The sequence below is a fragment of the Cryptomeria japonica genome, chromosome 5 (genome assembly GCF_030272615.1).
Source record: "Cryptomeria japonica chromosome 5, Sugi_1.0, whole genome shotgun sequence".
Classification (NCBI taxonomy): Eukaryota; Viridiplantae; Streptophyta; class Pinopsida; order Cupressales; family Cupressaceae; genus Cryptomeria; species Cryptomeria japonica.
The window spans coordinates 513545578-513617666 of NC_081409.1; the positions used below are offsets into that span (position 1 = coordinate 513545578).

Below are 72089 nucleotides of genomic sequence, written 5' to 3' on the forward strand. Positions count from 1 at the left end.
TACCAATGATTAATTCTTCAAAACAAAGTGTCCACATGATGTCTTCGACATTACCAAGTGTCTTCCATATCATTCTAAATACCGTTGAACATTATATCCTGCCGGTGAACCATATACTAGTAACTGTGCAATAGTTACTTGCTTGTTGGTGAATGTTGCTGGATCTCAAAGTGCTAGTTTTCAGTAGGTGTTGACATCAATGACAAAACCATACCAAAATACCAACAATCTCACCTTAATTGGTTGTTAACTTTTATAAATTTAACTAGCAGTTTGTTTGATGATATCTCACCATGAATGACTCACCTTTGGTCATCACATCCAACTTACCAGTCACTGCTCTGAGATTCTCGGTGGATAGAATTCTTTAACCTATATCACCAGTTCACCGGTGTAATTATTCATCTTTTGCCACTGGTCACTGATCATCAATTAGATTGATCACCTGTGTGTCCATAGTGTTTCGGTTGTACATAAGACTACTAAACTGTAATCTGAATCACCTCCTATGACCGCATCATTATTTCAACTGCCAGTTTAAGAAATTAATCTCAACACCTATTGAATACTTGACTGACTGGTCAACTACTCTATTTATCCTTCAATCAATTAGTCTTCAACCAACACACTGCTTAAGTGTGTCAATAATGCATATTACAGAAGCACTAGATCCTCCATATTGATTGCAACCATGAGTAAACCATTGAGGTTTACCACACTTCCTTTCCTAATATTCTATACTCACTGGTAAGTGTTAGTCATCAATGACAATACTAACTGGTGAACCAGTTGTGCCAACGCCATCAGTTATGCCAACAGTATGGGCCTAACCAATTTGGTTTGAACTTTCTTGGTTTTTATCTTTCTATCAAATTCTTATGGTTTTCCTTGAGGACCATATCTCCTATCTTAAATAATAAATCTCAGACTCTTCTATTTTAGCTTTGATGAAGTTAATTCTGATATGCTTGTAAGTGGTTCATTGCATTCTAGCACTTTTCATCTAGCAACTCTAACTCATGCAATCTGGCTACTAATATTTTTCATTTGCTATCAATTTCTACAAGGATACTCTTAGTGATTGCAACTCAACATCAGTCAAGAGTATAGCTTTAAATTTATAGAATAGGGAGAATAGAGTGGTGCATGTTGAGGTGTGAATATTGGTTTTGTATGCCCATAGGGAAAGATTGAGTTAAAGGTGCTAGTCATGGTCAAGATCATTGATAGTTTTTCTAAGGATTTTGAGGATGGTTTTATTTGACTCCATATCTTGACCATTGCGTTAGGGATAGTAGGGGGTAGAAAAATGGTGTTGGATATGGAATTTGTTATAAAGCTCATGAATGTATTAATCTTTGAAGGGACGATCATTGTCTATGACAATGGATAACAAAAAATATATAGGCATATGATATAGCTGAGCAAGAACTTACTGATTTATTTGCCAATGACAAAAGCGGAATCACTTCTACCCACTTTGTAAATACTTAGTGGAAATGAGTATAAATTAGTGTCCATTGGAGGAGGTTGGATTGATTTTCCCGATGAAGTTGACTCCCAAATGAGAAAATGGCCATGGAGATGTTATGATTTTAGTTCTTGAGCTAGTGAATGTATTAGGTCCCGATGTATATGGCATTGGCAACATTTTTGAAAAAATTTATAGGCATATTTTCTTTTTATGGAACAAAAATATCCAGTTTGCATGAGATTCTTTACTAGGTTTGAGCCACTATAATAGGTTCCACAAATACCATTGTGTACTTCCTTCAAAGTTGTTTGTGCTTCTATTGAGTTGATACATCTAAGGAGAGTTTGGTACAGGAGAACCTACCTATGAAGGCATGAACCAAGAACAAGATGATTTTCTATTTTCCTAGAAGGAATGTAATAAGACCCTATGGGTCCTTTTTTGTAATTCAATGTCCTAGGAGTGTGACAAGTTTGTCCATGTTTGGGTCAAATTGTCATCTAGGGGCTAGTAGATCAAATTGAGTCAATAAGGGTCACCATGGTCTAAATTAAGGGATCAAGTGACCACAAGTCTATTTGAGTCATTTTTGATGTTTTACAATCAAATTTAATCATTTTGGGGGACTATGATAGTCTAGAGTCTAAGTTGGTTGAATTATGCAAAAGTTGTCATATTGTCAATTTGGTGTCATGACAATTTTGCACTTTTTGTAAGTCACAATTCTCCAATGGTCAGTCAATTTGAAAAATAGTTGGAGGAATTTGTGATCATTTGGGAGATATCTTTAAAGGCCTAAAACACTGAAGGATGTAAGTTGGTTGATTTGGAAAGAATTTGAAGCATCAAGAACTGTTGGAAACTCAGAAAACCGTCTAATTTTTATTGATTGCATACTGAAGGTGGATTGGAAAGAATGATCATGGCATAGTTACTGTAAATAGATCATTTTACCTTTGTTTTTCTTTCAATGTGAATTCTTGAAGTGATCGTTGCCCCATTCTACAAGCAAATCTCTACCGGGTAGCCTAAAACCCTTAAACCCATAGGGTTTGATTGCGATAATGGATTTTGGCCTATCAATCCTTAAATGAATAATCTGCCATTATAGGAGATGATAGGGCACTATATCATATGTAAGTTCTAAAATCCATTAAGAGGATACAACAAGGTGAAGAGGATGGAGAACTAACCCTAGGTATGGCATCTCTATGTGACAGACCGGTTTGATGAGTGCAGTGCGTGCGAATTGAGTGATATAGAATTGGAAAAGGGTTTGAATGTGGTAGAAGAGTGATTTGGAGGTTTACATAACATTTCATGGGTAGTGATGGTTACCCATTAGGAGAACCAAACCATTTTGTGAAAGGCGTTCAGTCAAATAGGTCTAATAGCTCTATTAGGTCTGTTAGTGCAGCATTGGTTGGAATATCTGCAAGTTGGTCCAGTACCAGAAACTAAGATATCGTTGAGAACTCCCAAAAGGGTATCTGAAAATATAATTTGTTTGCCTAGATCCTCAAGGTGTCAAAAAATTTCACCCGATTCCTTCAAATGGAGGCCTAATTGCAACCGGTTCAGTTTGTGAGCGAGTGAGTCAAAATGGATGTTCTTGTGGATCTAAAACATGAAATCCTATTTCATTTATGTTAAGGTGTTGTGAGAATTGATGATATGATGAATCAATAAGGATCTGGACAACTACTGAAAGGGGGGGGGGGTGAATCAGTAGATAGAAAACAAACTAAACTTTCACGAGACTCAAAACCCAACTCATAAATCAATCACTGAACTAACTGGTTCAAACGCTAAACTATAAACTGCAACTACATTGTCAAGTTTATTGGTTAACTAGCACACCAAAATAACAATGTAACAGATCTGAAACTCTCAAACCATTTTACCAAAACATCAAACCACTTTAGTAACACTAGTAAAAGTACATTTCAGATCACTGGTAGTCATCATAACACATCTAAGTGGATTTACCAGTTAAACAAATTAACCATATCAAAAAATAACCACAAAAACCATTCACCACTTGACATTGATTTTTGACATGGAAACCCAAATGGGAAAAACCACGGTGGGGATGAATACCCACAAGTATTCTGAACTCTTCTGAAGTTCGCCCTGTTAGGAGCCAAGACTTGTTAGAAGCTTTACAAAAATGTCCTGTTAGGAATAGATCAAGTTAGGGACCACCCGGTTAAGGGATTGACTACAATACCCTATTAAAGGCAATACCCTACTAGGAGTAACCTTGATAGAGGATTTGAAATCCAAGCTAATGGATCACCTGGTTAGAGGATTTAGAAAACACCAAGCCTGTTAAAGCTTACTCGGTTAAGGGATTTAACTATTGTAATTGTTAGAGAACAACAAGGTTTTTCTGATCTAGTAAATAACACTACTATGATTGATCAGATCCTTTTCATGCTCCTATATGCCTTCAAAAATATTATAGATACTCCTTCTGGTTTGACAGCGAATCACACTAACACTTAACCAAAATTTCCAACACTACAACACAACATCTCATCGACCTTATAAGGAAAACAATAGGTTGGTAACACATCACAAAACCTAAGATCTCATAGAGATTACAAACAAATCGGTTCAAACATGACCATTGGATTACATAGAAATCATTGCACATTGTCCAAGACAACCTTGACCGCTCCTTGATCACCGCTCATCGAAGCCTGTAACTCATCACACGGTTTCCACTTCATGCAATACACTCTCTCATTCCCAAGATAAAACAATTATCTCTACGAACCAAAACCATTTTGAAACTCATCACATGTACAACTGATTCACCAAGCTCCATCGGTTAGGGTTTGGCATATCAACAGGTAGGGTTACCGGTTGATCTCACTACTTCTATAGTAATATCGGTTTCCTTCACTTACTCAACTACCAGTTGCAATACAACTCCATTACCGGTTACAGTTGACATCAATGATAACACTCAAAATTCATTAATTTAATCTTTATGAAAATGCCAACAATTCCTTCAAATGGAGGCCTAATTGCAACCAGTTTAGTTTGTGGGCGAGTGAGTCAAAATGGATGTTTCAATGGATCTAAACCATGAATTCTTGTTTCATTTGTGTTAAGGTGTTGTGAGAACACCCCTCCGAGGATTGTTGTGTTGAATTGGTCAAGTGGGTCATTCAAAACCTAAAGCCTAGTAGTAGCTTACTCATGTATGCAAGGGTGTGGGTAGTTACACAAGAACTTGAGAAGTGTTAGTTGTTTGTAAGTGGACATAGTGGAGCCTTTGGGTTTTCCAAGGTGTTGTTTGGTGTCATTGAACCATTGCTTGACTTGGTGTTGTGTAAGGATCTTTGGAATTAGGGATTACCAGTTGCATTTGTGAGCCTTAGAGGTTGGATGGTCAAAAGGTTACCCTCCTTCCGGTCTGTTATCTCCTCATCAGAGTTCCATCGAGACTTTTTAGTTATAGTGTATCAATGATGATATCATATTTTGCAGCTTTTTGGTAAGGTTCTTTCATTAGTTTTTGGATAAATCTGTAGAAAGCAACTATTCATGGAGATAGGTGTAAACTTCTTTGTACTAGGGGGAATCGAGACCAACAATCTCACACACAAATTCAAACTGGGGAATATCAAATGTTGGGATCATTAGTTGTTCCACCAAGAACTCAAAGTGTGTTACATTATTGAGAATATTGAGAAAAGATCCTATGGTAGCCATTGTGTTAGCAACTTTATTTTGAATCCTTAGAATCTATTCAAACACAATGTTGTCAAAGTATTTATTGAATTCATCCACCATGTTCTTATAAGGTAGGAGTTTGTCATCTTTGTGAGATAATCATTGTTGACCTATTTGATCACAAGTTGGGAGTCACCATAAACATGAATATATTTTATTTTCAATTATATTTTTGTGCAAAGACCAATGATAAGAGCTTCATATTATTCTATATTATTTGTACATCCAAAGTTTAGTGTGTAGGATTTTGGAATAGTGTCCCCTTGTGGCATGAAAAATAAGATTCTTGCTTTGGCTCCATATCGAGCATATGATCCATCAACATAAATATTTTATTGGGTCCACATGGTCAATTTGAAAACTAACTCATCTAGGAACTCTAATAAAATAGGGTGATATACTTAGACTAGAGCATATGTGAGCTAGTCCATTATCACCTATTATTTTATAGATTTTCTATCTACACATTCTATGTCGAACTCACTAAGAAGATCATCACACACTTAGCTAATCTCCTTGTAAAAGTTATTTTGTGTAGGGGATACTTTAGGGGATCAATTCTTTCGACAAGCTTTATCTTATGATATTCATGTAGTTCCTAAGCTTTTGAGAACTGAAGATGATTGCTATGTACGTATTCTCTATGGAGGTATAATTCAACTTATACCCTACCAATGTCCTATTGATGTAATAAATAACCCTTTCCTTTTCTTCTTCATCATGTTGAGCTAGGAGGGCTCTCAAGGATGAGGTAGTAGATGAGACAAACAATAGTAAAGGTTTCCCCTGAATAGGAGGTATACACACTGATGGGGAAAGTATATAGTCCTTGAGCAACTAAAATGCTTGTTGACATTGATATGTCCACTTAAAAGTGAGTCCTTCATGGAACAAATGTTGAAATAGATGACACTTGCTAGTTGGGCAATAAATCTTTGAATAGACTATAATTTTCCTTATAAACTCTATAATTGACTTATGTTGGAAGGTGGGGGCATGTCCATGATAGATTTGACCTTGGTTAGATCTACCTCAATCCCTCACTAAGAAATAATGAATCCTAGAAGCTTTCTTGAAGTAACATCGAAGACACATTTCTTGGGATTCAATCTAACCTTATATTGCTCAAGTCTATCCAAGATTATAGCAAAGACATCTAGATGACTACCTGGTGTAGGAGCAACCAAAGATACAAATGAATTCTAAAAGAGCCTAATACCACCCATGAGGTGAAAATGATCATCTTTAATAGGTTGATAGTTTTGTGAGTCAATAAGACCCAATTGATGTAAGACATTGCCATGGTTGCATTTTATAAGCCACCATGGATAAATGACCATGTGGTTCAGTAGGAGTCTAGGAATGACTCAGGAAAATAAATATCGGTCTTAGAAACATCATACCAATCCTTGGAATAGGTCAAATACACCTTGGAGTCGCCAAAGTTGAAAAGTGCAAGTTGACAACTTTTGCTGTCATTGCAAAATGTTGTGAAAAGGGATAACTAATCCTCCAACGGTTCCAAAATTTGAAAAGTGGTTGGAAACCATTAGGGAGGATATATTATGCCCACTTAGATTTATTCTAGGTTGTTGTTGGCATAGTTGTTGAAGTTGATGAAATTAATGATGTTTTGGAGTTTGGAGCAATATAATATACTTGGAGTTTTCTGAAATTCTATGTTTTTGTTGTTCATTTCTGATCAATACGGGCTGGTAGATGTATGAAACAAATTGGATGAGTTAAGGAAGTCTCTTACCTTTCATTTAAATCAAGTTTGAGGTTTTGTAACAATCGGGTTGTAGGGATCCATCCAAATCTAACCTGTCTCATCACAAACCCTACCGACACCTAGGGTTTCACTGTAAAGATGCCCTTAATCTGACATTTTTACCAGAGGACCAAAAAAAAATATGGGGAAAATGTTAGAAGGGCCATTGTATCATAATATTTTGGTGTTGGTTTTCAGGGAGGCTCCAAGCCCGAAGAGATTGAATTGATCCTAGGTGGGCATTTCTATGTGACCGCCTGATCTATAGAAGTGGAAATCACTTGCAGAAGATGAAGAACATGGGATAAAGTCTTGAAACCTTGGATTTTGTGGTTTGAAACCCTACCCCACCTTGAAGAAGTTTTGGTTGATTCAGGGGAATAATACAGGGGGGACTTGCTTTGTAAATTAGGCCTAATTGGCTTAATTAGGTCTGGAAGGACAGTAAGGGTACAAACCTTTCAACTTGTGGTTAGAGTCTAAGCCTTTGGGGAATTGTGTAACTAGATAAAGGGTATCTGTATCTACCTTTATTTTTTCTTTTCCTTTGGAATTTTGTTAAGTTGTGTTTGGAAAACTCAATCAGTAGGGCTACTAGGCTACTAGTAGGGCTACTAGACAATATGATAGTTGTGAGGCAAGTATTCCCTAACACATCTGATAGCTAAATCTTATGGGTGTTTTGTTTTGTTTGGACCACCAATAAAAAAAATCCAATAGGTTTCCATCCCACTAGTACTGGAAGATACTAAACCGGTTCACACAAGGGTAGAGTGTTTTCATCATACTAGTACAGGAAGAGACTAAACCGGTATGGATCCAGTCACACAAATTGTTGTGTGAGTTGAGAATTTTGTAGGTGTGTTGTTAACACATTTAACAAACAAAATAACTTGTTTTGGACATAGTAGTTGTGGGTGAGAGAAAGTTTTCACCTAGTTTGTTGCTTGGCTTTGCATCATATTGGTATCAGAGCATTAGTTGGATTGCTTGGGAAAAGTGATTTTTGGTGTATGTCCGTGGAAGGAAGTGAGGGAGAGGCTAGAAACATGCCTCCTAAGAGTATGTATCAAGATGCCATCAAGAAGTTGTTTGAAGAGATGTTTGAAAGTGGAGTGAGGGAGGTAGAGAAGGCCAAAGGCAAAAGAAAGGAGGGTGAATGTAACTCCGATGAAGAAGAAAAACAAGGGGGAGAAGAACAGACCCCAAGGTAGGAAGCTAAGTTAATTGTAGATCAAAGAGAATTTGTTGAGGTCCTAAATTCCATTGGCACAAAATCCTCATCAGGTAAAGATGACATCCCTATGTTTAGTGGGAAAACTAATGCAAAAGAAGTGATGCATTGGATTAAGGCATTGAACAACCATTTTGAATGTAGAGAAACCCTTGCGAATAAGAAGGTTATATTTGCTAGGTCTAAGATGAAAGGAGCAACACTCACTTGTTGGAATTACCTCCAAGATGAGAGGGTGAAGGAAGGTAGAGGTATGATAAACTCATGGGATAGAATGTTGGTGAAAGTGAAGGCGCAATTCATCCCGATAGACTATGAAGTCCAAGTCTATAGAAAGTTGCAAGGTTTGAGGCAAAAAGACCTTGATGTGAGTACATATATTGAGGAGCTCCATAGGTTGAGTCTAAGGACCAAACACCATGAGGAGGAGCTAGAGAAAGTGGCAAGATATCTTAGTGGATTGAAATATAGTATTGAAGATGAGATCAACATACTAGCACTGAAGACAGTGAACAAGTGCTTTCAACTAGCACTAAGAGCAGAGGAGAAGCTAAAGAGAAAGAATGATCAAAATAACAGAGGTAGAGGGGGCAGAAAATTCAGAGGCAGAGGCCCTATGAATGGTAGAGGATAGAGTCCTAGGCCACAAGGAGAGGCTAATCAAGAAAGTCAGCATAGAGATGGTAACACAAGATGGGGTTTCAGAGGAAAAAAACCCAACCATAGAGGTAGATTTGGTGGAAGAAGCTCAGAGCCTTTTAGATGCTACAACTACAATGAAGTAGGTCATACTGCAACTAAGTGCCCTAAGAAGACCGGATAAAGCTCCCAAGGAGAGAGGATAATACATTTGGTTCAAGACACTAATTGTCAGAGTGTCAATTCAACGGATTCCTATAGACTTCTAGAGAGAGGAGAAGCCTTGATGATGAGGAGAACATTGTTGAAGGTACCAAGAAATACCAAACCTCCACAAAGGAAGACACTCTTCTAGACCACATGCAAAGAAGGAGGCAAGCTATGTAAGGTTATAATAGATTCAGGTTCAACTAAAAATTTAGTATCCTTAGAAATGGTAGAGAAACTAAAATTGAGGAGAATTCCTCATCCATTTCCATATAACGTTTCTTGGCTTACTAAAGGAAAATAGACCTTGGTAGAAGAGCAATCATGGGTTGAATTTTAGATAGGAGCATACAAAGACAAAATTCTATTTGATATTGTTGAGATGGATGCATGTCATCTTCTTTTGGGGAGACCATGGAAATATGACCTTAAGGCCCTTAATGATGGACATAAGAACACCTACTCAATCACCAAAGATGAAAAGGTGATTGAATTGATACCCTTGCCTGATAATACTCAGGATCAGAAGGAGAAGGAGGCAAATATCCTGATCATGGAAGGAAAAGAGTTCCTCAAGGCAATCAAGGAAGAGGGATCACCTTGCTTTACAGTGATGTCAGTACAAGGGCAAGAAGAAGAGCCCATTTTAGATGGAAAAGCAGAAAAGAAAAGGGTGGCATTCCCTGAGGAGGTGGAGGAAATGTTTAGAAAATACAAGGACATAGTTGTAGAAGAGTTTCCAAGAACCCTACCACCAATAAGGGAGATAAGCCATTGCATTGATTTCATTCCTGCTGCCACCTTACCAAACAAGACAACCTACAAAATGACTCCCCAACAAAATGAGGAAGTTGCAAGGCAAATCCAAGAGTTGGTTGATAAAGGTTTGATAGAGAAGAGATTGAGCCCTTGTGCAGTCCCGACTGTCTTAGCACCAAAGGGAACGTGGAGATTGTGCACTGATTCCCGGGCATTAATAAGGTAACCATCAGTTATAGATTCCCTCTGCCTAGAATAGAAGATTTGCTTGATTGTTTAGGAGGTGAAAGGTATTATTCCAAGATTGATTTACAAAGTGGTTATCACCAAATAAGGATTAGAGTCAGTGATGAATGGAAAACTGCTTTTAAAACAAATGAAGGATTGTATTAATGGAGGGTGATGCTATTGTTGGCTTGATGATTATTGTAATGAATAAATTTATCATATATTGTCATTGATGAAACACATACACACACATATGTTCATATTGTCTACCGGTGTGACTTCAAAGTCGTTTATATTACAACCGGTATACTAGAGGTTTATATCTACCCGGTACATGGTGACAACTAGTATATACATGGAGACAACCAGTAGATATACATAACTCGACATCAACCTAAAGATCCAATAGAGATTATCAAAGGAGCATCAAAGGATAAATGGTTTATATGTTTAACTCTAACCGGTATTGTTGTTCCAACCGATATTCATTGATTATGTGATGGGTTATCACTAGTCGTGATGAGTTATCCTTACCAACAATTTTTGGTGGTATATTTGTGATGAGTTATGATTGTTTGACTAGATACACTGTACCTAGGTAATTGTGATATGATTTCTAGAGGCCGACATGAAATCTAAATGTCTATAGATTGACATCACAATGAATTATATTGTATGAGCGAAGGAGATATGTTATGTGATGATTTGATGTGAAGGCAAAAGTGTTAAGTTGTAGAGTATGTTGGTAATGAAGTGTTGAGTGCACAGAAGAGGATCTATACAAGCAAGTTGTGCTACTACTAGATCACACTACCTATTGTTTTCTAATCACTGCAACAGTCAAATCCCCTAACCGGGTAAGATCTAACAAGCTTCATTGTAGAAATCCTCTAACCAGGTGATCCATTAGTTTGGATTCAGAAATCCTCTACTGAGGTTACTCCTTACAGGGTACTACCTTTTAAAGGGTATAGCTTTTAACCAAGCTTTGGGATCTTTAACAGGATTTGCTCCTAGCTGAGCAACCTTTTGTAGACCTTAACGGGTCAGTTATCTATTACTGTAGATAGTTAACTTGTGAGTCCCATCTCACCATGGTTTTTACCTATTTTGGTTTTCCACGTATAAAAAATTGTGCTATGGTGGATGTTTTACTTATTATGGATGTTGTTATATCATTTCAGATTACATGCATATTGTTTAACAAACTTGTTAAGTTTATCTACCGGTCAGTGTTCAAAGTAGTATTGTTTTTGGTGTCACTGATTCACCCCCCCTGTCAGTGCTTTACAAGTTCATCAATTGGCATCAGAACCTAACTTCTTTAAAGCCTAATCGCTTGGAAGGAAACCCTAAAACTACCATGGGGGATATGAGCTACTCTGAGATGGCTAGAGAGCTTGAGGCTAGTAGAAATGAGCTTGAAACCCTAAGAGTCAAACTGAAAGCTTCTCAAGTCAAAAGGAGAAAGCTAACTGAATAACTGTTAGAAAGATTTGATAATAGTTCTTCAGATGAGGCAAATATTGATTGTTTAGCTGAGGAAGTTGAAAAACTAAATAGTGAAAAGCTAAATCTGAGGAGAGAGCTAGAAGGTCTTACTATCTGCATGAGTAAGGAACAAGAAGCCAGGAGAACTGATGAAGATCTCATCAAGGAAAGAGATCATGAGATTGCCAAGATCAAGTGAGAGAATGCTACTTTTCATGAGAATTTGAATGCAAAGAAAGAAGAAAAAGAGAACTTATAGCTAGATCTTGAATTAGCATCATCTCTGAGAGAGAACCTATCAAAACATAATGAAGATCTCACCAGACAACTCATTGAAGAAAATGGGAAATTGGAAAAGTTCAACAAAAGTTCTACCTTGCTAGAAGAGAAAATTCAATCACAAAGGATGAATGGTGATACCTCTAGACTTGGTTTTCACACATCTAAAAAAGAAGAATCCTCTGGTAAGAGCAACACTCATACGAACAAATCTACTCCTAAGGCCAAAAAGCCTACTGGTAAGAAGGTCTTTAAACATGTTTGTTTTATTTTGCCATAAACCTGGTCAGATTGCAAATGTTTGTAGAAACAAACCTAATGGAAATGCAAGCTACAATACAAATGCTAGGTATATGTCCAGGAAATTTGAAGGTCATTGCTTCACATGCAAAATGTATAGACATAGATAAGTTGAATGCAGATATGGATCAAATAATCCAATACCGCATATGCATCCAAGACCAAATGGCAACTGGATGAGAAATTATGATAACTGAGGTAACATGAACTGGCAAAGACCCTACGACAACCGGTTTGGTCCATTTGAGATGGAAAAGGTAACACATGTCATTTGCACCATCTGTAACAACTTTGGTCATATGGCTATGAATTACAGAAGAAGAACTGGGAGAGGTAATGTAGGACCTTGGAGATCATCTGGAATGGCCTGCTATCATTGTCATAAACCTGGACACATGGAAAAGTTCTGTAGATCCAGAAAGAGAAAACCAATTAATCCTTCTAAAGATCAGAAAGGCAAGCATAAGGTCAATATTGAAGAAACCAAAAAAGAAATGAATCGAATATGGAAGAAGAAGAGTGATGATTTACCTAGAGAAGAAACTAATCCTTCACCCACTGTGGAGAATCCTGCACCAGTGAATTAAGCCTTTTCAATATGGCTAAGGGGAGCATAATGAAAAATCTACTTCTAGACCCCTTGAAATGAATGAGTGAGCTAAGAAAGGATTGTTAGCTGATTTTAGTCGAAGTTGTATCATGATTTGAGTGATCAAGCTGATTTGATGGTTAGTGAAGACTGAACTGGTGTGCACTTGAGTATTCAATTGGTAAAAGAGACAGCACACGTAAAATAAGGTATTTCTTTGAAAAATCTTGCTTTGAATCTAGTCTATCTGAAATGGCATCATCTTCTAAACCAATAGAGAAATTAATGATCACATTTGAACCTATGGAAGTTGTAAAGATGGAATGAATTGGGTCTTATAATGCTTTATCACAAGTTCCTAGTGGTGTTGTAGTGAAAGGAGATTTGTCCAACTACATTTATTGCAAGATCGAGGATTTAGGATCATTGTCGATATATTCTTAGTTGAAATCCCTTTGCAATGAAAATGGAAAGATTCAACTAGAATATATTAGGGTTTATGAGAAAGGTTTTCATAATGCAACATATTTTATTGAAGATTTTGAAGAGGAACATATCTAAATTATTCTGAGTCATGTTCATGGGGAAAAAATGTATTTAAAAAGGACTCATACTATAACCAAGGAAGCTATTGAAGTTGTAACTGGTTTTTACTCAACCGATGAAGTACCTAAGCTGAGGTGAATTTCAAAAGAGATAGTAAACACTCTAACTAGATCAACCTCTGATGGACGTGCTTTTTCCAGTTAATAACATCAAGGACCCAGTGGTTAAGTTGGCAACTATGATTATAGGCTACCAGATATTCTATTCAAGTAGATTGAATAGTGTCCCATCTGCAATAGTGCATACTACTTATAAGATGATAGCTGAGAATGCTAATTATGACCTATGTGAGGCCATAGGGAGCCAATTATTGGTGAATCTTCAGTCTATCAAGAAGGATAGCAGTCAAAAGTTTAAATTTGGTTAGTTGTTGATTGGTCTATTCTTTTATTTCTAGAATTTCCTACTGAGAATTGGTGATCTTGAATGGTCTAAGGATCTACTAGTATCTGCCCAGATTAAGAACAACATCAAGGCCATGAGGAACACCTTCTTTGCTGCCATGAATAAATATTTCAATGAGTTTTAGAAGAAAATGAGTACTAGGGTAAGATTGCTTGAGGATGTGGTGAAACACTTCACTAAGGACATTATTTTCACAGTTACCACTGATTTCTGTTTGATGGAGGCTATATAGCCTAGAGAAGAAGAAATGGAAGACATGAGCTATGAAGTCAACTATGACTTATTGATCGATTATGCCAATAATGTGTTGGCATCTCCAGTGGACAAAATGAAGACAAAATTGGATATAATTGAAGTTCAAACTACAAAAGATGAAACCAATAGTGTTCCAACCATAAGTGGTAAAGGTAAGAAGAAGAAGGCTGAGCAAGCACCTCTAGTGATAAAAAGTAGGAGAGTGACACGAAGTGTCCAAACCAAAAAGGAACTAGAACCTAAAGTATATGCAAAGAAGGAGACTGCATTAAAGAAAAGAGTACAAAAACTAATTCTCCAAGTAGAATCTGAAGGTATTGATATTGAGGAGGAACCCAAGAAAATGAAAGGAACAGGTAAAACAACCAAACAAGTGAAGGAAGTTCCCAAGGAAACTGTGCCTATTGATGTCTTAACTTACAAGCCCAAGATTAACTTTGAGAGAATAGTGAAGATATCAAGAAGAAACAGATTTGATAATGTCAAAGATCATTTTGATTCATTCAATGAAGATGAAAAGGAACAAATTATTCAATAGGTAATCAATTATTTGTGCCTATATAATATATTACCTCATGATTTTGGAAAGGATATCTAATTCCTCATATACTATTCTTTTTGAATAAATGGGAGGAAGCAATAAAGAAAGAAAAATAAATAATAGATGATGTATTTGTACAATATTTTTATGATTTGTGAAAGGATGAGTTGAATGAATTGCTTGATAAGTACAAAGTCCATTTTTATTTCAAGACAAGAAGATTGAAGCTACTTAGTGGAAAGGTGCAACCTGTTGAGACTGAGACTCATCAGATTGCTCGTAATATCCAATGGATGAAAGAACTTATACATTCTTCTAAGGATGAGCAAGATACTGTTGATCGACCAGAAAGGGATGAGCAAAAAATTGTGCAAGAAGATGTTGTCTATTCTGTCAAGAAGAAGGATGACACTATTTCTAAACAAGGCATACTTGTTGATGATATTCAGGACACAATCGATCTATCTGGAAACATTATTGTACTAGATATGCAGCCACCTAAAATCATAGACTCACATGTTACTTTAGTTGAGAAACTGACAACTCAACCAAGAGTGGATATTCCACCAGCCAAGGAACAACCAGTGAAACCCCAACTCCCACCGGTTTCACAGGCCACTCAGAAGGAATCTAATGAAAAAGTTGATACACATATTTGTGAATGGGAAATAGAGAAATAACAAGAGAAAGAAAAGATTATTAAGGTAACATCTCCTAAACCGGTAAAATCATTAGTCATACAACAGACTGATGAAGATGATAATGACTCATTAGGCATCTTAGGGCCTATAATTGTTGATAATATGAGTGAATATGAAATGATGAAGATTGCAACTATCATGCAATCTAGGGTACACAAGAAGAGACTTAAAGAACATAGAATGGAAGCAAAAACCATTCATAAAATTGTGGATATTTTGACAAGTCTACTTCCGAAAACTGCTACAGGGCATCTGACAACTCCTATTAGCAAACTTGGTCAATTGGTTGCTGATGCATCTGACCAACTTAAGTCCCTAGAAGATGTAGCACAAACTTATGCTGAGAAAGGTTACAGGAAGAAGCATGGAGAGAAGCTTATGAAAGAGATTGATACAAGAAAAAATGCTCTCTCTTAATAAAGATTTATTAAGAAAAGCTATTGAAATAGGAGGGAAATTCCTTGCATCTACTTCTAATGTTTCGCTCTTTTATTCTGATATCAATAGCAGGTGAATTGAAATAGAGCAAGAGTGAGAGAAGATATGCTATGCATATGTACCACTTCAAGATTCTATTTTCTCTTTTGGTAAATCTGTGGATGATTTGCAAAACAGATTAGATACCTATGGTCTTGAAAAGACAAAAAGACTCCGATCACTGAAGGAATTAAAGAATCTACTCAGACCCCAAGTGGACACACTGCAAAGAGCCCACAAGAATGCATAAGCTATTTTGGCTACTCCAGAGACATGTACACTTAATTCAATGGAAGAGTTCCATACTTAGATTATGTCTACACTTGAGTTCACTGAGAACTTGCTAGAGATAGGGAACATGCTTTTCTCAATTGAAGAGAAACTTTAGTGACATTTTTCCGAGGCTAGCAATGCATGAATCTTGATTCAATTTTTCAAGTTTTTGTATATGTAAAATATTTTGATACAAACTTTTCTATATATATATATATGTATTTTGCTTTTCAATTTGGCATTGTTGTCAAAGGGGGAGTAGAAATATGTATGTGTGTTGTGCAAATTTTGTATGATGTACATAGTAAGGGGGAGTATATGTATAAGTGTATAAATTTTTTTTGTAAGCACACTTAGCAATATTGCTGAAATTTTTTCTAAGTGTTTCCATCAATGCCAAAGGGGGAGATTGTTGGCATGATGATGATTGTAATGAATAACTTCATCATATGTTGTCATTGATGAAACACATACACACACATATGTTCATATAGTGTGACTTCAAAGTTGTTTATATTACAACCGGTATACTAGAGGTTTATATCTAACCGGTACATGGTGACAATCGGTATATACATGGAGACAACCAGTGGATATACATAATTCGACATCAACCTAAAGATCCAATGGAGATTATCAAAGGAGCATCAAAGGATAAATGGTTTATATGTTCAACTCTAACCGGTATTGTTGTTTCAACCGATATTCATTGATTATATGATGGGTTATCACTAGTCGTGATGAGTTATCCTTATCGACAATTTTTGGTGGTATTTTTGTGATGAGTTATGATTGTTTGACCAAATACATTGCACCTAGGTAATTGTGATATGATTTCTAGAGGCCAACATGAAATCTAAATGTCTATAGATTGACATCATAATGAATTATTTTGTATGAGAGAAGGAGATATGTTATGTGATGATTTGATGTGAAGGAAGAAGTGTTAAGTTGCAGAGCATGTTGGTAATGAAGTGTTGAGTGCACAAAAGAGGATATATACAAGCAAGTTGTGCTATTACTAGATCACACCACATTTTGTTTTCTAATCACTACAACAGTCAAATCCCCTAACAGGGTAAGATCTAACAAGCTTCATTATAGAAATCATCTAACCAGGTGATCCATTAGTTTGGATTCAGAAATCCTCTACTAAGGTTACTCATTATAGGGTACTACCTTTTATAGGATATAGCTTTTAACTAAGCTTTGGGATCTTTAATAGGATTCGCTCCTATCAGAGCAACCTTTTGTAGACCTTAACTAGTCAATTATCTATTAATGTAGATAGTTAACTTGTGAGTCCCATCTCACTGTGGTTTTTACCTATTTGGGTTTTCCACGTATAAACACTTGTGTTATGGTGGATGTTTTACTTATTGTGGATGTTGTTATGTCATTTTGGATTACATGCATATTGTTTAACAAACTTGTTAAGTATATCTATCGGTCAGTGTTTAAAGTAGTGTTGTTTTTGGTGTCACTGATTCACCCCCCCTCTCAGTGCTTTACTTAAGTCCATCAACCATTTGGGTTGTCAAATTCCCCTAGCACTTTCATGAGACTCATGAATGAGGTGTTGAAGGAGTTCATTGGTAAGTTTGTCATAGTGTATCTAAATGACATCCTAGTGTTTAGCAAGACAAGGGGGAGCACCTAACATATTTGGATACGGTCTTGAGAAGGTTGAATGAAGAGAAACTAATGATAAACATGGAAAAGTGTGTGTTTTTGCAGGAAGAACTGACTTACCTTAGATTTGTGATTTCTAGAGGAAATCTGAAAATGGATGTTGATAAAGTGAATGCCATTCTCATATGGCTAACCCCTAGAACAATTGGTGATGTAAGGAGTTTTCATGGTTGATGGGGAGGTTACTCAGAGAGAGCTATTTCCTTGCTTAAGGGCAGTCAGATGTTATCCTTGTGGGCTTCATAATTTGTTCATATTGTCTTCTAGTCAATTTAGACACCTAAGCTCTCTAGAAGTGCTCCCAATCCAGAAGTGCTCCCAATCCAGATGTGCTCACTTGTTCCTCAAGCATGGTTGAGATTCACAGGGTAAATCCAACCTTACACTCTAAAAATCTTAACAAGTACTTGAAGAGGATGTAGTAGGTACTTGGGATGTTTTTCAGGGTCAATCAATTGGTTTTGCATGAGGGTTTCATTCTTTTCCCCATTGCTTCTTCCTTTTCCTATTTTCTAGGCCTAGTAACCCTGGAGCCCCAATTAGCCCTACCTAATCGGTTTTTGTGGATTTTCTCCCAATTTATCCAAAGACCCACACAAAATTTTTTTTGATCAGGATACCCTTTTGGAAGTACTTTCCAACTTCTAAATTTAGGAAACTCAGTCTGATCGTACAGGTACAGAACTCGAGAAATGCTTGTTTTAGGTGGTTTTGGGCTTGTTTTGGTCTTTTTCTGAGGGTTAGGTGTCTTCCTTGATTTTCCACACCTCCAAATTCACACATATGTTCTACCACACATCACTTGTTCATCCCAAACACTCTGCAAGTCCAACCCTATTCATTCCTGCAAACACTTGCATAATCTCAATCATTTCCTAACTGGGCTATGACTGAGCTCGCATAGGAAATGATGCTCATTGGAATTGCAATGACCTTGAAAGGAAAATAAAATTTATATACACTATACAAAGGTTCCATGGCTTGAGTCCCAAGAGTTATTGAGAAGAACTCAAAGGACTTCAAGTTGGAACCATGTCCGGGCCTCTAAAACCCTTACTCAGGCCGAGAGCTTATAAAATTGGAAACTCAATTCAAACCTGAAAATAAACTAATAAAATTGCTTCCTGAACATGTACAAAACAACAAGCAAGGTACAACTATGCAATCAATCCATTAAGTACGGATTGCTGCTCTAATTCTTGACAAATGCAATGTAAAACTTTAAAATTCGTCTCAAAATGTATTCCAATCTACTCCAAGTGTTGAACAACCTCATTACATTTATTCTCAAAGATTTTATATTATATTTTTGGCCTAAATAAGTCTCCATCGGTTCCCTAACCAACCCTTTGCACAAAAATGCAAAAAGTTGCTCAACATTGCAAAAAGTTGTCAAGCAACTTTGACAACTTTTGCCAAAAAGTGCATTTTTGCCTTACATGCTCGATTCTCTCCTCCAAACCATCTAAGATGACTAAAAACCATTACATTGAAATTTACTAATTCCAAATAAAGCTATTCAAGGCATTTATCATCAAAATGCAAGTTTTTGCCATTTTAGGCTTACAAGGGCTTACAAGCCAAAATTGAGTAAATGCATTGTCCTAAGGACATTCAACCTACCAAAGCACTATAAAAACATAGTAATACCTAAGAGAAGAATCTTATCCACCATTCCAAACCAACCTATGCACAAACACACCAAAATGAATAAACTAGACTCAAAACTAGGTGCTCCTGCACCATACTCCCCCAAAGAAAAGAAGTCAAGTGACTCCTCGAGGCAACAAAGAAAATGGAATTACATGCTTAGAGAAGTCTGCCTCAGGTATCGAAGTAGCCTCTGATGTTGGAAGGTGCTTCCACTTGACCAAGTGCTCCATGTAGGTGGTATGCCTTGTTTTCTTCAAAATTCTAGAATCTAACACCTTCTCGACTTGGGGAATGGGTGAAGCTGGTAAGGGAAGGTCTGAAGGTGCTTGAGAGACCTATGAAACTCTACTATCTTCTACTAGAAGTGTGCCCTTATACTACACAAATCTACCACATTGAAAATGGGTGACAAAGCCATATCACTGGGTAAGTCTACCTTGTATGCATTGCTGCCATACTTGGCCAAAACTTTGCAAGGACCTATCCTCCTCATCTAAAGCTTACTAGGGACACCTTTCTAAAGTCTTTCTTTTTTCAAATGAACCATCACCATATCACCAAAAAAAAACTGGATATGTTTCCTTTTCTCATCCACCTTGTCTTTGATCTTTTGAGTAGTGTCCAATAGGGCTGTCCTAACCTGCTCATGAACCTCTTGCATTGATTGGGCCATGTCCAAGGCATGTCCACTCCACTGTCCCATCTTTCCCACATTTTTGAGTTCCAAAACTCCTCTAGGATGAATGCCATACACCACCTCAAAAGGGTTTTTACCAGTGGACCTATTCACACTATCATTATAAGCAAATTCTACTTGATGGATGATCTGATCCCAAGCTTGACCATACTCTTTTGTTAGGCATCTAAGTAGATACCCAAGTTTTCTATTAACCACCTTAGTTTTACCATCTATTTGGGGATGATAGGCTGAACTAAAAGACAAATTAGTACCTAATCTTTGCCACAAAGTCTTCCAAAAATGACCAATAAACTTTGCATCCCTATCTGACACAATGCTGATAGGTAAACCATGAATCCTAATAACCTCTTTGAAAAACAAGTGAGAAATGTGGCTGGAATCATGAGTGACCTTGCATGGAATAAAATGTGCCATCTTACTAAATCTATCTACCACAACATAGATGCTATCAAAACCTAATTTGGTTTTTGGCAAACCAACCACAAAGTCCATACTTACACACTCCCATGGCCGGTTGGGAATAGGTAAAGGCTGATAAAGACCAACATTGGAAGATGTACCCTTGGCTCTTTGACAAACCACACATTGCTCCACATATCTTCTAATATCTCTTTGCATCTTAGGCCAAAAGTAAAATCTTTGGACAAGTTCCAAATTCTTGTTCAAACCAAAGTGTCCACTCAAGCATCCATAATGCTTTTCTTGGATCAATTTTTCCCTTATAGACCCTCTAGGAACACATAGCTTCCCTCCTGTGAACAAAAGGCTATCTTGCAAGGTGTGGTCTGCATACTCACTATGGAAATGGTTTCCAAATCCTTGGCAAACCTTGTAGGCAATAACAAAATCTTCAATTTCCTCATACAAATTCTTGAAGCTATCCACTCCAATGCTTTTGAGCAGCACTTTTTGCACTGTTAGTAACCTCCTACTCAATGCATCAACTACCTTGTTACATTATCCTTTCTTGTGTTTGATGGTAAAGGTATATGACTGCAAATACTCTACCCATTTAATATGCCTATGGTTCAACTTTTCTTGTGAATTAAGAAAGCTAAGAGCTTGATTATCAATGTAAACCACAAATTCCTTAGGTAACAAATAATGCCTCCACTTCCTAAGTGATTGGACAAGTGCATACAATTCCAAATCATAGGAGGAATACCTCTTCTTTGCATCATTGAGTTTCTCACCGAAGAAGGTAATCGGTCTATTGTCTTGACTCAAAACTTCTCCAACCGCTATGCTGCTTGCATCACATTCAATTGTGAAGAGTTTGTCAAAGCTAAGTAGGATAAATACCGGTTGAGTATCCACCTTTGTCTTCAAGAGATCAAAGCCTCTTTGTGCTTCCTTTGTCCATACAAACTTAGTTCTCACAACTCCCTTGATTGTCTCAAGCATGGGTGCACGTATTTCACAGAACCCTCTGATGAACTTTCTATAAAAATGAGCCAAGCCATGAAAACTTATCACTTCACTTGCTATCCTAGGTGTAGGCCAACTAATTATGGCTTCCACCTTAGAGGTATCCATCTTCAAATCACCTCTTGAGACTACAAACCCAAGATACACCAATTCTTGTTTCATAAACTCACATTTCTCCAAATTGATGGTTAGTTGTTCATCACATAGTTTACTCAAGACAATTTCTATATGCTTAAGATGGTCATCTTTAAACTTGCGAAAAATTAAGATTTCATCTAAGTAAACAACAACAAATTTACCAATGTAGTCCTTGAGGACTTCATTCATGAGCCTCATGAATGTGCTAGGGGCATTTGTGAGTCCAAATGGCATAACAAGTCATTCATAAAGTACTTCTATAGTCTTGAAGGTTGTCTTCCATTCATCACCCTCTTTTATTCTGATTTGGTGGTAACCACTTTTAAGATATATCTTAGTGAAGTATTCAGCACCCCCAAATAATCCATCAAGTCTTCAATTCTTGGGATGGGAAATCTATATCTGATAGTAATCTGGTTTATGGCTCTAGAGTTAGTGCAAAGTCTCCAAGTACCTCCCTTCTTTGGAGCCAAAATGGTGGGTACTGCACATGGGCTGATGCTCTTCCTGATTAGATCATTATCTAGGAGTTCTTGTATTTTTGTGAGATTTTGCCAAGATCAAGAGGCAATGGAAAGCACAAATAAGAGAGACAAAATATATGATAGAAATAAATTGTATTCTATCAAGATGAAAATACTGATCAACTGGATCATCAATTGTTGTTTTTCATACAATGAATATGAGCCTACTTATATAGGCAAGACTATATGGATATGTGAGCACACAAACATGACATGTGGCTCAATAAGAAATAAGGGTAGGTAGGAAATAGGTGTGGGTAGGTAGGAGAAACAATATAATATTCCACATGAGGTGGATCACCCACTGAATGTGGAGTGTAACAACAAGATCACACCATAAAAGGTGGAAATTCTCCTACACACACTATCCCAATGTGCCACAAACACCCAAGTGTCTCATACCCAAACTACTATGAAATGAATGTACCTAAGTAAACTTAAGTAAGGTGTAATAATATCCAAGATGAATAATTATTTACACCAACATCCCCACTTAAGTGCAACTTAGGGGAATGCACTTAAGTCTACAATGCAACTAAGTAATGCAAGATGGGTCTCGGCTATGAGGCCATGTTAGGTACCCATGTACAAATGCAAATACATGAAAACCAATGCAAGGAAATCTTTCACAAAGCGGGGAAAGAGAGAAAAACCCAATGGGAAAAAACCCTCCCCCAAAAGAGAGATGAAAACTAGATACAAAGAACTCTCATAGAAGTATGTGAAAGACAAAACCCCATGTGAGGAAAAAGTCCCCCCCATATGAGAGAAGAAGAGGAGATACTAGGAAGCCCCCACTCAATATGGAATCTACACCAATGATAGAAGCTTGAAGATGAATGAAGAAACTGCTCCATGAACGTCGAACAACATTCCTCCCCTTAGGAAGAAACAAAACCAAAGATGTATCCATGAAGTCTCCCCAACCATGAAGGGAAGATGAAGCAAAAATACTCATGATGAAAGGAATCTCTGAAAAAATGCTCAAGTGTCCCCATGTTGATGCTGAAAGGTACCCCCTCTAAAGGTGGTAAATTGTGCCACACTGCTGAAAAAGGCACTCCAAGATCTAGTGGAGGTGAAATTAGAACAATATCCAAAGACTCATATGTCTCCTTAAAAGATAAAGAGACCTCCTCCAAGTGTTGTACAAAAGTATCCACAATCATGTCAACCTCTAAAGATTGATCATGTAGAGAATGCACAAGAGGGTCAGAGTGATCCCTTGCAATAATCAAAGAAGGATCATCTTCATCAAAGAGAAGATGAATGTCATGAATGGTGTCTCCCAAATCTGCAATGTAGGAGTCCACAAAAAAACTTGCAATGTTTGTCAAGTAGGCATCCCAATCAATTGAAGCTGGAAGACATGAAATATCCCGCTACACTTAATCATAAGAAGGAAAAACTGTCGCACTAGCTACATCATCAGGTGCAATAGGTGGTGTGATATCAATAGAAGGAGATGAAATGCAAGGCTCAAGAACGGGGTCACATGTAAAGATTCCCAAGTTCAAATGCCCAAATTTCTCCTCAAAACCTGAATCATCAACATAGGAAGAACCAACCTTATCAATAGGACCAAAATCTGAAAAAGAGTACAACCGAGATGCATGATCAACCACTCCAGTTGCAATGATAGCTCCACTCTCCAAGTCTCTAATGATAACTAAATCAGGAGTGAACTCCACAGTTTTCCTAGTTGCCCCATGTGTGATTTGATAGATGGAAAGAAGATTATTTGTCAAGTGGGGTACACACAACACATCATTGAAGGAGTTATCCCCAATGGCAATAGATCCTTTCCCAATCACATCCATGTATGTATGATTGCCCATCAAAATCTATGGCATGTGACAAGGCTCAAATGTAGAAAACATAGACTGCAAAGATGCCATATGATGAGAAACCCCTAAATCTAGAAGCCATCTCCCTGAATCATGACGTGTAGTAGCACAAAGAGCTTGTCCCTTTCCTTTATCTGTCCCAAAAGAGTGATCCTTTCCTTTATCCTTGGAAGAAGAAGCCGATGTAGACATTCTAGAAGGTAGGTTGATTCTCTTCTTCTCAAGAAGATTCTTCAACTCATCAATATCCTTCTTATAACAATGATGTTCATCATGTGCTGACTTCTTGCAATATCCACAAAAAAGATTGTCCTTATATGATTTCTTCTTAGGTGAGAATGGTAAATCACCTTGTTGTGGAGAGGAAGATTGTGCTCCATCTTGATGTGGTTTTGACTTAGGTTTCTTTTGATTCTTGCCTTTTCCTTGATTACTTTGATTCCCTTTATTAGCCACCAAAGCTTGTGACTTTGAAGATTTGAGAATCCCCATCGTGGTCAACTTAGATTGCTCAAGTATCAACATCTCTGTGAATGAATCAAATGAGGGAGAAGTGTATGAGGAACCTTGAGCTAACCTATGGGTGTGAAAGCTAGATACAAAGGCTACATACTCTAAAGGAAGCTTGTCCAACAAGTTATAAACCAATTGAGCATCCTTTTTGTCAATTCCATAATCCTTTAGCTTTTCTCTTATCTCAGTTGCTTTTGTGACATAATCTTGGATTGTATCAAAATCCTTGGGATCCAAAGTTGTGAGTTCACTATCAAGCTTGTACCCCTTAATCTCATCAACTTGACCATACAATTTCTTAAAAATATCCCAAGCCTCTTTAATTGTTGTACACTTATCAATGTGAAAAATGAGGTCATCTGATAAATACTTTCTAAGAGTTCCAAGTGCCATAGCATTCTTAGAAATCCATTCAATTTGAGCATTAGGATCAGCCTTAGGATTAGGTGGTGTTGTAATAGCTTCATTTACATAATGAATGAGTCCTTTTTCCATTAGTTTACTCCATGCCTTAATTTTCCGTGATGCATAATTATGAGGAGTTAAAAGTGGAAATCTAGGAGAACCCATAGCACCAAAATGAAAAAACACAAGATAGAGAGAGGCACAATCACACAAGACACCCCCCCAAAATACTCAATCAAGAAATCCCCCCAAAATGGTGATTTTGGCACTTTATACTTAGTGCGTATACAATGGGCCATTTGCAAAACAAGGCAAAGTGGACTTCTGATTTCAATTTACAAATTCTCAAAATGAGATCTAAGAGACTTCAACAAAGACGGCTAGTGATCTAAATTGAGATCCAAGCAAAATGCAAGTACCAAATATGCCAAAAATGGCCAAATACTGAAAGTACAATTTCTATTTAAAATCACTACAAATAGATGGTAGATTATGAAAGTAGATGAAAAAATATGCACTTTAAAAAAAAATGGCACCTGAAAAGGAGTCCATATGAACCCAAATGAAGCCTCCAAAGTTGTAAAAACCGGGATTTCACGATTTCTAAAAAACCTGTATCCGAAAATCAGAAAAATCCTGCACCACTGTACAGATCTTGAAATTATACCCCCCCCCAAAAAAAATTGCTCGAAAAAACGAGTCCGGATGAGTGAGATATCACTATTTGAAAATTGCCTGCAAATTTATAAATTTTGGAAAATTTTTGCCGTAGCATCAAACTTCAAATGCCTCTATATTTGGCCTCCGAAGTCTGATTTGGATGAAACAAAAGGCAAAAATGACTTTCCTGGACCTCCTAAATCCAATGGTAACCTCAGATTTGACCTATCAAGCTTCAATAATAACCTGCAATAGAAAACTTCAAAATACACAACCCCAAATAGCATCAAATTTCTCTCAATTAGCAAACCAATGACACTCTAATGGCTCTGATACCATGTGAGATTTTGCCAAGATCAAGAGGCAATGGATAGCACAAATAAGAGAGACAAAATATATGATAGAAATAAATTGTATTCTATCAAGATGAAAATACTGATCAACTGGATCATCAATCAATGTTTTTCATACAATGAATATGAGCCTGCTTATATAGGCAAGACTATATGGATATGTGAGCACACAAACATGACATGTGGCTAAATAAGAAACAAGGGTAGGTAGGAAATAGGTGTGGGTAGGTAGGAGAAACAATATAATATTCCACATGAGGTGGATCACCCACTGAATGTGGAGTGTAACAACAAGATCACACCATAAAAGGTGGAAATTCTCCTACACACACTATCCCAATGTGGCACAAATACCCAAGTGTCTCATACCCAAACTAATATGAAATGCATGTACCTAAGTAAACTTAAGTAAGGTGTAATAAAATCCAAGATGAATAATTATTTACACCAACAATTTTCTTGGCTATCTCTTTGTTTTGATCCGGTGTCATTTTATAAGCTGCCTTATTGGGTAAGGAAGCTCTGGGTATAAAGTCTATTTGATGACTTATGGCACATTGAGGAGGAAATATAGATGGTGTTCCATCACTAATGATGTCCTCAAACTGATCTAGAACCTACTACACTTCTTTAGGAATGCTCACCTTCTTCTCGTTGCTGTCCTCTTTTTGCTTCACAACCATGGCAAACCCCACTCCTTCTCCCTCTTTGAGTGTGTTGATGAAATCCTTCTCACCAACCAGCAACACATTAGGACCTTTGGATCTGCCCTCTACTTGGTCTCCTATGGACTAGATTTTGTAGGTGGTTCCATCTTTTTGGAAGGTATAAGCATTCTTCTCTCCATGATGTATTGCCTTTCTGTCAAACTATCATGGCCTACCTAGGAGTAGGTGGAACACATCCATGGGTAAGATATCACATAAGATTTTGTCTTTGTAACCTCCAATAGTGAACTCAACCCAAGTTTGTTCATTTACAAGAACATGCTGCCCCTTGTTGAGCCATGTAACTCTATAGGGATCACTATGTGGGATTCTTGGCAAATTGAGTTTGCTCACTGCTTCCTCTAACACTATGTTGTCTATGGATCTTGAATCCACTACCTCTCTACATACCTTTCCCATGATCTTACATTTTATTATGAAAAGGGATCTCCTTTGGCTAGGTTCCTCCTTAACCGGTTCTTTAATCAAGACTCTCCTTATCATGAGGTTCTCTCCAACCTCTGAATCCAAGCTTACTTCTGATGCTTTCATGTTTTCTGCATCCTCTTGAGCATAATTTACTCTCCTCTCACCTCCTTGGGATGAAGAAGACTTCTTAGGGCATCTATAGGTTAGGTGTCCAAGTTGATGGTAGTTGTAGCACTTCATGGTGGCAAAATAGGACCCTCTTCTCGATCCACTAGACCTTCATCTACTAGAGTTTCTGGATCCCCTTCCTCTATAGCTTCTCTTGCTATTAGAATCCCCACTTTTATCAACCAACTTGGATTCCCCTTGGGATCTTTGGTCTATGCTTCTTCCACCAAAACTACCTCTCTGACCTCTGCCATCTCTTCCCCTACCTCTGCCTCTATTGCTTTGTTCTTGTTTCTTCTTGCTCTTTTCTTCCACTCTTAGTGCCAATTGATAGCACTTGTGCATGGTGTTGGGGCATAACAAGCTTAATTCCTCTTTGATATTCCATCTCAAGCCATTTAAGTATCTGGCTACCTTAATTTTCTCATCCTCTACTACCTTGGATACTTAGACACAACTTCTGAAATTCCTCAATATAGCTGCTCACATCCAAGTCTCTTTGCCTCAAATTTTGTCTCCTCTTGTGCAACTGGATCTCATAATCCTCAGGGATGTATGCCTCTTTCACCTTGGCTAACATGCCCTTCCATGTAGCTATGGGGTTATTGCCCTCTTTTTGCCTCTCTTCTTGGATAAATTTCCACCAAGTCAATGCTTCCCCTCTCAATCTAGACTTGGCCACCTTCACCTTTTGTGCCTCACTGATTCCATCACATTCAAAGTGATTCTCCAACCCCTCTATCCATTCCAGGACTACCTCAGGATCCATTTTTCCACAAAAAAGTGGCACTCCTTCTAGGGATTTTCCTCCTAAGGCTTTAATTACTTTAAGGAAAGGTTCTTCAGGTAGAATAGGGTCTTGTTCAGGAGTCTTATTCTCTTCTACAACTTCTTTTCCCTTCCCTTCATTGACCTTGATTGTCACTTTCTCAGTTTTATCTTCAACTGCATCTAGTTTACTCTCTAGTTGTAATAATCTTTCTCTGAGGAGCCTATTTTCTTCTTCTTGGTCTTCTAACTTCTTTTCTAATACTGCATTGGTCACCATCCTTAAACTATTCTCTCCTACTGATTCAATGTCTGTCATATGCTGGCTTCTTCCCAAATCTTGGAAGCTCTGATACCACTATGATGGGGAGGTTACTCAAAGAGAGCTATTTCCTTGCTTAAGGGAAGTTAGATGTTATTCTTGTGGGCTTCATACTTTTTTCATATTATCTTCTAGTCAATTTAGACACCTAAGCTCTCTAGGAGTTCTCCCAATCTAGATGTGCTCACTTGATGCTCAAGCATGGTTGAGATTCACCAAGGTAAATCCAACCTTACACTCTAAAACTCTTAAAAAGTGCTTGCAGACGATGTAGTAGGTACTTGGGATGTTTTTCAGGGTCAATAAATTGGTTTTGTGTGAGGGTTTCATTATTTTCCCTAGCGCTTCTTCCTTTTCCTATTTCCTAGGCCTAGTAGCCCTAGAGCCCCAATTAGCCCTACCTAACTGATTTTTGTGGATTTTCTTTCAATTTCTCCAAAGACCCACACAAAATATTTGCTAATCAAGATACCCTTTTGGAAGTACTTTCCAACTTCTGAATTTAGGAAACTCAGCCCGACCGTACAGGTACGAAACCTGAGAAATGCTTTTTTGGGTGGTTTTGGGCTTATTTTAGTCTTTTTCCAAGGGTTAGGTGTCTTCCTTGATTTTCCACACCTCCAAATTCACACATATGTTCTGCCACACATCAATTTTTCTTCCCAAACACTCTGCAACTCCAAACCTACTCATTCCTGCAAACACTTGCATAATCTCATTCATTTCCTAACTGGGCTATGACTAAGCTTGCCTAAGAAATGATGCTCATTGGCCTTTCAATGACCTCTAAAGTAAAATAAAAGTTATATACATTGTACAAAGGTTCCATGGCTCGGGTCCCAAGGGTTATTGAGAAGAACTCAAAGGACTTCAAGCTAGAACCATGTTTGGGCCTCTCAAACCCTTACTCAGGCTGAGACCTTACAAAATTGGAAACTCAATTCAAACCTGAAAATAAACTAATCAAATTTATTCCTGAGCACTACAATAACATGTACAAAACAACAAGAAAGGTACAACAATGCAATCAATCCATTAAGTACGGATTGCTGCTCTAATTCTTGACAAATGCAATGTAAAACTTCAAAATTGATCTCAAAATATATTCTAATCTACTCCACGTGTTGAAAAAACTCATTACATTGATTCTAAAAAATTTTAGATGCCATTTTTTTCCTAAATAACTCTCCATCGGTTCCCTAACCAACCCTTTGCACAAAAATGCAAAAAGTTGCTCAACGTTACAAAAAGTTGTCAAGCAACTTTGACAACTTTTGCCAAAAAGAGCATTTTTGCCTTACATGCTTGATTCTGTCCTCCAAACCATCTAAGATGGATAGAAACCATTATATTGACATGTCCTAATGCCAAAAAAGGCTATTCAAGGCATTTTTGATCAAAATGCAAGATTTTGCCATTTTAGGCTTACAAGGGCTTACAAGCCAAAATTGAGCAAATGCATTGTCCTAGGGACATTCAACCTACCAAAGCACTACAAAAACATAGTAAGACCTAAGAGAAGACTCTTATCCACCATTCCAAACAAACCTATGAAAAAACACACCAAAATGAAGAAACTAGATTCAAAACTAGGTGCTCCTGCACCAATGGCCTAGCTACCTTTTATAGGAAGTTTATCAGGAATTTTAGCCATATTTGTGCTCCCATGTTAGAGACCATCAGGGATGGACAAAAGTGCAAATTTTCATGGAGAAAGAAAGTAGATGAAGTGTTTTAAATGTTGAAGAAAAAGGTATCACAAGAACTGGTTCTTACCTTATCGGATTTTGACAAAATCTTTCAGATTGAATGTGATGCAAGTCATTTGGCAATAGGTGCAGTACTTCGTTAGGAAGGTAGGCCAATTGCATATTTTAGTGAAAAGTTGAATGATGCTAAAAATAAATATTCTTCCTATAATTTGGAGTTGTATGCATTAGTTCAGGTACTAAAAACATGGAGGCACTATTTGCTTCCCAAAGAGTTTGTTGTTTATACAGATAATCAGACACTAAGTTTCCTAAATAGTCAGGAGAAATTGAGCCATAGGCATATGAAGTGGGTTGAGTCCATTCAGGCCTACACCTTTACAAATCAAACACAAGAGAGTTGTCTCAAACAAAGTTGTAGTTGCTCTTAGTAGGAGGGCACTAACAGTTTCAAAAATCTAGTTGGAGAGTGTAGGAGTTGATTCCCTCAAGGGTATGTATGCTGCAGATGAAGATTTCAAAGACATCTACAAGGTATGCAATGAGTTTGGTATCTAGTATTATTTAGAGTATTTTGATTATTTTATTCAAGGTGGTCTTATTTTCAAAGGAAGCCAATTATTTATTCCTAAATGCTCAATGAGGGATAACATGATTAAGGAGAAGCATAGTGGTTGTATGGGGGTACAATTTGGCTTAGAAAAAACTCTTGAGTTGGTGAGAATATTTTATCACTGGCCTAAATTGCAGACAGATGTCAGAAAATTTGTGGACTCATGTGTGGTGTGTCAGAAGGCCAAAGGGACAACAAAAAATGCAGGACTATACCAACCATTGCCCATTCCTTCAAGACCTTGGGAAAGTGTGAAAATGGATTTTGTGATGGGTTTTCCATGAACTCAAAAAGTTTTTGATAGTATTTTTATGGTTGTTGATAGGTTTAGCAAGATGACACATTTTTTGCCATGCAAGAGCACAAGTGATTCTACATATGTTGTAAACCTTTTCTTTAATGAAGTTGTGAGAATACATGGTTTACCCTTAAACATTATGTCGGACAAAGATGTGAAACTTGTAGGACATTTTTGGAGGACTTTATGGAGGAAGTTAGGCACAAACTTGTCTTTTAGTTCAACTTATCATCCCCAAATAGATGGCCAAACAGAAGTGGTCAATAGGTCACTCAAAAATTTGTTAAGATTCCTCACCAAGAAGCATGGTGAAAAGTGGGATTCCATAATCTCCCAAGAAGAACATGCCTATAATGATTCTGTCAATAGGAGTACCAGAAGGAGCCCTTTCCAAATTGTCTATGGACTGAATCCAAGAGGTGTGTTAGAATTGAGAAATCTACCCTCAATTGAACATATCCATGCTTGTGGAGAAGAATTTTTTGAAGGGATAAAGGAAATTCATGATTAAGTCTAGATGCAATTGCAAAGAAGTACAAAGAAGTACATGGAGCAGGCTGGCAGAAGAAAGAGAGATGTGCAGTTCCAAGTTGGAGGCATGATATGGGCAAATCTGAAAAAGGAGAGATTGCCAAAAGGGAAACACATAAAGCTCATGATGAGAAAGGTTGGACCTTGTCCAATACTCAATAATTTTGGGAACAATGCATATGAAATCCAATTACCTTTAGATATAGGTATATCCCCAATCTTTAATGTTGCATATTTGACGCCATTCAAAGGTACAATGCAAGAAGATGGTACATTTCTGGTGGAGGATGCTGTAGACATACTGAAAGAATTTCCAAGTCAAAAGCCAACCAAACCTGAAAGGATATTGGACACCAAGATTGTAAAGAAAAATAGGAATAAGGTCTACAAACAACACCTTGTCAAGTGGCAAGGACTTCCTTAGGCAAATGCAGTATGGATGGATGAAGACTAGATGAAGAAACATGGGACTACATTGTCAAAACTCATCTCAAGTGGACTTGAGATTCAATCACCCAGGGAGTATGGTGCAAGAGAACCCAAAGACACAAATAAAGTCTAAAAGATCCTAATATCACCCATGAGGTGAAAATGATCATCTCTAATAGGTTGATAGTTTTGTGAGTCAATAAAACCTAATTGATGTAAGGCATTGTCATGGTTGCATTTTATAAGCCACCATGGATAAATGACCATGTGGGTCAGTAGGAGTCTAGGCATGAGTCGGGAAAATAAATATTGGTCTTAGAAACATCAGACCAATCCTTGGAATAGGTTGAATACACCTTGGAGTCGCCAAAGTTGAAAAGTGCAAGTTGACAACTTTTGTTGTCATTGCAAAATGTTGCAAAAAGGGATAACTAATCCTCCAATGGTTCCAAAATTTGAAAAGTGGTTGGAAACCATTAGGGAGGCTATATTATGACCACTTATATTGATTCCAGTTTGTTGTTGGCATAGTTGTTTAAGTTGATGAAATTGATGATGTTTTGGAATTTGGAGCAATACAATATAATTGAAGTTTTCTAAAATTCTGTGTTTTTGCTTTTCATTTCTGATCAGTACGGATTGGTGGATGTATGAAACCAATTGGATGAGTTAAGGAAGTCTCTTACCTTTCATTTGAATCAAGTTTGAGGTTTTGTAACAATTGAGTTGTAGGGATCCATCCAAATCTAACCCGACTGGTCAAAAACCCTATCGACACCTAGGGTTTCATTATAAAGATGCCCTTAATCTAATATTTTCATCAGAGGACCAAAAAACCTATGGGGAAAATGTTATAAGGGACATTGTATTATAATATTTTTGTGTTGGTTTGTAGGGAGGCTCCAAGCCTGAAGAGATTGAATTGACCCTAGGCGGGCATCTTGTTAGGACTAATGATAGTCCCAAAGATACTGAGAGGGCGAGGTGAATAAGTATCTAATCGGTTAACAAAATATTTAACATTATTAAGGATTTTGCATTCCAAAATAGTGTACCGGTAAACAAGTATTAATGCAGTAAATAGGAACAATAAAGACAACATAGAAAACACACCATAACACAAGATGTTTAACAAGGAAACCCAGTGTGGGAAAAAGCTCGGTGCGATTTGTGACCCAGAATATTCACTCACTGGCCAATGAATAAATATTACTTACAATGAGGGGCCTGTACATGCAGGAAAGCCAACTGCCTAGAGCTCACTGCTCAATCTACAAAATGGAAGTCTCACTGACTTACAAAATGGATTATGAAAATCCAATACAATGTACTGCTTCAAATCAACATCAACTATGCCAGGTTCAGTACCAGTTTAAGTTCATACTATAACCATAAACCTTATACAAAATCCGTCCTTATTATTCACTCATTCCTATCTCCTATATCATCCTTTGTCTATATTATATCAAAATGATTTACAAGATCTCATACATATATGAGTCTATTACAATATGCCATGTCGTCTTTACAAAAAGATATTTACAATTAAATACAATAAACAAAACTTTATTCCTATCGGCTGGAGTGCCGGTGCCTGCCGGTGGTTTACCAGATGAATGTCGAGAGGTTGCCTGAAGGTTTCCAGTAGGTTTCCATCAATGACAACACCATCATTTCTCACTAGAGTGTAGAATGCCAACACATCTCTATGTGACCGCCTGATCTGTAGAAGTGGAAATCACTTGCAGAAGATGAAGAAGATGGGATCAAGTCTTGAAACCTTGGATTTGTGGGTTTGACACCTTACGTCACCTTGAAGAAGTGTTGGTTTAGTCGGGGGACTAATACAAGGGGGACTTTCTTTGTAAATTAGTCCTAATTGGCTTAATTAGGTCTCGAAGGATAGTAAGGGTACATACCTTTCAACTTGTGGTTAGAGTCTAAGCCTTTGAGTAATTGTGTAACTAGATAAAGGGCATCTGAATATATCTTTAGTTTGTCTTATCCTTTGTAATTTTGTTAAGTTGTGTTTGGAAAACTCAACTGGTAGGTCTACTAGGCTACCGATAGGGCTACTAGACAATAGGACAGTTGTGAGGCAAGTATTCCCTAACACATCTAATAGCCAAATCTTATGGGTGTTTTGTGTTGGTTGGACCACCAATAGACAAAATCCAATATTTTCTATCCCACTAGTATCGAAAGATACTAAACCAGTTCACATAAGGGTAGAGTGTTTTCATCATATCAGTATCAAAAGAGATTAAACCGATATGGATCCAGTCACATAAATTGTTGTGTGAGTTGAGAATTTGGTAGGCATGTTGTTCACACCTTGAACAAACAAAAGAACTTGTTTTGGACATAGTATTTGTGGGTGAGAGAATGTTTTCACGTAGTTTGTTGCCTGGCTCTACATCACTACCTCATGTAACTAATTTTTCTAATAAGTTATTGATGTAATCTTCAATTATATTATGCATCATGTAATAGAACCTTATTGGCATTGCTATCTGATAGGTTGTCCCTTTGATCTTCAAGTTGAATGGCATGGTGTTCCAACAATATGTTTTCATGGGCATGTGAATGTAGTTTAGTGTTGATCTTTGAGTGCTATTATGATTTGAGTATAACCACAGATTCTATCCATGAGAGATAGCAATTCATATCCTAATATGAGATTGGTGATCATGTCTATATTCAGTAAGGGGAAATCATCTTTAGGAAATGCTTTATGTATCCCCAAAGTCAATGCAGATTCTTATGCCCCTATTTAGCTTAGTAACTAGAACTACATTTGATATCCACTTCACATAAGCAATTGGCCTACTAAAACCCACATCTAGCAATTTTTTCAAATCAAATTTGACTAAATAGATAATTTGTGTGTTCATATTTCTCAAATTTTGCTTCATTGGTTTGGCCCCTAGATTAAGAGACAAACAATGGAGGACTAACTCAAAGTCTAGCCCTGGCATATCAGTGTAGGACAATGCAAAGTTGATTTTCCTTGTTGTGAAGAATTATATGAAGATTTCTTTCTATATTGGTGTGAGTGACTTTGAAAAGTATACCATTTTTAAATTTTCATTGTTACCCAAGTTGACTTTGTGTGACTACTCTACTAACAAAGATGATCTTTCTTGGCTCATTGGGAGAGAGTCCAACCTTCCATCCTCTAGTGCCTCAAAGAGGTTTCCACTGTCAAATATGCCTTTTTAAAACTTTTTTTTTGGTCAAAAGCTATTTAGTTTTTACCTCAATCAAATATTTTCATCTCTAATTTTATTTTATGATTGGAAGGAGGACTAGATTCTCTGAAGTAAGTTGCACGATCAAGATCAATGGAAAAACCATCTTTATGATCATCCAAAAGTAATGATTAGAAAATGAGAAAGGAGTGTAAAAGATCAAAAGAGCTTAAAATATATCAAAAAACCTCTATTAATAAGAAAAATGAAGGAATAAAACCAAATTCAACAATAAACAACAAATTGAACATAAATCAATGAAATCCAAATATCGAACTTGATATGAGTGCCTCCATTACTTTTCTCCTTCTCGTCACTTGTGTGGGATGACTCTTAGAATCTTAGCACAATACTTGCAATGCGATAGGACAAGAATTCAAAGATCATGGTTGATGATAATTAAGAATGAGGTTTGATTTATAGATTTCAGAGATTCAAATCGATGATCAAGATTGAGAATTCAACAGAAAGATTGATGGTGGAGGATAATTGAGATAGGTTAGTTGGAAGATGATCACTCATGTAACTGAGATTGATTGGAAAGTTAACTCATTTGATTTACTTTGTTAGTGGATGGAGAGTTACCCAAAAAAAGGGATTTCTAAAAAGGTGGACTAACTGTCTAATTAGAAAAAGGTGATTGATGAGTGACTAGTGGAACTAAGAGTCAGTGGTAGTTAGCCATTTTCCACATGTTGTAGGAGAATGAATAAAATTATCATTTTATTTAATTTGGAGGGAATTTGATTTTTGAAAATGAAGTTTGACATGGGAGAGAAATTAAACAAATTAAGAAATTTATTTAATTGAAAGAGCACAATTAGTTAATTAAATAGTTTGGAATAATTATTTAATTATGGGAAGATAACATAAATTAATTTAATAACAATAAAGATTATTTAATTTAAGTATGTGAAGGGGGATTAATTAAATAATTAAATTATTTAATTAATATTAGAAGAAAATTAAATAATTAAATAATTAAAAAAATAAAATGAAGGGAATTTGATTTTTGAAAATGAAGTTTGACATGTGAGAGAAATTAAACAAATTAAGAAATTTATTTAATTGAGAGAGCAAAATTAGTTAATTAAATAATTTGGAATAATTATTTAATTATGGGAAGATAACATAAGTATTTAATAACAATAAAGATTATTTAATTTAAGTATGTGAAGGGGGATTAATTAAATAATTAAATTATTTAATTAGTATTAGAGGGAAATTGAATAATTAAATTTATTTAATTATGGAGTTGGAAGAAAATTCAAAATTTGAATTTGATGTGGAGGAATGATGTTAAACAATTAAATAATTAAATTATTTAATTACTAAAGAGGAATAATTATTAAATTAGCGTTCGTAGGCATGAGACAATTCTAGGTGTCTACAATTATATCACACTTGAGGGTCCTATCCAAAGAGAATTGCATCATCAACATTATTGATTTTAAAGTATAATCTTGTCAATTTAGCATTTTACTTTAGATTTAGCCTTTGCCCTACAAGGGTAAATTCTCTTTTTCTAATCATCATTGTTGTAGTGGAGGTTAACACCTACTTGAGGTATAACTAAGGTAAGCCCCTATAAAACCCAACACTTTCCCCCTCTTGTCTATGTGTAGGATTCAAATTTGATAAATTTGGATTATATATTTGTAAAGATCGGGGAAACATTGAAGAAGTAGAAGACCCTAGTCATCTTCAATTAGCCACAATGATTGACACTTAAAAAAAAAAAATCAAGGAGATGATCTATAAGACATCTTGATCCAGAATCTACTCACAAAATTTGCATCAAACATCTTTCGGTTAGTGGCACCTATTGACTTAAACTGGCATTTTTCAGGCTAAAATTGCAAACACGTGTTCATTTCTAAATCCTCTTTTCAAATTTGTCTTCAAAATTTTCATATCTATTCTTTAGCTTACAGTTTATGTTGATTTTAGTAAAATTCCTAGTTCTTGAATTATTCTCATTCTATCTTATCTGATCATAATTAAAATAATTCAAAAGAGAACAATCAAACTACAAGTGCCCATCTCTCCCAAGGGTATGAAGTTGGGCCTAATTGATTATTCTCGAATGCAAATGGTTTATAGTTTGCATTCTTAGTGTAGATTACCATTTTCACACATTACAAAGGGTAAAAAGGTCACATATACAATGAGCAATAGTTGTATCTCATTATCTTGATGCCTCGTGATTGAGGAATTTTCTAGATGTAGAGAAAGAGTTGGTTTTCATGAAGCATTAATCCAATCTTTATCCTCATATTTTTGTTCATTCTTTATTTTGTTTCTCTTCTACCCAGATACTTAAAACCATTAGATATGACAAAAGACAAAATAATGTGGTTTTGATAGATGGTGGTAGCACTATAATTTTATTAGTATAAAACTACTTGACCAACTACATTGATATGTCTATGTGAGGAATATTTGTAAAAATGTGGTAAGCAATAGTAATATTATGTCCAATGGGGGTTATTATCTAAATGTAAAGCCTATAATGAGGGATTATCAATTAACCACCTATGTGTTTGATCTTTCTGTAGGGAGCACTTATGTGGTATTGGTTGTCTAATGGCTGTATACCTTAGGTCAGACCACTTGTGACTACTCCCAACTTTGGCTTTGATTTCACTATGATTGACACAATTATGTGTTATAAGAATGGAAGGAAAGTGAAATTCAAATTGTAAAGGTGTTCTAATGTTTTGTTCCAATTTTACTTTTTAGAGGCTCAACCTCTTTCTCCTTCTTCTCCACCAAATTTGTAGTTCTTCCTCCACAAGTATAAACTAGCATTTGAGGAACATAGAGGATTTCTCCCTTCAAGGTCCAATGAACATGTCATTACCATCATTTTAAGTAGCCACCCCCCTAATATTTGGACCTATTGATACTTTTTTGAGCAAACTAATGAAATTTTAAAAATAATGATGGGGCTCCAAAAGGAGGGTAATCACTTATACTAGTAGAAATTCAAGCTCTTCCTTGATAGTGTTGGGAGCGTAGAATTATTGCCTCTGTCCATGTCATTTTTTTCTTCCTAAAAAATCCAGGGAGTAGGGTTTAAGGGTTCTACCCTTGCCTTTGAAAATCTTTGATTTTGTTATGTTTACCCGTTGACTAGCATTAGCAGGTTCCCAGGTTTTAAGTTGCTACAGAAGGGGTCTCTAGTCATGTGTCTACCAGCCCCGCATATTAGGTTTCATTAGTTGGGTCAGTTGCTTTAACTAAAAATTCCCGAAGGGTCTTATATATTGTTTGTGTGCCTAAAGTCCTAAGTCTTAGGTATGCTAACACACCCACAAGCCACGACCCCCCTTACCCTTCATAAGTCATCCTATGCATAGATTTTCACTTAAGTGCCAGCTCAGGCATCTCAAAGAGGTCTAGGATGGTGGGATCAAGCATAGGGTGGCAAAATTTACCCTGCAACAATCACCAACTTTGATCTAAAGCCATGCAAGATAACGGGAAGTATCTTTGCTAAAAAGGGATAGCCCCGCATGGTCTTTATACTTGTAAGATCACCCATGTGGGCTTAGAGAAAATCAAGAGAAATGAAAAAGCTTGCCCTGCACAACAACACAAGGAGAGGGTTACAGAGGTAAGGAGAACAAGATGACAAGGATTACCTTTGGGATAGCGGGGAATGACGAATGATAGTGAAAGGTTTACCCCGTAAGGGTTTTAAGCAACATAAAAGAGCATTGCAGTCTAAGTGGGCATAATTAAGTAAGAGGGTCTCCACCACCCTGCATGGTCAAGGGAGAGAATGAGGATGACAGAGTTGAAAGAACACTATAGGATAACAGAATACCATGGTAAACAAAGAAATCCTTGCCTCACAAGGATAAAAGGGAAAAGTAGAATGCGTTGCGGGCTAAGAGGCTATAAAGGGATGAGAAGTCCCTGCCATCCCACATGATTGAAGAAGGGTTTTCTTTTAGAAGCATGAGATTTTCCATAGTCTATATCAATGTTGCTAAGTAATTTCTGGATTTGCTTTGTCAGAAAGAAGAAAAGAAGGCAGTTAAAGGAGAATTGTCTCTTGTGGGATAGCAAGGATAGTGGCAGCTAAAAGGGTCTTTACCCCGCAGGGGTCTAAAACCTAGATAGAGAGTGATGCGGTAAAAATGGGAACAAAAGAATTAGTAGTCCCCGCCACCCCATAGCAATAAAAGAATGGACAACACAGAGTAACTTGTCTCCATGTTCATGCGTGACCAATGGAAAGTGTCATTCAGGATAGCGGGGGTATTTGAAGACAAGAAAATACTTTCCCTGCATGAGTAAAATGAGCTTGTAAATGATGACACATGGTAAAGGAATAAGGGGAAATAATAGTCCCCCACCATTTCACAGTGATAGAAACCAGGATAAAGTGAGGTAAAGACAACTCCCTTTAGCGATTGAGATGAGTATCTTGCGAGACAATGAGGAGTGTTGTAGAACAAATAAGGGTTTACCCCACATGAGTAAAAATAGCTCGTAGAAGGTGATGTGGGGCATCAAAAGGGAAATAGTATAAACTTCCCCGCTATCCCACAGGGGTGAAAATTGAAGGATGGCATAATTTTCATAATCAAAGAAGAATCATAGGTAGCCAAATGATGATTCATTATATGCCATGTCAACAGTCAAGGGACGTCAAAGTGAAATCTCAACCATTTATCTGCTAATCAACAGTGGAATTTGAATTTTGAAGCCACCAGCCAACCATGCTATGCATGTATGAATTATTAGTGATTCATCCATGTGCCATAAAAGCAAAATTTGAGGCTACTGTCACACACCTCGCATTCAAGAAGCAACCAGAGCAATCACAAAGTGATTGAAGAGAAAACAAAGGAAAACCAGTGTATTCCTCAAGCGTCCATCGTAAACAAATTATGTTTGAGAAATGAGTAAGTTGATTTTAAGCCTTCTCTCTACATTTTGAAAGGAATTGGGATTTTGTACGGGGTCTTAGTGAGGAAGAGTTGTGATTCTTTCCCTAACTACATGGGAAGGGTTTATTTATGTGATTTTCATTGCATTTTCTTGTTCAAAAGTGTCACAATGGCATCCCCTTCCAAGAATACCCCATCCCCATCCACTGAAAGGGCTCCCAAAGTGGGAGCAGGTTTTTCAATGCCTGAAATCACCCAGGCCATCCGAATCACCGTGGTCCACCCAAAGCTCAAAATTACAAATGCGTCGGTTGTTGAGCCTTCCCTTGCAACTACTACACAGGTGTCTTCTAAGGCTGAACCAAGTGTTCTACCGAAAGAGAATACCCCTCAATCAAAAAGAAAGAGGGCGCCAAATAAAACTGTTGTTCTCATATCAAATGATGAACCATCTGATGACCCTAGCCTTGCCCCAAAGGCTAGGAAGACAACCCTGAAAAGAAGAGGGGCTTCTACCAAAGCTTATGCTGAAACATCATCCGTGGAAGCTCCCCCTACAAAGAACCCTGAAGCTAAAGAATCAAGCCCACAGGAGGGGGTTTTAGAGCTAAAGAAAAGAAAAAATCCTGCCAAGAGAGATACACCTAAAGCTGCAAATAAATCAAATCAAACCTCTACAGAGGAAGAACAAGCCCTTACTCAACAAGAGTAATCCACACATACCTCTACTCCACCTGCCCCAGTGAAAACAACAGAAGAAATTTTTGAGGTAGAGAAATAGTTGGAAGAGATGGAACAAAACAAAAAATGGATACACGAAGTCTCTGTCAGGATCTTCTAGAACTGTTTCACGGTTCAACCATGCAGGAAACCCTTAGTACTGCATTTAATGATCATGAGCTAGTTTTAGAGATGGGTACACCAATGACCATGGTTGGGATATATTTTATTATTTCTATGGGAAGATAGATAAGCCGGTCCTAGTGTCAAACCCTTGGAACCTCAATTTGAGAAAATTGGTGGTCCCAAATGTATTTGTGGAGCCATTACTGGTCAGAGAGCTCAACAAAAGGTATCACCCTGAGAGATGACTATAAGGGTGACAAGTGGCCATGTCTTGGTTGATATAACTAGAGAGGCCATAATCCAATGTTTCAACATAGATAGGGATAAAACCACATTAATGGTTACCACTTTTACCTATGAAGGAAATTCACGGGTGTGGGAAAAAATAATAGACAGGTTCGTACGAACTACCCCTACGGGTTCGAGCGAACCTACTGATGGGGGTATGGTTCAAGCGAACCCCTAATTCAAAAATAGGTTCACTCAAACCCAATAAAATATTATTATTTAAAGGGTTTGCTTCAACCCCCACTTCGAGCGAACCCCTAATGGCCGACTTTTTTTTAACCGTCAATATAAACCGAAAATGATAGTTGAACTATCATTTTCAACTTGTCATGTGGGCTCCACTAAGGTAGTTTGAGTGAACCCTACATGGAGATTTCATTAGTGAGTCATGTCAGCATTAGTCAATGCTCCTCAACAGTCGTCATTTGACCTACGTTGTTCTAGGTGCACAAAATTACCCTTTTTCTTGTTTAATAATGTTATTTTTTTTGTATTTTTTATTTTTTTGTTAAATGTTTTTTTTAAAAGAATTAAATAGTTTTCATTTGCTAATTTTTTTTTAATTAAATATTTGTATATTTATTATTTTTCTCAACATTTTTGAAAACATTAGGAAAAACTAGAAACATTAGAAATTTTTTAGAAAAATGTTACCAAAATTAAAACTTACAAAAATGTTTGAAAACTTAGATAATAAATTAAAACGTTAGAAAAATAAAATAAAAATTAAAACTTAGAAAAATATTAGAAAACTTAAATTAAAAATTTAAAACCTTAGAAAAATTTGAGCCTTTATGAACCCTTTTAACATCCTAGTACACAACATGACCGCTTAGGACACCATATGAACCCTTGGGATAATATAATGTCATAAGGGGTCACACAGTGTTCTAACACCATGCGTGGCCCCTTAGGACCCAATATAGCCCCTAAGAACACCATATGATCCCTTAGGACATTATATGAACCATTAGGACCATATGATGTCGTAATGGTTTAGATGGTGTCCTAAGGGGTCATACAGTGTTCTGACACCACGTGTGACCCCTTAGGACCCCATATGACCCCTAAAGATACCATCTGACCCTTTAGGACACTATATGAACCATTAGGACCATATGATGTCCTAATGGCTCATATGGTGTCATAAGGGGTCATACGGTGTTCTAACACTATGTGTGACCCCTTAAAACCCCATATGACCCCTAATGACACCATATGACCCCTTAGGACACCAAGTGAACCATTAAGATAATATGATGTCCTAATGGTTCATATGGTGTCTTAAGGGGTCATACGGTGTTCTAACACCATGTGCGACCCCTTAGGACCCCATATGACCCCTAACGATACCATATGACCCCTTAGGACACCATATGAACCATTAGGACCATATGATGTCCTAATGGTTCATATGGTTTTATAAGGGGTCATACGGTGTTCTAACACCATAGGTGACCCCTTAGGACCCCATATGACCCCTAACGACACCATTTGACCCCTTAGGACACTATATGAACCATTAAGACCATATGATATCTTAATGGTTCATATGGTGTTCTAAGGGGTAATACTATGTTCTAACACCATGTGTGACCCCTTAAGACCCCATATGACACTTGATGACACCATATGATGCCTTAGGAAATTCTATGAACCATTAGGACCATACGATGTTGTAATGGTTCATATGGTATTGTAAGAGATCATACGATGTTCTAACACAATGTGTGACCCCTTAAGACCCCGTATGACCCCTAACGACACCATATGACCCTTTGGGACATTATAAGAACTATAAGGACCATACAATGTCATAATGGTTCATATGGTGTCCTAAGAGGTCATACGATGTTCTAACACCATGTGTGACCCCTTAAGACCCCATATCACCCCTAACGACACTATATGACCCCTTATGACACTATATGAACCATTAGAAACATAGTCCTAATGGTTCATATGGTGTCCTAAGGGGTTGTATGGTGTTCTAACACCATGTGTGACCCTTAAGAACCCCATATGACCCCTAACTACACCATATGACCCCCTTAGGATATTATATGAACCATTATGACCATACGATGTCGTAATGGTTCATATGGTGTCCTAAGGGGTCATATGGTGTTATAACACCATGTGTGACCTCTTTAGACCCCATATGACTCTTAACAACACCATATGACCCCTTAGGACATTATATGAACCATTAGGGCCATACGATGTCGTAATGGTTCATATGGTGTCCTACGGGGTCATACGATGTTTTAACACCATGTGTGACCCCTTAAAACCCCATATGACTCCTAATGATACCATATGACCCCTCAGGACACTATATGAACCATTATGATCATACGATATCATAATGGTTTAAATGGTATTCTAATACCATGTGTGACCCCATATGACCCTTAACAACACCATATGACCCCTTAGGACACTATATGAATCATTAGAACCATACGATGTCCTAATGGTTCATATGGTGTCCTAAGGGATCATACGGTGTTCTAACACCATGTGTGACTCCTTAAGACCCCATATGACCCCTAATGACACCATATGACCCCTTAGGACACTATATGAATCATTAGGACCATATGATGTCCTAATGGTTCATATGGTGTCCTAAGGGGTTATATGGTGTTCTAGCATCATGTGTGACCCCTAACGACACCATATAACCAAATGAAACTTTAACTCAAACACAAACTTATCTCAAATCTGAAACCATCCCCTCATAAGCAGGATGTGTTACGAAACATCATAAGAGATCATAAACCAGATGTGGTCCTTGTTCAGGAAACCAAGATGTCTAAGGATAAAGTGGAAAAGATTAGAATTTTTAAAAATAATGGTGTCATAGGATCTAGCTCGAAGGGAGCTTCTGGAGGAACTATGATTTTTTGGAACCAAAAAACTATTAAAGGTATGGAAATTATCTCTTCTTTTAATAGGAACTCTGTGCAGCTTGATCATATCAAGGATAACTTTGTATGGGTGTTAACTAATGTCTATGCACCTAATACCAAAACCGGGAGAGCTAAATATTGGAGAAGCCTTGTTGATGACAGACTTAAGTTTGCTGATCAAAGCTAGCTAATAATGGGAGATTTCAATACTCTGCTTAAAGAGGAAGAGAAGATGGGAGGTCTCCCCTTGCAGCTTGATGGGAAACAAGACCTTATGGAGTTCATTAATGATCAAGCTCTTATGGATGTGGTTCTTCAAGGGATTAACTATACCTGGACTAATAGAAGAACCGGAGTAGACCTGATTCAAGTGAAGTTAGATAGAATTTTAATTTCTCCTGAGTGGTTAGCCAAGTATAGTTGCTCTCTTGCTTCTATTATCAAAATTGGGTCAGACCATTATCCTATCTCTTTTACTGCCAACTCTTTTTCGGCTAAGAGAAACTTCCCTTTTAGGTTTGAAAAAGTGTGGTTATCCCATCCATCCTTGGAAGCTTGTGTTGCTGATTGGTGGAATTCTGAGGCTGAGGGCACGACTCTCTTTAGAATAGCTAAAAAGGTCAATATTATAAAGGCTAAAATTAAAATCTGGAATAATGAGATTTTTGGGGACATCTTTAAGAGTAAAATTCAAATCAAAACTAATATAAAAGAAGTTTATGATAGAATCCAAGAGAATGGGCTATCTGATGAACTGAGGGAGGTGGAAAATGTTCTTTTTTCTAAATGCCACACCATTATTTCTAATGAGGAGACGTTCTGGAGACAAAGATCTAGAGCCCTGTTCTTGAAGGAAGGTGATAAAAAGACCTAGTTTTTTCACCTAACTGCTCTTAAGCATAGGGCGGCTAACAGGATATCCAGATTATCCTATAATAAAGGGATTTTAACGGAGGATAATGATATTAGAAAGGAAGCTCTCGAGTATTTTGGCACCCTGTTGGGAGAAGTGGATAACTTGGTTTGACCAAAGGCAGATTCATAAATATTCAGCACATTCTTCATATTTTTAGCTTCCGTAATGGTAGCTTTCCCCATAGTGATAGAATCATCAACAAACTGTTCATGAGTACAAGTGAAATTGGATGAAGATGGTTTCAAACCTCTAAGATTGCCTTCTTCCACATTTTTAAATATAAATCTACTCAAACTTTCAGCTAAAATAGTAAACAAGATAGGGGATATGGGGTCCCCCTATCTAAGACCTCTAGTCCTTAGTCAAGATGGCTTTGAGCAGAGTAACTTTGCCCGCTTGACTAAGGACTGCCCCTTTCCACCCAGCCAGTTTTGAGTTAAATCTATCAACCAACTTATTCCAGAAAAAATCCTCAAGCTTAATACACAAAGGAAGCCCCAGATAAGAAAAGGGAACCTCAGATATTTTGCAGCCAAGAATTCTTTCAATCCTTAATTGCCTTTGAATAGGGGTATTGATGAAGAACAAAGAACTCTTATCCCAATTAATTTTTTGACCAAAGGTAGATTCATAAATATTCAGCACATTCTTCATATTTTTAGCTTCCGTAATGGTAGCTTTCCCCATAGTGATAGAATCATCAACAAACTGTTCATGAGTACAAGTGAAATTGGATGAAGATGGTTTCAGACCTCTAAGATTGCCTTCTTCCACATTTTTAAATATAAATCTACCTAGACTTTCAGCTAAAATAGTAAACAAGATAGGGGATATGGGGTCCCCCTATCTAAGACCTCTAGAGCTTTTGAAGAAACTTGACGGGGATCCATTGACGATAACAGTAGAAGAGGAAGTTTCCATAAGTTGAGAGAAAAGCTAAATAACTTTTTCACCAAAACCAAATGCTCTCATAGTCCTTAGGAGAAACTGCCAGTTCACTCTATCATAAGCTTTAGCCATATCTAACTTCAGAAAAAACCCCTGATTATTAGCAACTTTCAGGGAATGGATATTTTCATGAACAACTATTATGGAGTCCAGAATCTGTCTACCAGGGACAAAACCATTCTATTAGACAGAGATAATTCTTGGAAGAATTTCCAGCAGCCTGGAAGTTAGAACCTTGGATAAAATCTTGTAAACAGAGTTACAGAGACTAATAGGTCTAAACTTATTGAGAGAATTAGCTCCTGGGATCTTCGGGATTAGGAAAATGAAGGTAGCATTCAGTTCTTTAAGAAACCTTCTAGAGCCAAAGAATTCTTTAACACCTTTGCAGATGTCAGTCTTCACAATATGCCAAAAACATTGGAAACCCATCCGGTCCAGGAGATTTATCAAAAAATTAATTGGGATAAGAGTTCTTTGTTCTTCATCAATACCCCTATTCAAAGGCAATTAAGGATTGAAAGAATTCTTGGCTGCAAAATATCTGAGGTTCCCTTTTCTTATCTGGGGCTTCCTCTGTGTATTAAGCTTGAGGATTTTTTCTGGAATAAGTTGGTTGATAGATTTAACTCAAAACTAGCTGGGTGGAAAGGGGCAGTCCTTAGTCAAGCGGGCAAAGTTACTCTGCTCAAAGCCACTCTCCAAAACTTGCTTGTTTATGCTCTCAGTTTGGTCAAAATCCCCAGAAAGTTTGCGGAAGCAATTGAAAGAATTCAAAAAAAGTTTCTTTGGTCAGGGGTGGAAGTCAAAAACAAAATTCCCCTTATTTCCTAGAATAAAATCTATTCCCCTAAGGCCTCAGGGGGGTTGGGTTTAAGGAATATCAGCTCTATGAATAAGGCTTTATTAGCTAAACAAATTTGGAGAATGCAAGGGGAGGAAAGAGAATGGAATTTAATCTAGAAAAAAAAATATCTTTATATGCAACCTTCTGAGGAAGAATTTTTAGATGAATCTTTTATTGTTGAAGGATCTGCTATATGGAATGCAGTCCAATCAGCTAAAAGTTGGGCTACTGCTGGTCGAATTTGGAACCTTGGGGATGGTAGGAAAATAAGATTTTGGGAAGATAGGTGGATATTGGATAAACCTCTGGAGGAAGTTCCAATCCTTAATGAATGGAAAGACTGGTTCAAAAGCAGGTTTGGGGAGCTCGTCAGAGACTACTGGAGAAATGGTAAATGGATTGATTTTAGCCAACATTGTCTGGGGCTTAAGTTCCTTTAGATTGCTCTCTCTGCTAAAGTTCCTAGAGACAATAAAGATGATAGATTGATATGGAGGGAAACCCCGGATGGAAAATATTCTGTGTCCTCAGCTGTGGCTATCCATAATGAATCTGTGGAAGAAATTCCTATTTGGGATAAAGTCTGGAATAAGAAGTTAGTTCCTAAGGTTAATATATTTTTTTGGATTTCCATCCAAAACAAGGGTTTAACTCTAGACAACCTTCAAAAGAGAGGCTTTGTTTTTCCTAACATGTGTTCTCTTTGTTGCAGGGAAGAAGAGACTGCTTGCCATATTATTAATCAGTGTAGATTTAGTCAAGAAATTTGGAAAGTCATCTTAAGCAGGTGGAACTTGAGCTGGGTTTTTCCGAATTCCCTAGGGGATTCTTGGCAGCAATGGTAATGCCCTACTTCTAATCCAAAGATTATGGAGACTTGGAAACTTAATTTCCTGAATGTTATTTGGAATATATGGAAAGAGCGCAACAATAGGATTTTCAGGGATAAAATTACTACTCTTGAAATGGTGGTGGATAAAATTTACAGGAGCATATTTGAATGTATCTATGGCACTGATAATGGACCAGCTGCTAAATAAGATTTCAATGACAGGTGGAACCTCTCTACTACTACTACTAGTAAGGAGAAGGGCAGAGAAGGTCTTGTTTGGTGTTTTCCTCCTCAGGGGTGGATTAAGGCTAACTTTGATGGGGCCTCTAAGGGGAATCCAAGTAAAGCTAGATATGGGGGAATTGTTAGGAATTTTGCTAGAAGTTGCTTAGTGGCGATGGCTGGTCCTTTGGGGAGTCAAACTAGTCATTTTGCTGAAGCTTCAGTTTCCCTGAATACCCTAATTATAGCTAAGACTCTTAATCATGATAAATTATGGCTCGAGGGAGATTCACTTAATATTATTAAGTGTCTGAAGGGGGAGTCGGAGCCATCTTGGTCAATTGAAAACATTATCTTGAATGTTGGCATATGGACATTCCAATGAGACATTGTGTGTGATTGAAGGTTTTGTCATTGATGGCAACCTTGCAATCCTATGGTACCGACAAGACATTATACCGGAAAAAGCATTACACAGGAAACCTTGCAATCCTATGGCACCAGCAAGACATTATACCAGCAAAGCATTATTCAAACAAGACAGTGCACTGGCTTCTGCAAGATCAATCTACACCAGCACCGACATAGAAGATGTACATCGACACAGAAGGAAATATGTATACCAGCACTGAGGCCGACAGGATTTTTGATATGTAATATTTTGTTTATTATTGTAAGATGACTTGGCAAATTGTAAAATGACTCTTGTATATAAAAGAGATCATTGTAGTCATTTGTAGGATATGGATAGGAAGCATAAATAAATTATAAGGTAGACCTAATGTGCGAATTGTAGGTCAAGGGTATATTTAAAGAACAGAGCAAGAACCGGTATTGAATCTGGCATTAAAGATGCTATTGCAAAGCAGTACAGAATATTGGATTTGTGTAAATCCTCATTGTAAGTCAGTGTGACTTCTTATTGAGCAGTGTGCTCTAGGCAGTTGGCCTTCCTGCATGTGCAGGCCCCCATTGTAAGTAATATTCTCTTATTGGCCAGTAAGTGAATATTGTGGGTCACAAATCCCACCGAGGTTTTTCCCACACCGGGTTTCCTCGTTAAACATCTTGTGTTATGGTGTTCTTTTCATGGGGATGTTTTTGATTCTGTTATTTACATTAATTCTTGCATACCGCTATACTGTTACTTTATGTTTTGCATATTCAGTTTCAAGAAAATTACATTACCGGTCAAATACTGATTCAACCCCCCCTCTTAGTATCTATGGGAACCCTAACAATTGGTATCAGAGCTTAGTCCTCTATTTTCAGAAGCCTAACAACTTGAGGAAGATCTTGACACCGGTAAAGATGGAAAATCTGATGAAGCAACTTGAAGGAGCTCTTACTGACTATGATGCAGAGAAGTTGAAAAGTATCAAATTAGAAGATGATTTAAAAGCAGCTCAGGACATTATTCAGGCACTTCAAGAGAATCTTACTGTTACAAGAAATAAGAGAAGAGAACTTTGTGAAAAATTGCAAAATGAGAATGATGAAAAGGAATCACTAAATGATATGATAAGCAAATTGAAACAAGAGATTATGACAACAAAAAATGAAATGCAGGATATGACTATGAGATTTTGCAAAGAGATTGAGGACAGAAAGAAGAATGAAGAAGAATTGACCAGAAGACTAAGTGATGCAGCAAATGAGAACACAAGACTTAGCTATGAAAATGACATGTTGAAAATAGATCTGATGCATACTCAGAATGACTCAAATGAACTAATGAGACAAAAAGAAATCTTGGAAAGGGAATTGGAAACTGCAAATCAACACAAAGAAAAATTCAAGAAAAGCTCAGAAGAACTTGGTACCTTATTGAAGAATAAAAAACCCAAAGGTGACACTTCTGGAATTGGATTTGAAGTTGGAGAAAGCTCCGGTACTGCAAATACCCAGGATCATAGCAAACTGGTAAGACCTTCTAATACTTACAAATTCAATGGAAAATGCTTTAACTGTAATAAATATGGTCATAGGGAAAATGAATGTAGATCTAGGAATTATCAAAACATCAATCCTCCCACCGGTCAATGCTCCAAATGCAACAAAATTGGTCATAACTCTGAAAATTGCAGAATGAATGTAAGATGTTATGTTTGTGGAAGATTTGGTCATTTATCAAATAAATGTAGAACACAAACCAGCATAGGTTATGGGAAAGCTATTCAAAAAAATAATGTAACTTGTTATGCATGTAACAAGATTGGTCATATTGCTAAATTTTGTAGAAGTAAAGGTACACCGGTAGACAACAAAAGTACTAATTTGAAAGGTAAAGAAAAGGTTGAAGAGGTTAAGAAAGAATTCTCAAAACAATGGATTAGAAAAGGTGATCTAAATATTGGGGATACTCCTTCACCGGTAGAACCAACAAATGCTCCACCGGCAAGACAACATGATACTCCACTGACAAGACAAAGCAATGCTCCACCAACAGGATGTTCTTCATCAAATTAAAGAAAATTATCTTGAGGGTTTGGCAATCTAATGACACATGTGCTATTATTCCCTCGGTTAGAGAAAAGAAGTTGAAAATCATTCATTACCGATAAATAAAGTTGAGCTAATACATTACCAGCAAGCAATTAATGTGGTAGGTAGCAGGAAAGACTTTATAAAATAAGGTTTTGACTCCATTTCATTTCACCATGAATTCAAACTTTCAGAGAGCGCAAAGATTTCTGAGCTAAGGCATTTTCGAGCAAAGAGGCAAAGCACTTCAGCAATCAATCCATTCAAAGGCAGAAAAAGGTATTTATCATCATGGCATCCTCCTCTGCACCTGAATTCATAGCAAACCCTACAGTAGTCGAAGTTATAAAATGACCTAGGCCTATGTTTCAGCTAGTTCCCGAGGTCGCTAAGAAAGATGACAACACAAATGCTTTTTCAAAAATTCCAAAAGGTGTTGTTTATGCAGAAGACCCTAGAATGTATATTCATTGTAACATAGAGGAATTAGGTGATGAAGAAATAAAAAACATGTATAAGTCTGTTATATGTGACAACTCTTGGAATGTGAAACCTGAACATAAAATTGTTGAAACCTTAGGATTCACTGAAATCCTCTGCATTCCTGAATTTCCCAAGGAAGTGGTTAGGATAGTTTTAAGAAGGGTACATGGTTCATTCTTTTGGCTTGACTCAATGCATAAAATTACAAAGGAAGTTGTGAAAGTAGTAACAGGGTTACCCTCCACCGGTAGCAGACCCGACAAAACCAAGAAGGTTTCTAATGACTTAGTAACAAACTTAACTGGTCCAACATCCGACAAGAGATCATTGAGGGTTAATGATGTGACCGATACAAATGTTAGATTTGTTAGCATGATTTTAGGTTACAAAGCAACTCATGCTAATAGGCTTAACTCAATTTCCAGTTTATGCATAAAGAGTGCTTATGACATGGTTAAGGACAATGTAAAAATTGATATCTGTGAATGGTTAAAGGATAAGTTAATTGACAACTTAGCAAAAATCAAGAAGGATAAGAAAGGAACCTTTAGATTTGGAAATTTACTTGTATGCTTAATGCTACACATAACCAAACAGGCTCCCGGTATAGGCAACAAGGACTTTGGATTTGACCTACTGGTAGGAAAACAATTGTCTGACTTATTCAACAACATGGGTGAAAATAGAGAAAAGAATATCAATGAGTATTTTCAAGCACTAAAGGTCAGAATGAATAAAAGAATCAGACTATCACAAGAAATTGTCAACAAATACAAGGATGATATATGTTTTGTAATAAAAAAGGATGAGATCTGGATGGAAGCAGTCATCCCAAGGACTGTCTGGGTAATAGAGATGGGGTATGAATCAGATGACCACATAGTGGAAACTTACGCCAAAGCACTTCTGGAAGCCCCCAATGAACCAAAGGAAGAAGTATTTGGTAGTGTTGAGACCATCAAAAGTCAAATTCAATCTAAAAAGAGAGTGAAAAAGGTTGAGGCATTTGTGAGAAAAGGAACCAGACAAGCAAAAACCATAAAGGAAGATGTATTAAAGAAAACTGGCATAACAGAAGATGAGTTGGCAGCCCAACAACCTGAAACTCATCTATCACCAGTAGATACTTCCTCAGAAGGAGATATGCCAGCAACTTTCAAAAGAGTTGTTAGGAAAAGAGACCCGTCACCGGCAACACTCCTTCACCTAGAAGGACAAGACAAAAGAAACAAGCCATGAGATCTCCAGTCAAGAAAGCCACACCTAAGAAGAAGCTGACCCCCAAAAAGAAGAAGAAGACAAACACTGACTTGGCCCCTCTTGACATATTACTGAATGAGATCACAGAGGAAGGAAAATTGAAAAACATAGGGAAAATCTATGACACCCTATCAGATGATGAGAAAGGACAAGTTGAAGAGAGTGTCATATTACACATGGACATGTATAAAAAGTTTCTATTGCAAGTCCTAAATGAAATTCCTGATGAACTATGTAAAAGACTTGAGGCCAGAAGGCAAGGAATAATTGAATTGGATAAGAAAATTAAAATAGAAAAACTACTTGTAGTATACCCGATTAACTCACCTAAGGAAATTGATGATTTGATAGCTCAGGCCAACCGGACAGTTTTTTCCACTGCACACTGGCAAATTTCACTAATGGCAGGCAGAGTTACAGAAGTTTCAGAGGAAACAGAAAATGGTTGGGATACATTCTTGGTTGAAAAGGAAAAACAAGAAGAATATAGGAATCCCAAGCCCATTCTGGTATATCAGAAGGACAAGGATAAAGGGAAAGGTAAATTTGGTGGACCATCAAGTATCAATATTAGAGACAACTTACCCCCACCTCCTTTAAATACTCCACCGGTAAAAACAACAACTGCAGAAGATCAACCGACAGCTGAGAGTATGGACACAGAGGATAATAATCCTAATCCTGAAGTCCTATATACTGTGAATGTTGATACTCAAAAAATCAACAAAGTGGTAGATAAGGATACAACAGATAAATCAGGAAACAAAGAGAAACCGACAGTAGGAAACAAAGAGCAACTAACAATAGATTCAGAGAAAAAGATGGAATCTAGAACACAAACAGAGAAACCAACAGAGCTAAAGGCTCCAGAATAGATGCCATCGGTAAGAAATGATGCAGGAAAACTAGTGCTTAAAGAGATGGAGACACAAACAGACCTACCAGAGGTCAATACTAGCATGGTCACTTCCACCGGCACTTAGTTTGTTGGGTCACCATCAAATGTAATAGAGGTATTGCTTGAATCTATCAAGAAAATAACTGATTATAGCTCACAAGCTTATAAAGCGATAGATGATTCAATTCCAATTTTGAAATCAATAGCTCCCAATTGTAATATAGCCAACAAAGATTCTTTAGGCCAGTTGGATACACTTTGTAAATATATTTCTGGAAATTTTGAGCAAACAAAGGTAGAATCTATAAAGAAAAGTGTAGAAAAAGAGAAACAAAAATTCTTTGAGGAAGGAATAAAGAAGTGTAACAGGGAATTTGACACACTTCTACCAGAACTATGCAATTTATTGAAAGAGCACAAAACTATGTACAAAGACACTTGTAAGATAAATTTTTTGACCATAGATGTAGAGAAAAAGATGAGCAAGATACAGGAAGAGATCAATAAACTTGCAGATAATTTTGTTAACTCACCTAATACATTATCAACTTTTGAGGAAAAGATAACAAATTTTGAGGAAGAATTGCTCAAATTAGAAAGAGAGAAAGAGAAAATAATAAACAAGGCAAAATTCTTGAGATCTAAACTAAGTCCAAGATTGGACTATTTAGCATCTCTACGGAAGGAAATCTCAGAGGCACTAACACAGGGAAACAAAACACTGGCAGAGCACTTACAACATCTCACCGGTACAATATACAGAACTGAGACAACAATAAAAGACAACAAGAAGTTTATGGATGGTATAAACTTAATTTTGGGAGATATTCTTCAGATAATAACTACCCAACTACAAGGTTGAGGTTATGAATTGGTACAACTACAAAATCTACTAACCTTTGTCATTGATGCCAAAGGGGGAGTAGTAGATGAGAAAATTCAAAACACAGGGATCACATGCTCAGGGGGAGCTCTCACATTTTTGGTAACATTTTTGGTCTACACATTTTTGGATATCCTTTTGAAATTTCTCATGAGTGTTGCCATCAATGCCAAAGGGGGAGATTGTTGGCATATGGACACTCCAATGAGACATTGTGTGTGATTGAAGGTTTTGTCATTGATGGCAACCTTGCAATCCTATGGCACTGGCAAGACATTATACCGGCAAAAGCATTACATAGGCAACCTTGCAATCCTATGGCACCGGCAAGACATTATACCGGTAAAGCATTATTCAAACAAGACAGTGCACCGGCTTCAGCAAGATCAATCTACACTGGCACCAGCACAGAAGATGTACACCGGCACAGAAGGAAATATGTATACTGGCACTAAGGCCGACAGGATTTTTGATATGTAATATTTTGTTTATTATTGTAAGCCGACTTGGCAAATTGTAAAATGACTCTTGTATATAAAAGAGATCATTGTAGTCATTTGTAGGATATGGATAGGAAGCATAAATAAATTATAAGGCAGACCTAATGTGTGAATTGTAGGTCAAGGGTATATGTAAAGAACAGAGCAAGAACCGGTACTGAATCTGGCATTACAGATGCTATTGTAAAGCAGTACAGAATATTGGATTTGTGTAAATCCTCATTGTAAGTCAGTGTGACTTCTTATTGAGCAGTGTACTCTAGGCAGTTGGCCTTCCTGCATGTGTAGGCCCCCATTGTAAGTAATATTCTCTTATTGGCCAGTAAGTGAATTTTGTGGGTCACAAATCCCACCGAGGTTTTTCCCACACCGGGTTTGCTCGTTAAACATCTTGTGTTATGGTGTTCTTTTCATGGGGATGTTTTTGATTATGTTATTTACATTAATTCTTGCATACCTGTATACTGTTACTTTATGTTTTGCATATTCAGTTTCAAGAAAATTACATTACCAGTCAGATACTGATTCACCCCCCCCCTCGTAATATCTGTGGGAACCCTAACACTGAAAGCTAGGGAAATCATCATTAGTTTTAAAGAAATAATTATTCAACATGCCTTTAGAGAAAAAAATATGGTGGCAGACTATCTGGTGAACCTAGGAGTTAATTCTGATTCTCAAATGATTTGGGATGGGGAAGATATTAATATGAACATTAAAGAGCTCCTTAGAAAGGACAGATTTATGGGGAGGGAAGGACCGCATAATCATGATAGGGTATATGAATAATTTACGATTTGATGGAAAGGTAATGATTACCTGGAAAAGTGGCAGAACCCCAACCATTTTTAATATTACGTCACACACTTTCTGGGTCACCCTTTTCAAAATCCCAAGTAACTACAGGAAAGAAGTGTTGAGTTTGTAGAGGAACAGAGCTGAGAATCTGAATTCAAATATGGGAGGAGATTTAAGGAGGGAGGAACCAGATAATACAACAAGATGGAAGGCGATGCTGAAAGTGTGGGTGAAGCTGGAAAAAGGGTCCTTCACAAGCTTTATGGAGAAGCTGGTGGATTATGACAAAGGTAGGGTGAATCTAGCTGTTTCCAAAATTTCTGAAAATTGGTGTAATGGGTCCTTTAAAATCTATGGGGTTAAGATCAAATTGGATGCAGGACTCATTGCTACTATGATTGGCATGCCCCATTCTGGGCTTAATTTTTTAGAGACCTCAAAGTCTCCAATAACGTGGTTAATTTGTTCCCGCGTAAGGAAGAAGAAAGGGCCAGAATTGGCAAAGCCACAGGGGGTTACTATGAAGCGTCTAATATCAAGAAAATCTAGGGCTGGGTTTTGAACACCATAATGGAATATATCACTATTGAGGGCCGATTTTCCAGGGCCCACACTTATCACTTTTTTCTTTTAAACCATTTTATACATGACAAAAGGTTCTCCCTACCCTACTACCTATTTAGGTCCCTTTCAAGGTCCCTCAATAAACACAATAAGAACCCCTCTAATCCGGTTCTCCATTGCGAGCTTTTGCTGCTCACTTATGAGAATTGTAAAACCCTCACCATTCTAGAAAACAAGAGGTTATCTGCCTCTCCGGGGAAGAGAAAGCTGGAGGGAGGCGATTCCAGCAAGGAGAAGGCATTTTCTAGCAAAAAAAGTAAGAGTGCCTCTGGGACAGAAACCCATGAAGAAAAGATCGAAACAGAGGAAATGGGAAAAGAAGGCAGCAAAATGGATATGGATGATTCTGATGGTAAAGACAGCTGGAAAGATGAGGAGGTGGGTATTGAGGAAGAAGGTGATGATAATGAGTTCGACAATGAAAGCCCTATCCACAATGATTGCCCTGGCAAGGACAATAGCCACCCTATGGAGGATGTGGAGTACAAGGATAATAAGGATAAATATGTGAATTTTGAGAGGGAGGAGAACAAGGATCCTAAGAAGGATATGACTAAGGACAGTTTAAGCGAGGATAAGGAAAGTGCGGGTAAAGGGTTATTCCTGGATAACCTTAGAAAACTCAGTGAGGCGAGACTGGATTATGATAGATGGACCTATGAACTCTTGAAGAACTTGGAAAAAAATGGAAAATAGGTGGACGAGAAGAGGAAGAATAATGATAGGGATCAGATAAAATGGAAGTAGGATATGGAGGAGAAGGTAAAATGGCTGGAAGAAGGGAGTGTGGTGATGAAAAATTTGTTGGGCATTATCCCGAATATTTGGAGGATATTGCTAAGGTTGTTGATAATTCCAGTTCTCCTAAACCAATGGTGGACCTTGACATGGATGAAGATACTATCCAGATTGGTAGTGGTGAAGCTACTCGAGCTGGTGCTGCTAAGAGGTCCAGGGCAAGTGTCAAGAAAGTTGTGGCTGCTTTTGCTAAGGATATCCCTAATCTTAGGGAAACATCAAAGATATGCATGGGATTAGCAACACCCTGGCTAATGCCCTGAAAAAAATCAATTAGTTTCTTCTCTTGGGTCATGCTGGTTTTGCTAGCTTTGTGCGGCTTTAGCTGGTTCTCTATGGTTTTTTGCCAGCTTTTCGTTGGTTTGTCCCTTTTTGTCTCTTTTTGCTTTATCTGCTAAGTTCCACTTGTAAAGAGTTTTGAGGCCCCTTCAAAACCTATTTTTACCTTAAACAAAAACAAATGTCTTAACTTCTATAATTAGATCTAATACCCTCTTTATTAGATTTGCTTAACACACTAATCAAATCATTTACCAATACTTTCACCACCAAAGAAATCATATAAACTTGATCATTTACCAGGTCATTAACCTTATCAATAAGATCAAATAATTTCTCAAACAACTTCTTATAAGTATCGGTAACCTCTGATACACTTTTGATAAAAAATCACAACTGGTGTCAGAAATAATGTATGAAATAAACAAGAACATCACATGAAAAACATTCCACACATGAACACCATAAGTTTTTGACGTGGAAACCCAAATAGGGAAAAACCACAGTGGGAGTTGGTACCCACAAGTATTTGTACTCTTTCAAAGTACACCATGTTAGGAGCTTACAATACGTCCGATTAGGAGCATACCCTGTTAGGAGTCACCTGGTTAGGGGATTTGCCTTGCAGCCCGGTTAGGAGCTTGATGATCTGTTAAGATTAACCTCATGAAAGGATTTAAAACTCTTTTGAGAGCTTCCCTGTTAGGGGACTTCAATGTTTAAGGCCCGTTAGGACCTACCCGATTAAGGGATTTAACTTGCTGCAACTATTAGGGAACAATAGTGAAAGAATGATCTATTACTTGTACTTCTCTGCTTGCTTGATCAGATCCAGTTGTACACAACACTCTGCAACTCTCAGGCAGATCTCACACTTCACTTGGATGGCTTAACACATTCTCTAAGACCACCGACACCATAAACATCAATTGTGTCATCCTAAATAGCCATCTCATCATGAATTTATAATTCAAATCATAAGATATCATCATAGATCATTATACAGATCATTACAACAAATTACAATGCAATATCAATTGTTGGTTGATCATAACCCATCATGGAAATCCGATCTGTATCCTCAAAATACTCTACTAAGTGTTTTGTTGATTCCCAAGAAACTCTTCCTTGAATCACACCAAAACAACAATTAAATCTTTCACGCAGGTTGTTCCATGTTACTAACTTCATGTAGACTCACCGTTGATCACCATCATAACAATAATCATTACTGGTTTGATGATTTCTTCACCGGTCCTTAAACCCTACTAAAACATTAGCAAAACTTCATCAAAAATTTGAAACACGCCTTCCGGTAATCTCCACAAGTTCCGGTTCCGGTCATATGCTCCTTTCCATGGTACAAGTTTATCATCCAAACTATAAATCACCTATCATAGCCAATCAACCGATCCAATGAAAACAACTCATCTTTACTAGTTAAAGTCCAATTTCATAGACTTTAGCTCTCTACTGGTAAACCTTGTCTTCCAGTAAACCAAATCACTTAGATGACAAAAAAAACCATCAGGAACATCAATTGACATCAGTTGCCATCAATGACAACACAAATAACTGATCATGTCATTTATTCATAGAATCTCAATCTCTTCATCACAAATAGACTTCTATCCTTTATGGGTGCAATCATCCTACTTCAACAACATCACCTCATATGTATCAGTTATGTCAAATGCCAAAAATAGTTCCCTAAATTCATTTTTTGCACCCCCTCCCAATACACAACCTGAATTTAAAGCCCCCCTATTTGCACAAAATATTGCATTTTTCATAGCCTAAATTAAGAACCCCCCTATTTTCACCAATGGGCAATATATTGCACCCTCATTTTTGGGATATTAAACCCCCCAATCTGAACACACGTGATATGATATTACTTATTTAGTGAAGCCCTAGTGATGACCCCTTAGGACATTATATGAACCATTAGGACCATATAATGTCTTAATGGTTCATATGGTGTCCTAAGGGGTCATACATCATTCTAACACCATGTGTGACCCCTAAGGACCCCATATGACCCCCAACAACAACATATGACCCCTTAGGAAACTATATGAACCCTTAGGACCATATGCTGTCCTAATGGTTCATATGGTGTCCTAAGGGGTCATATGGTGTTCTAACACCATGTGTGACCCCTAAGGACCGCATATGACCCCTAACAACACCATATGACCCCCTAGGACATTATATGAATCATTAGGACCATACGATGTTGTAATGTTTCATATGGTGTCCTCAAGGGTGATATAGTGTTCTAACACCATGTGTGATACCTTGAGACCCCATATGACCCCTAATGACACCATATGACCCCTTAGGACATTATATGAACCATTAGGACCATACAATATGGTAATGGTTCATATGGTGTCCTAAGGGGTTATACGGTGTTCTAACACTATGTGTGACCCCTTAAGACCCCATTTGACCCCTTATGACACCATATGACCCCTTAGGACACTATATAAACCATTAAGACCATATAATGTCATAATAGCTCATATGGTGTTCTAACAACATGCGTGACATCTTAAAACCCCATATGACCCCTAATGACACCTTATGACCTCTTAGGACACTATATGAATCATTAGGACCATACGATGTCCTAATGGTTCATATGATGTCCTAAGGGCTCATACGGTGTTCTAACACCTTGTGTGACCCCTTAAGACCCCATATGACCCCTTAGGACACTATATGAACCATTAGAACCATATGATGTCCTAATGGTTCATATGGTGTCCTAATGGTTCATATGGTGTCCTAAGGTGTCATATGGGGTCCAAAGGAGATGATCCCCAATGACACCATATGACCCCTTAGGACACCATATGAACTATTAGGACCATACAATGTCCTAATGGTTCATATGGTGTCATTAGGTCACACAGTGCTCTAACACCATTTGTGACCCCTTAGGACCCCATATGACCCCTAACGACACCATATGACCCCTTAGGACACTATATGAACTATTAGAATTATATGATGTCATAATGGTTTGTATGGTGTCCTAAGGGATCATATGGTATTCTAACACCATGTGTAACCCCTTAAGACCTCATATGACGCCTTAGGATACTATATGAATCATTAGTACCATACGATGTCTTAATGGTTCATATGGTTTCCCAAGGGGTCATACGGTGTCCTAACACCATGTGTGACCCCTTATGATCCCAAATGACTCCTAATGACACAATATGACCCCTCAAGACACCATATGAACCATTACGACTAGACGATGTCCTAATGGTTCATATGGTGTCTTAAGGGGCCATACGATGTTCTATCACCAGGTGTGACCCCTTAGGACCCCATATGACCCCTAACAACACCTAATGACCCCTAACAACACCATATGACCCCTTGGGACATTATATGAACCTATAAGACCATACGATGTCCTAATGGTTCATATGGTGTCCTAAGGGTTCATATGGTGTTCTAACACCATGTGTGACCTCATATGACCCCTTAATACATGTTTGTACTATAAATATATTGTTTGAATTGGTATATGATCTAGTCTTTCTCTCTCTTCCCTTAAGTTAAAAGCTCTTCATGTGTTTTAATTTAGTGATCTTTAATGATCTCTCTCTATCTCTGATTAATGATCTCTCTCTCTTTGTCCTTAATGATCTCCCTCTCTCACATTAATGTTTTAATTAAATATGATATATAGATAAATAATGATCTATCTCTCTCTTTAATAACATTTTAATATGAATTATGTGAGTTTCATGTTTTAATTTAATGCTCAAGATTAATGATCTCTGTCTTTCTTTCTCTCTCTCTAGATCTATCTCTCTTGAATATTACATAATTAAGAAATAATAGAAATTTAACCATTTTAATTTAATGTTTTAATTTGAATGCTCTTCATGTGTGTGTGTGCACTCATGTAAACTTACATAAATTCTAACTTTATGCTCCACCTCGATAGATGGAGGATCAAGCTCATAATACAGAGTTTTTACAACTAGATTAGGCTCCTCATGCACAACATGCACAACAAGAACATGTGTGAGATATTGGTAAAATATTTCATCACAACGACCACGAGATGCAGAAATTGAGATCTATTTTAGATGATCCATAGACAAATGGCATGTACAAACGTACATGCGAATCTATTTATGACAGTTTGCAGGCATTGAAGGATAGACTGGGGAGCCACACATCATATTCCCAAAAGGTTATTGATTATGTTTTTAGTCAATTGAGGGATAATATGAGGGGTAATGATTCCTTGAAGGACGTGCAGAAGGTAGTCCCCAAGGAAATCATTAAAGAATGATGTTTTCCCCAGTATCAAGATAAGAATAAGGTGAGAGCATACCAGGTGACATGATGCAACTATCCATTAGTGGCAGCGAAGATAGACCCACATTTCTTAGTTGCTCATGGTTGTTATCCTAATCACAAGGAGATACCATTATAATTTTCTCAATAGGTGTATGCTGAGGTTCAGTTGGGTATTAAACCCAACTACCTTGACCTTCCAAGATATTACGAATAGGGGAGGGGTAGAGTTGCTGATAGGGATTTATATCCTAGGGGTGATAGACAGGCACCCACACACACGCAACTTGTTGGTTAGAGATTTATGATGATAGCCCCAACCCTCACCCCCATAGTTGATCACAGTGTAATTTCTTCTCAGATAGAAGCAATTGATACCATTGGATATATTTCATCAGCAACAACCACAATTTCTTCAAATAGGGTAAGTAGATATATGATGACTCGACCATGTTTGAGATCATCCACAAGTGCATCTTCCAGTCATGGGGTGGCTGATTCAGATTAGTATGTTATTGTTGGAATACCCTCACCAAATGATGTAGCAACTATATTAGGAGGTGCTAGACATATAAAGATGTCTCATTATTTATCCAAGGACCTCTTACATGCATACCATTTGATTTCATCCTAACTTTGGATACCATTGGCTGATGTCAGAGATGAGATTCTTCGACATGCAGGCTACTGCATCGACTCATATGCTAGGACATTCTCAACATTCTCAGCACTCTACGTATGATTTGGGTGACCCCCCTACAGTTCACTCTATTATTGTAGAGGAGGAGATACTGGCTAATCAGGTCCATACCACAGATGAGGGCTTGGATTCATTTGAGCAGTAGCTACAAGATTTGGGCTAGACCGGTTATATGGATATGCTACTAGCATCAGACACTTAATTATTGCCCATTCATCTACATAGCCCCTTACACTCCTCACTCATTCATACTACCAGAGAGAGATATACAAATGTAGGTGATCTGACTGATATGATAGTAGGAGATGATCATACTATACCTCCTGATATGCAGGTACATGTGTACGTAATTTTTGATAAATATAAATGTCAATATATGCATGTATTTTTTTAATGGATAAAATTTGTATAATTTAAATAGAGTATCATTTATTGTTCAAACTAATCCTAAAATGTGTATGTAATAGTTACCTCATGTCACTCCTAGATTGAGCTCAGAGCATGTGCGTAGGCAAGATTATTTTGATGCTACGTTGCTAGTGGACAGGTTGGTTATGGATTTTTGTATATGTACATTACAGTATATTTTAATAGTCTATTTGATAATTTAATATCCATACATGTAGAGATATTTAATGTATATTGTAGTTTTGCAGGGATCGATTGGACATCCATTCAACTAGGACTCTCACTCAAAGGGTCGCTTCATTCGTGGCTGACATGATTCAAACCCATCTGCCACTTTCTAGCATGTGTTGGGCTGCAGTACACATGTTTATCTTTATATATACATGGACTTTCATAGACATATTGTTACATTCATACTTTATATATACTTTCCCAGACATGTGTTGTTTGTTTACCTTTATATATACATTTGATATACTTTATATGTTTGACATTTATAATACATTCAAACCTTCCATTTATTATATATGTTTGAGATTTAGAACCATTTCAACATGTGTTTAAATATATATATATATATATATATATATATATATATATATATATATATATATATATATATATTAAATAGAGATATCATGTGTAGATAGATTAGATATTTACTTTGAATATATATCATGAACTTATGTCCTATACTTTATATGTTTACTTTTTGTGTGTGTGTGTGTGTGCACGCGCGTGCGCGTATGTGTGTATAAATAAATACATATGCATATAAATTTAAAATTTTATATATATATATCTTAATTGTACACATGTCCCCTTAAGACATGTATTCAAATTTACACATGCATGTCCTAATTTAATATCTAAAATGCATCGAATGAAATGAATATGTATCCTAATTTACTTTACATACATCTTAAATTATTTAAATAAATTACAAATTCGATATATACATCTTAATTGTGCATGTCCCCTTAAGACATATATTCAAATTTACACATACATGTCTTAATTTAATATCAAATCTCATACAAATGCATTTAATTAAATGAATACATCCTAATTTACTTAAATGCATACATACTAAATTATTTGAATAACTTACAAATTATGCATGTGCATTTAAAATTAGATATATACATCCTAATTGTACATGTGACCCCCTTAAGATCTATTCAAATTTACACACATGTCCTAATTTAATATCAAATTTCATACAAATGCATTTTTAATTAAATGAATACATGTCCTAGTTTACTTTACATACATGCTAAATTGTTTAAACAACTTACAAATTATGCATGTGCATTTAAAATTAAATATATACATCCTAATTGTGCCTATCTGCTTAAGACATTTTCAACTCATCCACATCCCAATTTACTTTACATACACACGTACTATTATTTAACATGTACATTAGTCATACATCCTAATTTAATATAATTAAAAAATTATTATTTAACTAAACAATATGGTCCGCACAAGCCATATATATATATCACATGTATTAAATTCAAACACTTTAATGTATTTAATAATTTATCCAAGTTTCAAAACAAGTTAAGTTCTAAAGTCTTATTAATTCAATTCATGGGTTCAAACACATGTACTTTGGTGTAATAAATAGTTCATACTACATCAAGTGGTTTAGACCGCTCTTCAATAACAATTAATATTTTCTCATGATCGTCACTATCTAGTCTCCACTTTTGAGACCGCCCGCGACGTGGAACAATATGAAGAATTAGGCCAACAACAATGACCAAGTGGCTATACTGATATACCTTGTTGTCAATTTGATATTCAATGAAATGAATCCCAAGTTGAAAAATTTTAACTTGTTTGAAATATGTCCCTTGCACTACAACTGAGCCTGCATGTATAAGAAACAACAAAGTCTTCTAGGTTCAAAAATTTGTGAAAGTGTATAGAAATAAAAAATGCATGTGCATAAAATAAAATAATTAAAACACATGAATCTGTTCAAACCTATGGGAAAGGACATTCCATCGCTCATTTCAAATTTTGTTAACTTCTTTCTCTCTTCTATGCAACACAATAAATAATAACTAACACCTTCTATATTTCTAGCTTCTGCTATGACTGCAAAAATATCTCCTGTAATTCAAATTTACATGGAAAACTAAAACTTATAAATAAAATGTACTGGATAAAAACTTTCAACATTTCTAAAAGATATATAATTTTTTAACTTATATATGCATACATGCATACATACCTTTTTTAATCAATCCTAAAATATGGTCATAATTAGTAAAAGGAATGCCTTCAAAGATTTCGTCCTCATTTTCCTCGTATGTGTCAGTAACAACTAGTGGCACCAAATTCCATTCACTGACATATTCAAGCTCTTGGTTCTTGCAATTAACATAGTTTTCTAAAATGCAATCAAAACAAAAAAGAATAATCCCTAGTGTACAATGTCCATGGGCGATTATTTGTACTCATGACACAATGCAAAGATCTTCTCTTCTCCATGCTCTTGCATCCATGCATTGATCTTCTATCCACATTTGCAAAATGTACATGTGTACACGCACATCTTTGTAAAAAAATGAACTAAGCATTTAAATTTAAATTAAATTTACTTCTAAGACAATTATCTTTTTATTTATATTTTGAACTTTTTTTTTTCAAAAGAGATTGCGTACCCAATATCTCCCAAAACACTCTATATGGAATGGGCCTGTATGTTCCCAGTGATGAACTAGGATAATTTGGTTGCACAAAGTGTTTCTTACACCATTCAAAAAAATCATGTGCATCATCTATACAATCTCCTGTATAATTTATTTGATGCTTTTTTAGAGCACGTTTGATACTAGCTCCTGCACCATCATGTTCACCCTTTCCATGCCCACTCTAAAAAAAACTCCAAATATGTGTTATTTTATCATTTCCATGATATATACATAGTGCATAAAATGACGTTGAAGATTTGAATTGTGTCGCACATCCATGAAACCAAACAAAATGTTTAACTATTTTTATTCCTCTCTCTTTCAAATATTCAAAAAAAAATCTTAAAGCAATGTCGTACAAAAAGTGTGTCATGCTTCTTATCATCACTAATATAGAAGTGGTACTCTTTCTTAATGACATGATTTTAAAATTTACTTCGACACCATCCAAATCCATTTGTGCATGTCGATAACACACATGCACCATAATAGTGATTTTCTTTGAAAATTATTACTCTGATTGAATCTCTTTTTGATGTGCAATAGAGTAATTTTCTACGAAGTTCACTAGTGATAAAATAGTTCTAAGTGGGAAAGTGTCTCTTAATGTTTTAAATTGTTCTTCTTGCCACTTGGAAAAAAAACCATGGATTATGTATGGTTTTATCAAAGTATGAAATTTTTTCATAAATGTTCCAATAGGCATCTCCTCTTCTACATAATCTAACCTTGTAGATTCCTTTCCAAATTTTATTTCAAAGTTTTTGTACTTGTAACTCTTGTAATTTACCATCTTCATCATCTCAGTATCTTCATCTCTCAAAGGCAATTTAGCCAACTCCCCACATGTTCCAAAAATTCCTTTTATACAATCTATTTGACTTGTTGCATTATCATCTGATTTATCACATAAGATGGATGCTATGAATTGACTTGTTCATTTAGGAGGAGCATTTTCATAACCATCACTATCTTCTCTATTCTTTCAAAACACCTGATAGTACATATCAAATTCAATGTGATAACGATAACAAGTTTCAAAGACTTTGTTTACCTTCACATAATATGGCCTTAACCTTTCAAACATTTAGAGCTATCAGATTTCTACAATCCATATAAATATTTAGTAATTGCTTCTGGATTCGATTGTGTAAGCCAATTTTTATCATCCAGAAGCAATTACTGAATACTTTCAAACATTGTTTGTCCAATCTTTATATGAGGGTTTGATTTAGTAAAAGACAAATAGAATTCATGTTTTGTTGTGTCTAACCAATGTTTTACATGGAGATCATAACTATCAGGGCCAATCCTATGCTTGATAACATCTCTACTATTTGATGAAGGATGAGTATTATCATTCCAAAAACTTGTCACCAAGTTCCTAACAACATCTTCAATCCTATCAGAATGAGGAGATCTACACATAATTTCCCAATTCCCTTCTGATGTAGTATCATCCAATGTCTTTCTCCTTTTCACATATTTTGATATTGTCCTTCTACTGAAGCAAAACTCAGATGATAGTTGTTGGTGTAAATAATTATTCATCATGGATATTATTACACTTACTTAAGTTTACTTAGGATAATGCATTTCATAGTAGTTTGGATATGAGACACTTGGGTGTTTGTGCCACATTGGGATAGTGTGTAGGAGAAATTCCACCTCTTATGGTGTTGATCTTGTTATTACACTATCATATCCACTTATAGTGGAGTGATAATTCCACCTTCGGTGGGTGATCCACCTCATGTGGAATATTGTATTATTTCTCCTACCTACCCACACCTATTTCCTACCTACCCTTGTTTCTTATTGAGCCACATGTCATATTTGTGTGCTCATACATATCCCTAGCCTTGCCTATATAAGCAGGCTCATCTACATTGTATGTAACAACAACAATAGTGATAATCCAGTTGATTATTGATCATTTTCTATTGATGAGAATACAGTTTATTCTTGTCCCATATTATGTCTCTATCATGTACATTTCATTGACCTCTTGATCTTGGCAAAATCCAACATGGTATCAGAGCTATTGGAGTTTCATTGATTCGTCTTGAAGAGGCATTATTGTGACGTCAAGAGGCAGATCTGAGGAGCATCATCTTTTGGAGGCATCCTAGACCAGATCCGACCTCTCCATTGCGTCCGGAAGGCCATTTCCATGAATTTTGGTTATAAGGTTGGCCTATTTTGGTGAGGAAAATTTTTTTCCCCAATTTTGCTATATTGTACGGATTTCGAAATTTTTTTATTAATATTCAAAAAAAAAATTTCTTTTATTTCTGAAAATTGTTTTCAAAAAAAAATTAAAAAAATTCGAAAAAATCAAAAAAAGTTGAAAAAGCAAATCAAAAAAAAAAATCATTTTTTGGGGGGTCCGCAGACCCCCCCTGCGCTGGCCGTACCCCCGCGGTACCGTTTTGCAGGTCCTCTCTCCGGAAGCCGCAGCACCGTACTCTGTCTGCCGCAGACTGCCAGAGCCCGTACCTCATCCCGGCAACGCCCCACCGGACTCTGCCATCGACCGTACTCCGTCATCCATCGCCATCCGTGTGCAGAGTACCACGCGCCGACTGCAGCGCCCGTCCGCTCCCCGCTCCCCGGCCTCGGCGCATCCCCTGCAGCTCCGCCTGTCTGTGGCCTCCGACACTGCTCAGCCTGAGCGCCACGCTCCCCTCTGCACTGTTCCGGCAACGCAGCTTCCTCCCGAGCAACACCCGTGAGCGCCTCGCTGCGTGCAGCGCCGCCGCTGCTTGGCTCCGCTGCCTCCTTCTTCCCGCAGACAGTCTCCGCCACATCTCCTCCGCCTCGGCCTCGGCTCCAGCCACCGTGCAGCGCCAGCTCCTCCGACACGTCAGCCACGTGGAAAACCGTGCCACATCATCGCACACATCAGCTGCCACGTCAACTATTCCGTACAATATGGCTTTTGTACAGTCAGCATGCCATGTTGATATTCCGTACAGTGACACGCAGTATTCCGTACGCACAGTCATCCGGACACGTCATCTGTCCGTACGGTACGGACGCCCAGTCAGCCAGGCAGTGAAGTTTTGGTGACGGTCATACGGCCGTCAAATTTAACACAGTGTTTTGCTGACATCAGCACCACATCAGCAGGGTTTGAAAATTTTTGGACCCCCTCTCATTTGCATTTTTGATTTTGCAGTTCAACTTCAAATGGCCATAACTTGCTCATTTTTGCTCCTTTTTGGGTGCAATTTTTTTTGAAATGGGCTAGAATTTCGTGCTCTCCGCAGTGGTGAAAGAATGTTTTGATTTTGATGCACGGATTTTTCAGAAAATGCAGTTTTTTGTGACTTTCCCTGAGTAATCCCAGTTTTTGCAACTTCAAAGGCTTCGTTTGGGGTCATCCGACCTCCTTTTTAGGTGTCGTTTTTTTTTGAAAGTGCGTATTTTTTTGTCTACTTTCACATGATGCTAACAGATTGATGTCATTGTAAGTAGAAATTGTACTTTCAGATTTAGGCCATTTTTGGCTCTCTTGGTACTTGTATATTTGCTTGAATCTCAGTTAGATTCATTGCACTATTGATTGAAGTCTCTTGTATCTCATTTGAGAAGTTGTAAAATTTGCATCATAAGCCCACTTTTCCTTGTTTTGCAAGTGGCTCATTGTAATCGCACTAAGTATAAAGTGCCAAAATCATCACTTTTGGGGGGGTACTTTGATTGATTGAATTAGGGGGGTGTCTCTTGTGCTTTTGTGCTCTTGTGTTCTTTCCTTTTTGCTGCTATGGGTTCTTCTAAGTTTCCTCTCTTAACTCCACATAACTATGCTACTTGGAAAATTGATGCATGGAGTAAACTTATGGAAAAAGGACTCACTCATTACATTGATGGAACTATTGTTGCTCCAGCTGATCCAGTTGGTCACTTAGATTGGCTCACTAAAAATATCATGGCAATTGGTACCTTAAGAAAGTATGTATCAAAGGATCTCATTTTTCATATTGAGAAATGCACTCTAATCAAGGATGCTTGGCAAAAGTTTCAAGACTTGTATGGTCAAGTTGATGAGATTAGGGGATATCAAATTGATAGTGATCTCACCATGTTAGATCCCAAGAACTTTGATACTATACAAGATTATGTCACTAAGGCAAATGAGTTGAGGGCACAACTCAAAGATTGTGGCATTGATAAGAAGGATACTCAATTGATATTCAACTTGATAGGCAAGCTTCCACAAGAATATGCAGCATTTGTTTCTAGTTTCCAAACTCATAGGATGACAATGGGTTCAAGCTACAAAATGCCTACATTTGATGCTTTCAATGAAATGTTGATGATGGAACAAACTAAGTTGATAAGCATGGGCATTCTTAAGACTTCTTCTAAGTCTCAAGCATTAGTGGCAAATCAAGGGAACAAAGGAAATCAAGGAAAGGACAACTCAAACAAGAAGAAATGGCAATCAAAGCCTAAGGAAAAAGCACAATCTTCTCCACAACAAGGAGATTCATCTTCTTCGAAGAGAGATAATTCACCAAAGAGAGAGAGACCTACTTGTGCTTATTGTAAAAAGATTGGTCATGAGGAACATCGTTGCCATACTAAGAAGATTGATGAGCTCACACATATCATCAAAAAGCATAACATTGATTTGCCTAAAGTCTACAAGAAGGATGATTCATCAACTTCCACTTCCTCACATTCAAAAGGAAAAGGGCAAGCATTCATGGCTTCTACAAGTGGAAAAACTCAATCTTTTGGAACAAGAAAAGGAAAAGCTCTATGTGCTACAACAAATCATACTTCAGAGAGATGGCTTCTAGATTCAGGGGCTTCTCATCATATGGCATCTTCACAGTCTATGTTCTCTACATTTGAGCCTTGCACCATGCCACAGATTTTGATGGGCAATCATACATACATGGATGTGATTGGGAAAGGATCTATTGACATTGGGGATAACTCCTTCAATGATGTGTTGTGTGTACCCCACTTGACAAACAATCTCCTTTCTATCTATCAAATCACACATGGCGCAACTAAGAGAGTTGTGGAGTTCACACCTGACTCAGTTTTTATTAGAGACATGGAGACTAGAGCTATCATTGCAACTGGGGTGGTTGATCATGCATCTCGGTTATACTCCTTTTCAGATTTTGTTAATGATGATGATTTCACATTTGATGATTCTACACATGATGATCATACTTATTATGATGATTCAGATTTTGAGGAGAAATTTGGACACTTGAACATGGGGATTCTCACATGTAACCCAGTTCTTGAGTCTTGTATTTCATCTTCTCATATTGATATCACATCACCTATTGCACCTGATGATGCAGATAGTGCGACAGTTTTGCCTTCATGTGATTCAGTGCAGCAGGATATACATTGTCTTCCAGCTTCAGATTCATGGGATGATTACTTGACAGACATTGCAGGTTTGTTTGTGGAATCCTACATTGCAGATTTGGGAGACATCATTGATGACATACATCTTCTCTTTGATGAAGATGATCCTTCTTCGATTCTTGCGAGGGCACACTCTGACCCTCTTGTTCATTCTCTACATGATCATTCTTTCAAGGTTGACATGATTGTGGATACTTATGTACAGCAGTTGGAGGAGGTCTCTTTATTCTTTGAGGAGACACATGGGTCTTTGGACATTGTTCTACATCCATCTCCACTAGATGTTGGAGTTCCTTTTTCAGCAGCGTGGAGCAGTTCACCACCTTTGGAAGGGGTATCTTTCAGCATTGACATGGGGACACTTGAGCAGTTTTCAGAGATTCCTTTCATCATGAGTTTTCTTCATACATCTTCCCTTCATGATTGGGGAGACTTCATGGATACACCTTTGGTTTTGTTTCTTCCTAAGGGGAGGAATGTTGTTCGACGTTCGTGGAGCAGTTTCTTCATACATCGAGCTTCTATCATTGGTGCAAATTCTTCATTGAGGGAGGATCACAGTTTGACTTCTCTTCTTCTCTCATATGGGGGGGACTTTTTCCTCACATGGGGTTTTGTTCCTCACATACTTCTTTGAGAGTTCTCTTGTATAGCTTTCATCTCTCTTTTGGGGGAGGGTTTTTTCCCATTGGGTTTTTCTCTCTTTCCCCACTTTGTGAGAGATTTCATTGCATTGGTTTGCATGCATTTGCATTTGTTCATGGGTACCTAACATGGCCTCGTAGCCGGGACCCATCTTGCATTGCTTAGTTGCATTGTAGACTTAAGTGCATTCCCCTAAGTTGCACTTAAGGGGGGGTGTTGGTGTAAATAATTATTCATCATGGATATTATTACACTTACTTAAGTTTACTTAGGATAATGCATTTCATAGTAGTTTGGATATGAGACACTTGGGTGTTTGTGCCACATTGGGATAGTGTGTAGGAGAAATTCCACCTCTTATGGTGTTGATCTTGTTATTACACTATCATATCCACTTATAGTGGAGTGATAATTCCACCTTCGGTGGGTGATCCACCTCATGTGGAATATTGTATTATTTCTCCTACCTACCCACACTTATTTCCTACCTACCCTTGTTTCTTATTGAGCCACATGTCATATTTGTGTGCTCATACATATCCCTAGCCTTGCCTATATAAGCAGGCTCATCTACATTGTATGTAACAACAACAATAGTGATAATCCAGTTGATTATTGATCATTTTCTATTGATGAGAATACAGTTTATTCTTGTCCCATATTATGTCTCTATCATGTACATTTCATTGACCTCTTGATCTTGGCAAAATCCAACAATAGTGAAGATATTTGTGTTTTTTGAGGCATTCTTTCATTTACTAAAGATGTCAACATCACTCTTCTTGAAATGGTCTTATCTATTGTTCGATATTTTTTACCAATGTTCACCAAAAACCTTTCTTAACATTTTCAACAATAAATTTTTGTAGGTAAGAAGTTTTCCTCTTTTTACTTGTTGTATCTATACACAACAATTTTAATGGATCTATTAGCTCATTATGAGTAAGTACAATTGATAACAATTGAGATTTCTCTAGTGTAGTATCAAGAATATTGCAATGAGGCATTATTTCTTTTTCACTTTTATTCATTGACCTACTTTTAGTAT

General features: G+C 37.1%; 1 protein-coding gene across 1 annotated transcript; it reads left to right on the plus strand.

The window, feature by feature from the left end:
• The first annotated feature begins 9454 nt into the window (after positions 1-9454).
• LOC131064857 (uncharacterized) lies at positions 9455-39207 on the plus strand. The gene is made up of 2 exons (XM_057999158.2): positions 9455-10053; positions 39141-39207. The coding sequence occupies exons 1-2, from the start codon at positions 9455-9457 to the stop codon at positions 39205-39207; spliced, it is 666 nt and encodes a 221-aa protein (XP_057855141.2).
• Positions 39208-72089: the final 32882 nt, after the last annotated feature.

What these genes read in the sequence shown, in the direction of transcription:
- LOC131064857 (XM_057999158.2), top strand. Translation starts at nt 9,455, where the DNA reads ATGGATGCATGTCATCTTCTTTTGGGGAGACCATGGAAATATGACCTT. An exon ending in GATTCCCGGGCATTAATAAG is followed by an intron (nt 10,054 to 39,140) that starts GTAACCATCAGT and finishes TTGCTTTGTCAG; the next exon opens with AAAGAAGAAAAGAAGGCAGT.